This window comes from Oreochromis niloticus, linkage group LG17, assembly GCF_001858045.2.
Source record: "Oreochromis niloticus isolate F11D_XX linkage group LG17, O_niloticus_UMD_NMBU, whole genome shotgun sequence".
Classification (NCBI taxonomy): Eukaryota; Metazoa; Chordata; class Actinopteri; order Cichliformes; family Cichlidae; genus Oreochromis; species Oreochromis niloticus.
In genome coordinates this window covers 12225349-12295080 of record NC_031981.2, presented here as the reverse complement: position 1 = coordinate 12295080, position 69732 = coordinate 12225349, and the positions used below count along the sequence as shown (strand labels likewise).

General features: G+C 40.6%; 6 protein-coding genes across 16 annotated transcripts in view; 3 read left to right on the top strand and 3 right to left on the bottom strand.

Moving 5' to 3' along the window:
• The window catches only part of tspan11 (tetraspanin 11), an 18673-nt gene extending 5447 nt beyond the window's left edge, over window positions 1-13226 (bottom strand). For both annotated transcript variants that reach the window (XM_005451616.4, XM_003444951.5), the window contains exons 1-7: window positions 13079-13226; window positions 9988-10095; window positions 6966-7157; window positions 4480-4554; window positions 2155-2259; window positions 1590-1748; window positions 247-333 (exon numbers count right to left, since the gene is read on the bottom strand). In XM_005451616.4, the coding sequence (XP_005451673.1) occupies window positions 247-333; window positions 1590-1748; window positions 2155-2259; window positions 4480-4554; window positions 6966-7157; window positions 9988-10074 (705 nt within the window). In that variant the 5' untranslated portion in view covers window positions 10075-10095; window positions 13079-13226. The remainder of the gene's footprint in view (window positions 1-246; window positions 334-1589; window positions 1749-2154; window positions 2260-4479; window positions 4555-6965; window positions 7158-9987; window positions 10096-13078) is intronic.
• Window positions 13227-16188: 2962 nt separating this feature from the next.
• On the top strand, window positions 16189-18580 carry LOC100705677 (E3 ubiquitin-protein ligase TRIM39). Its single transcript, XM_005451618.3, has 2 exons — window positions 16189-16345; window positions 16457-18580. Exon 2 carries the CDS (start codon window positions 16459-16461, stop codon window positions 18088-18090), a length of 1632 nt encoding a protein of 543 aa, XP_005451675.1. The 5' UTR covers window positions 16189-16345; window positions 16457-16458; the 3' UTR covers window positions 18091-18580.
• Window positions 18581-22022: 3442 nt separating this feature from the next.
• On the top strand, window positions 22023-35653 carry prmt8b (protein arginine methyltransferase 8b). 3 transcript variants are annotated; one of them, XM_025899673.1, is made up of 11 exons: window positions 22023-22654; window positions 22934-23058; window positions 23688-23912; window positions 25075-25230; window positions 25852-25915; window positions 27023-27165; window positions 27508-27595; window positions 29530-29645; window positions 31201-31351; window positions 34138-34259; window positions 34868-35653. In XM_025899673.1, the coding sequence occupies exons 2-11, from the start codon at window positions 22990-22992 to the stop codon at window positions 34949-34951; spliced, it is 1218 nt and encodes a 405-aa protein (XP_025755458.1). In that variant the 5' UTR covers window positions 22023-22654; window positions 22934-22989; the 3' UTR covers window positions 34952-35653. The 3 variants fall into 3 exon arrangements, with proteins under 3 accessions (XP_025755458.1, XP_005451679.1, XP_005451678.1); XM_005451622.4 differs by having other exon boundaries at window positions 22023-22758; XM_005451621.4 differs by having other exon boundaries at window positions 22023-22835.
• On the bottom strand, window positions 35397-46597 carry cracr2ab (calcium release activated channel regulator 2Ab). 4 transcript variants are annotated; one of them, XM_025899671.1, is made up of 18 exons: window positions 46459-46597; window positions 45388-45757; window positions 44305-44416; window positions 43450-43639; window positions 43176-43322; window positions 40988-41078; window positions 40368-40463; window positions 39908-40095; window positions 39744-39815; window positions 39384-39432; window positions 39215-39297; window positions 38334-38985; window positions 38112-38244; window positions 37578-37659; window positions 36727-36841; window positions 36441-36542; window positions 36283-36359; window positions 35397-36178 (listed from the first exon to the last, which is right to left on the bottom strand). In XM_025899671.1, the coding sequence occupies exons 2-18, from the start codon at window positions 45541-45543 to the stop codon at window positions 36091-36093; spliced, it is 2433 nt and encodes an 810-aa protein (XP_025755456.1). In that variant the 5' UTR covers window positions 45544-45757; window positions 46459-46597; the 3' UTR covers window positions 35397-36090. The 4 variants fall into 4 exon arrangements, 3 of the variants coding, with proteins under 3 accessions (XP_025755456.1, XP_025755457.1, XP_005451676.1); XM_025899672.1 differs by having other exon boundaries at window positions 38112-38241; XM_005451619.4 differs by having other exon boundaries at window positions 38334-38892; window positions 46459-46596.
• A 241-nt stretch (window positions 46598-46838) lies between these two features.
• Window positions 46839-48865, bottom strand: ccdc59 (coiled-coil domain containing 59). The gene is made up of 4 exons (XM_003444996.5): window positions 48617-48865; window positions 48009-48381; window positions 47416-47524; window positions 46839-47314 (listed from the first exon to the last, which is right to left on the bottom strand). The coding sequence occupies exons 1-4, from the start codon at window positions 48762-48764 to the stop codon at window positions 47150-47152; spliced, it is 795 nt and encodes a 264-aa protein (XP_003445044.1). The 5' UTR covers window positions 48765-48865; the 3' UTR covers window positions 46839-47149.
• Window positions 48866-49161: 296 nt separating this feature from the next.
• mettl25 (methyltransferase like 25) lies at window positions 49162-65933 on the top strand. 5 transcript variants are annotated; one of them, XM_005451625.4, is made up of 13 exons: window positions 49162-49510; window positions 50007-50186; window positions 50332-50438; window positions 50563-51147; window positions 51462-51609; window positions 54775-54869; window positions 56906-56935; window positions 57488-57561; window positions 60169-60262; window positions 61215-61289; window positions 61720-61791; window positions 64625-64737; window positions 65274-65933. In XM_005451625.4, exons 1-12 carry the CDS (start codon window positions 49294-49296, stop codon window positions 64694-64696), a joined length of 1749 nt encoding a protein of 582 aa, XP_005451682.1. In that variant the 5' UTR covers window positions 49162-49293; the 3' UTR covers window positions 64697-64737; window positions 65274-65933. The 5 variants fall into 5 exon arrangements, 4 of the variants coding, with proteins under 4 accessions (XP_005451682.1, XP_025755547.1, XP_005451681.1 ...); XR_266128.4 differs by lacking the exon at window positions 65274-65933 and adding an exon at window positions 62437-62581 and having other exon boundaries at window positions 49165-49510; window positions 64625-64734; XM_025899762.1 differs by lacking the exons at window positions 64625-64737; window positions 65274-65933 and adding an exon at window positions 62437-64606 and having other exon boundaries at window positions 49165-49510.
• Window positions 65934-69732: the final 3799 nt, after the last annotated feature.

The following is a 69732-nucleotide window of genomic DNA, read 5'->3' as shown; positions in this document are numbered from 1 at the left end:
AAAGAATCGGATGAGATGAAAAGACGTGTCCATTTAGAGGATCCTGACCTACCAGGGTACATTCAGTAATAGGAGTTTTTTTCTTTTAATTCAACAAAGGGCAGCATTCAACTCACAAAAGGTAAAATCAGTTTCTCATTTCTGATAACTGGGCTTGTATAAAGCACCGTTTGCTGAGGGAAAAGGCAGTAGAAATGCATCCTGCTTCTTTACCAACCATCTGAACTGGGTGTATATATTACTTACCTGCAGACAGGCCACTCCTATCCCCACTGCACCGATAACCAACAGGTGATCTGCAAGGAACTTTTCCAGCTTAGTGATGCAGCCACCCTACAGAGTTAAAATTTACACTAGATTATTAGTTAGACAAGAAAGCTTTGTCTGCATTTCTGCATAGCTATAGTTTAAACTGCTTCAGCAAGCAACAAGACATCCTTCAGAAATTGTGTGGTTTTACTGAATATGGGATGTTCTTGATTGTTTAAGTACATTTTCAGTCCTTCTTTACTCCCTCATCACCCGACAGGCGTATTTACAGAAAGAGGGCTCATAACACTCACAGTAAAAAAAAAAAAAAAAAAATCATCCCAAACCTAAAAGTGAACATAGATACAGTCATCATCCACAAACCATTTTATTTAAATTCTCAGGATATGTCTTCATGCTTATGTCTTTGCACATGATGCAGGTAGCGCATTGTGAAGGATAAGAAGAAACTGAGTGATTTGACACGAGAAGGCGGAAGAGCCTCTCCTGTGCAGCGTGGATAAGCATTCAAAACCTCATCTTTTATTCATTTTTCTTAGAGCTCATTCTATCAGAAGAAAGTTTTAAACTCGTGTTTTTGCTGGCATTTTTTGCGAGTCACTCTATTTAATTTCAGGGCTGCACAGAGCTGCACTGCCTGGCACTGTTGCCTCAAAGCAAGAAGGTTGCTGGTTCAAATCTCTTACTCAGCTCGGGCATTTCTGTGTGGAGTTTGCATGTTTAGCCTGTGACTTTCCTCTGGGTGCCACAGCTTCCTCCCAAAAGCAATTGGGAGGTTAGCAAAAACAATGCCCACAAATCTGAAAGCATGAACAGAGGTTTATCTCTGCCTTTTGCCCTATGTCGACCTTGCAACCCAGCAGCAGTTAGGAAAGTAGATGGATGCTTTTCATTTCAGGAAATGAAATATCAGCCTCAGATATTTGAAAATGGTTTGGCTACAGCAGACCAGAAGTGAATAAAACACCAGTTTAATTTCTTCAAATATGGCATGAACCAGAAAAAAAACCAAAAAAACAATGGACTGTGAAGATGAGCAATCACCCTGAACAACTGGATAACACTGATTTCCTTTGATTACTGCCTACACATAGTTATTAGTATACTCAGTGCTTCCATCTCTTTTTTCTGTCTTTAGGCTATCATCACTCATCTTTGATTGCAAAAGCACTCAGTTGATATTTATAACTCAAGTCAGGGATATAGCCAGGTTGCAACACATTTCACAAAACTGTACAAGAGATTATTGTGAGATATAGAGCCTACAGGAGGCTGAATAAGCCTGCTGTCATTTTGCCAGAAGCATGTATTGCACTGACCTCCACTTTGTAGATGTTGGAGGGGTGGTCTCTCTTTCCACAGTGAGGTGTGATGGTCTTACAGCAGCTGTCAGGTACCGCCCTGCCTTCTGCTTGCCCTGACACAACGTACTTGCTCACAGTCCAATCATGAGAGTTGTTGCTGCCACAGCATTTGAACTGGAGAGGTAGAAAAAGGAAAGCGCAGACTTTAGTTCCACAGTGTGAGACCATATCCCTCATTCTGATTAAAATATGGTTTCATGTATCATCTAGTGTAAACAAATTCCTAACATCAAGCCACTATATAAATATATTTTCACAGCAGTAATTTTCCTCTCAGGGACTACTTTCGCTCCGGCTGTTCCACTTGTCATCTTTGGAACAATGCTCTGTCTAAACCCAGATAGAATACACAGAGTGATGAGCCATTTCTTCTTCTACTACACGTCAGCATAATTTTCAGCTTCATATATCAAATTAATTTATAACAAGTACAAGTATACTTAACCACGCATGCTGAAGAGGGCGAAATATAATCTTACAGAAACTTGACACCAGATGAGTTTGTAAATATATTTCATACATCCTGTTGTAGACTGTCAACCGCAAATGTGACTGCCTCCTTTCCTGGCTGAGCGTAGTTCTCTGTCATAGTGTGGTTAAGATGCTGCTTCAGCTCCTCACTCAGCTGGAAATGAGGAACAAAGAGGGAGACAGCAGGCATACACAGTGAGAAACAGTGTGTTTGAAACAGAGAAGGTAGGAAGGCTGGAGGGGTGGGGGGGGGGATCATTTTGGGGTAAAAACAAATGTTTTTATGGTAACCACCCCACGGGCTGCTTAATTTATGATTACACATGCGATGTCTACAAAGAAGGGCAATGAAAAAAGTGATACGTAGGTGCAAAGAGTGTGGAAGTGAGGGAGGGGATAAGGGGATGATAGATTGGTAGCATTGGGGAGTGCCGTGATGCAGAATACAGATAAACAAGACACAAAAAAATTGACTAGAAATACAGCCTTTGATGTCTGGATATATTTTCTCACACTCATGCAAAGTACAGGAAACTGTAATCTGCCCACAGATTACATGATGCTCTATGCAGCCCTCACTGACTGAAGCTGACTGACAGCCAGATGTTTGGGCGATAACTAAACGCCAAGATTATCTAAATGTGTTAGATAAACTTCAGAGAGCCAGTTCATCAGAGGAGGATCACTGAGGATGCTGCTTTAGAAAGCCTTTATTCCTGCTTGGTTCTACACTCTCACTCAAATGTTCCCTTCTGATTTTTACATTACTGACATCACTGTATTTTCTTTGATTATAATTTAAGGTTTTTTTTAAATGAATAATTTATCATTTCTAACTTATTATATTATTAGTCTCTTGATTCACAAAAAGCACAGCTGAATTCTTTCTTAAATAATAGGTAGCCACCATCTACAGCACAATCTAACATTACCCTGTTGATCCTGTAACTGCAAAATATAAATGAATTAAAGGATCATCACTGCAGCTGACGTCTGAGCTGATATAAGTGAAAAGACCTGACGGGAGAAGTTTGCCTTCAGGGCTTTCTTGCAGATATGTGTTCTGACATGTGGTTAATGTTGTAAAACAGACCATTTAGACCCTCTTTTACAAAACTTAACCAAGTAGTTTAACCAACTTAACCAAGTTTTCTTGCCTAAAGATTGAAAATTACTTCTTTCTTTCCATCCATCCGCTAGTCAATCATAAGGCAGGTTTTCCGACCGTACCGCTCTGAGAACGCCCCATTCTATCTGATCTCAGAAATTAAGAAGGGTTCAAGGTTGATGAGTACCTGAATGAGAGACTTTCTGAGAATAACAGGTGTTTTATTATAATTTGTTTGCTTGTTTTTTTAAGTCTTCTTTGACACTCTACTACATTTTCATGCTTTAGTTTTATTAAATCCTGCAAAGGGTCATTTTAGACCGCCAGTAGGTAGCCATCAAGCAATATAATGACTTTATAATGTATAATGCATAATTAAAGTTTTGTGGATGTAATCATCATGAAAGAGATTTTGAAAGTTTTCTGAATATAAATGAAATACATCAAATCATCAAATATTGGTGACTACATAATAATATCCTGTGCAGATAAGATGTACTCGTGTGCAAATTCTGGTCGTTTAACTCCACGTAGGTGTAGGAAGAGTCAGCAAATAACCAGATTTTCTGAACTATAGTTTAACTCACCATGATCTCTTGCCTATGAGCCTTTTTTGGGGGGATTTTTAATACTAATTTTTCCCCTATGTTACCATTCCCAGTCACAATTTGCCACCACAACAGCCTGACTGGTAATCTGCAATTTTTGCTTCAGCACAGGACAATCTAATACTAGCAGCAGCCTAACTGCACACTAACAAAATGTAGCTTAGTCAAAGGTGAGCCTGAAAGATGTTTCAAATGCCAAGGAAGTGCTCAAAAAAGAAAAAAGATATGTACTGTTTATTTTTAGCCTCTGCCCTGTTTCCATACTGACATCTTGATATCTGAACGTTCAAACTTTTCTTGCAGAACTTTATCTGCTTTGCAAAACGCCTGCTCTTTGATACATACCAAGAAGGGGAAAAAAAATCATAATATGTATAACTCAAACCCAAAACATGATTATGATTAATATCCAGTAAATCACAAACGATTCCTATATCTAGTAGTCTCTCTGCTATCCCATCTGTAGTGTATTAATATGAGAAATTCCCCAACACAGTTTGATGATGGTCATCTGGATAGAAGTTTTTTTTAACCCCATTTTCCAACGTGCCTGCAGGCATAGATTAGCTGCTGCAGTTATTTCAACAAGGATAAACTGCAGCTTGGTTCATCACTGCAGAACGCCACTCAGCTAAACCAGTAAAAAGTGACCACTTACCCTCTGGTAGTATACATAAGCTAGCACCCCGGCCACAAGTTCGATCAAGAAGATAAACAGGAGGCAGATGAAATACTGTGGATGAGAGACAGGACAGAAAGAGAGAGCAAAAAAGAATTTCAGTAAATTTGACTGAACACTCATTAGCTCAGTAGTCGCCTGAAGTATCTGGTTGCTAACTCAAGTTGCTCACGCTTGTGATGGCTCAATATAAACTTTCATCAACTGTCACCGCACTGCATCTGTCACTTCAAACGCAGATGGCAGTCCTGCATGAAATGAGACAACCAGAAAGCAATTTGACAGGCTGCAGAAACCCATTTCTCCTGGGCATCTTTACAGAGTTCCCCACATTACTAGAATAAAGTTTCACTATTTATCATATCTGACGTCTGAAATTATCTTAGAAAAAACATAACAGTATTAGCACAGTATTTGAGCGTCATCCTCAAATATTATTATTTGAGGGTAGTGTTTGCTTAGTATTTGAGCGCTACTCTCAAATAGTGTGTTTAGTTTTCCTCTGCAAGAATGAAAAAGAATCAGACATGAGATGGGTGCTGAGGCAAAAAATAAAAATGAGAATAACGGAGGCTTTAACTGTAAGCGTCATTCTTAATAGCAAGCACTGTTGTATGTACTGTTATGCAAACAGTGTGACGAATTGATTGCCCACACAGAGAGTACTTCGATAGACTGCTGCAAAATGAGCAAGATCAAAACTCCAGCTTTCCCACACTTAAATAACCCAACTTTTCATTGTTCATCAGATGGTTTGTACACCCATCAAAACATGGCTCATTCCACATAATGCAAGTCCATATACAAACAGACACACAAACACGCACCTAACAGGGACCAGCTGTCACAGAGCGGGGAAACAACAGCATAACTCAGAACCATTATGGAAACACAGATGCTATTGCACAACCTGCTAGATGCACCAAACAAAGTGATTGAAAACTATTGGTAACAAACAGCTGTAAGGAAGAAATATTTAACACACGCACAAACAGATGTTCTTTTTTGTTTTGCAGCTATCACAGTAATGATGCTGAGCAGAAACCCAGCCTGCTCTGCGTCTCTCTTGGTTACAAGATTGCGAAAAAAGCACTTCAGTCTCTGTGTGCCTGCTACCCACACAAAATGCCAACTTCACACTTCTCTATGCACACAACACTTACTGTACATGCTAGCATCACTCATTATTCTTCCCAAACAAATCTATAAATAGCACAAAAATGCAGTTGAACCAAACTGCACCGCAGATTCCGTTTCCTCTACGCATCCACCTCTTCACTCCTGCAAGGCCCTTTCTCTCTCCATCCGTCACCAGTAGATAGACAAACCTATAAATAGCCCTGCAGCAGAGAACGTTCACCTCCCGCCTCCTTCTCTCCCACTGGGTCCTGTCTCTGTAAAATAATGAGGACAGCGAGGGCCCCGTCAGAGTCATTCGTCAACATCTAGCGATAGACCTTAGACCAGGTTTAGCATGGATGAGCGCCATCGCATGTTGCCACATTCGTGTACATGTGGGCGAGCATCTAGCTTCTCACAGTGGACAATCTAGAACCACGAACCAGTAGACTATCAGGGCTGTTATTACACATCTTATTATTTATCTTCTGCAGTGTTTCCCCATTCAGTTACATTCTATTTATGCCAGTGTGGGACTGCTGTGCTCAACGAGGAGGCAAGCACACCCATGCTTTCTTAAGTGAATTATTCTATTCTCGTTCACCAGACAGAGTCCGAATCAATCGTCTTGGACTGTAAGAGTGGTTTTCCATCTCTTGGCGTAGTGACATATAAAGCCAGTGTGACCACAACACAAGAGACTGTTAAGCTGCTGAATAATGACCAGGGATGCCCAAAAAAAAAAAATGGCCCCAACTGCCTACAAGAAAGGAAATGATGGGAAATGCGAGGGCTAGCTGGCTAAGTGGAAGTGACCTTTCAACATAAAAAAGTGGATTCTCCACTAGCAAATATGGACTCACCGTCTTGGATGGATGGCAAATTAAGACAAAAATATTGCTTGAACTCTACATTAATAAGTATTATTAAACAGATTTTTTTGGTTTTCCAGATGCAGTGTTCTTTAGTCAAATCACAGCAAAATTACTGTCCATGTACACTTTCACTCCCTGCATTGATCATCTACACTTTGACCTCCTATATTACAGCAAAAATACCCTTGAAAATAAAAAAAAATTATGATTAACTCTTTCATGCTCATTCTCAAAAAAAACTACACTCCTCTAAACCTTTAAATGACAAACTGGTAACTGTTCCAAAAGCATGAGTGTTTGCCATCAAAATATAATTTTTGTAAGTTCTGAGTTATGATCTACGTGCAGTTTAATTTTAAACACAGACTCTACATTGAATCCTAAGTGTAAGCCTAACCCACACCTTTACAGCTACAAACAAATGCCTGGACCTAAGCGGAAACCCCCATCCATCAGTCGCTCCGCTCTCACCGTGGACAGACAGCTTCTCTGCTCCCGGATGACTGCACAACAGCCCAAAAAGCCTGTAACTACCACCAGGCTGCCAGCCAAGATGAGGATGTATGCTGACACAGCAAAAGTGCTGGAGGCCAATAGGCTCAAGTAGTCGCTCTTTGCCACCAGTGTCCAGACGCCCACACCCAAAACAGCAGCTCCGCCCATCTGGAAAAGAATTGAGAGAAGCAGAGAAAAAATAACAGGATTAAAAAAAAGATATCTGAATAAAAACACAAATAAAAATGTTTAGTGCAGCACCAAGTGTCATACTACAGATACAAAAAACGCATGAGATATGAAATTTAACAGAATTTAACTAAGTGTACTATGTCAGTTTATTATTAAAGAATAGCAAAACACAAGTACTGTAACATTCAAGAGAAACATTTTTCAGGGCAGGAAGTGATCAATTTAAAGTGAACTCAAAGCTTTTAGATGAGTCACTTAGAAAAAGAAAAGGAAATGGAACAGAGGAAGAGGGTATAAAGGAGGCAAGAAAAAGGAGAGGAAACAGAATGAGAAACAGAGAAAAGTGGCCATGCGTAGCAACTAACAGGAGTGGTGAGACGTCTGCAATCAGGCCAGGGCATAATGACCACTTCCTTAGAAACAATACACAGTAACTGATCCAGGGTGGCTTCCTGATCTCTTTTTCTCATCTTACGAGTTTCAAAGGAGGGCAAATAGGAAATGCCTGAGAGAGTCTTTCTTCATCCTCCCATCCCTTTCCTTTAGAAGGAAGGACCTCTTATTCACAACACCACATATCCAACCGAGGACCAACCAGTGGGAAATCACCCTTCTCTAACACTGTAAAGACATTTCTTCTAACAATTAAGTTCCACTGAATTACATTTTTTTAAGTTGGCTATCACTTTTTCTGAATGTAGTTCCCAATACTGTTCTCATATCTCTGTACTATCACTGCCCAAAATAAAATTACCACCTTAGTATCTGCCAAGTAGTGAAGCTGCACTTTACATCCATGTCTGTCCAGACTTAACCTTAAACATCTTACATCACTTGAAATGTTGCCAGAAATGTTTTACCACAAAAATCTAATCAGTTCATTCTTGAGTCAAAGTGGAAACCTTTGCCAGGTTTGAAGAAAGCAGAAAGCTGAAAACACAATCCCTCCATCCTCAGCCATCCCAACTGACAAGGAGGAGGCAGAGTAAAATACAAGCATCAGGGTGTGGTTCACGCGATCATGTGAGCTATTTGCCGATATATCAGTATCGGCATTTGTAGCAGTCAATAGATGATAATTGAACAAGAAAAGCAGAGACAGGAGGAACAACCTTCACCCATGTTGAGTATGGATGCTACATAGTTTCACCATCAGAGCGTACTTGTCCACCAGACAGCATAAAATAATAATGGTAAATGGCCTGTATTTGTATAGCGCTTTTACTTAGTCCCCAAGGACCCCAAAGCGCTTTACACTACATTCAGTCATTCACACACACATTCACACACTGGTGATGGCAAGCTACATTGTAGCCACAGCTGCCCTGGGGCAGACTGACAGAAGCGAGGCTGCCATATCACGCCATCGGCCCTTCTGACCACCACCAATAGGCAACGGGTGAAGTGTCTTGCCCAAGGACACAACGACCGAGACTGTCCGAGCCGGGGCTCGAACCGGCAACCTTCTGATTACAAGACGAACTGCCAACTCTTGAGCCACGATCGCCCCTATAATCTAAGATTATGTCAATAAATCAAGATTATTTTTAAACTGCATTGGTATATTACCTTAGTAAGGACTCATAAATAACTGTACCTCACATGTGTGAGGGAAACCAGTTTATGTTTAGCATTTTTGAAAGAAAAAAAAAATATTGGCTGATATATAAAAGATTTAAAAATCACCAAATATCGTTATCTGTCCTAAATATCCTATATCAGAAAGGCTTGACACACTGCATTAGTAATATATCCATATATAATAAATAACATATAAAAAAAAATCAATTGAAAAAGTCTCTGGCAAGTCAAATTTGGAGGGGAAGGAGAAACAGTACGATATACTGCCAAATCTATATTTCATTCTACCCTCAATTAACCAAACAATCATGCTTTAACCGGGCATTAATCACATCAGCTGGATTATTTTCTGAGCACATGTCAAACATTACTTTATTAAATTTTGCTTTAACTAATGATTAACTAATGATGATGATTGCCAATAACAGCGCCGTGAAAAACAGGGACAAATGAGAAATTCCTAGATGATGCACTCTCTTTTAAAAGTAATGTGCTAAGAAAGTGAAAAACAGAAATGGCCAATGCCAGTTCATCCTCACAGAGGACTGCTCCCCCGCCTATGATTAATTTGTGTAGGGGGTGGACAAAAATGCCCTCTTAAAAAAAAAAAGTGTTGTGAGATGGAGGACAGCCTTCAGAGGAAAATGATACTATTTTTCCTCAAGAGACTAGTTGTTAGGTGGCGACAGGGAATTTAACAGAGGCCTAAAGCTAAAGCTTGATCCCTTTTCTCTTTCTAACCTCTCCCACTTACGGATCTGTCCCTCTCTCTCCTCAAAATCTTCTTTTTTGACTCTGTAAGCCCGAACACTCTGCACTGATGCTGTAAGAGAGCGGCGCTTTAGCGGAGAGCTACAGCAGCATAAAGTGTGGTGCCAGAGAGCAGGTTTGATACACTGTGTGGCCAGAATACACTGACAAGCCCTAAATAATCTATGACTCACTTTGAACTCAGTCCATAGCTCAGCCTTGGAAGACTTAAAACTTTCCTTAATCCTCTTCCTGTTTCTATGTGGCTCTTTATGTGCAATGTCTCTAAAACAGCAGTTTTAAAGGAACACAGACACGTTTACAGTGGAAAACTGTGTCTGTGAGAAAACGCGAGTTGCTACTGATGTTGTCAATGATGATCCAATTCACCAGCAGGTTAAATGTAAAGCTTAGTTATTGTGGTGAGGTCTCTGTGAGTACATATTACTTGAAATGAGGATTACTAGCCACTTACCCAGAAGAGAAAGTTGAAAACAAAGAGCAGGTACTTGAGGCACACGGTCACCCAGTCGTTCTGGTCATCTTTATAACCCACCGACATCTTTTTGTCTTCAGTTGAATTCTGAAAGTGCAGATTTGCTTGTTGGAAACATTACATTTTCCTGCAAAGTACTGCTAAAAGAGTGTATTGCAATAAAAAAATAAATAAATCTTACTATAGTTTTCTTTAGATATTTTTTAGCATTTACAGTTTCCTTTCTTTACCCAAAAATGGCTAAACAAGTATTGTTCACACATTTACACTTATCCAGCTGCACATAACTCCCATGTCCCAGACTTCTCACTGCACGACATATTACTAGTTGTTTAGTGATGCAGCATCCAAGCTCCCAATATAACATGCTTTTGTTATGTCACAAACCACATCTTTGAATGATCACTAGGACATGTCCCTATGAATCATTAATTGAGCTTATAGTCTTGGCCCTGTAAATAAAAGGCCGTGGGTGTGGAAAGCACTTAGACCTATACAATTGATCTAAATAGCATCCTTCAGCGGACAGAGCATAAAAGAAAATGGTGCAGCTTTTCTGTCTGCCAGCCCAGGAATAATACACATATCACTGTAGGTGTAGATCTGAGAGGAAAAGTGATGAATAAATCATTTGTTGGGGATGAAAATGAATAAGGTAAACATGCAAGCTAGTAAGCTTGCTAAAGGGTCAGCTTGTCTACAAATAAAGAAGGAAAACGAAAGGAAAAATGATCTCTAACAGCTTCTTTCCATGCATGAAATTTTCACTTCATTCAGGCTTTGAGATATTCCATCTACCTTCACTCATAAACAATAAATGGGAATGGGGTTTCATCTGAGATATCTACAGCATTTTCTACAATATTTCAGTTAGCTCTTGATAATTTACAGCCTTGTTTTTAGATTTTATCTGACACGTTGTGGAGCAAAAATTCTCTATACGTCCTGAAAAGCTGGGTAAAAAAATGTTTTAAGATAGCTTGTTTTATTGTGCTGATTTCTCTCTCTTTGGTTGGGCAGGAGCAAAGCAACTGGCTTTCTCTCTGAACCATTTGTGATTAATATATGAAGAACATAAAACGGACGAAAAAAGCATAGGTGTGTCTATAAGCAGCAAGTTTTATTTTGAAGTTTTAATAAACAGTTACCTTGCAGATTTAGTTTTTTAATAATTCATTTAAATGTATTAATAAATTATTCTATAGATTATTTGCTACTCAGCAGCATAACAATGAAATTATATACTGCTGAGTTGCTGAGTCAATAACTATTATTGATCAACATAATGTATATGCTTCTGAAATGGGCCCATTGTATAGAAGGTGAGAGATGGTTCCAGATCTGATAAGTAAACCCAGTGCAGAAGTGCTAACATGCATTATTATTATTCTTTATTTTTTCGGCCAGTAGGGGGCGACTGTGGCTGTATAAAGACAAGGTTCATGGAAAATAAACCACTCTTTCAATGGCAATGGAGAAAACTGTATTAGTATAATTTTTTAAAAAGGGAATAAAAAACAGGTATCCATCAAATAAATCTTTTATGATAATTTACCCAGTCACTGGTGTTCATCTGTAGTAAGTATAGTCTGCAAGATCTCTGTTTACCAGGTGCGAAGCGTCCACATTTATTTACCCTGGAGGAGGCTATAAACTTTCTACAAGTCCAGGAATCTCACTTCTGACTGATGACAGTGATAGTGAGGTGAGTCATCGAGGTTATCCTTAACTTTTCCTTAAGGTTTCTCATCTTTTTTTCAGGAGACAAAGCTTCAGGTGAGAACAAAGCGCTGTAGGTGGGGGAGGAGAGAGCAGTGGTGGAGGAGTCGGATGAAGAAGAGGAGGAGTAAGAAGCGGATGATGTGGAGATGGCAGAGAGAGCGAGCAGGGTGTATAAAACCCAAAGAGGAGACAAGGAGACAGGGTCGGGAACAGCACAGATGAGTGCCTTTGAACCACCATGTAGTCCAGCTTCTTCAGTCGGGCCCAGTGTGGTTCAGCCACATCCAGTATCTGTGGTCAGTGATCTTCTTATTGACTTGATTGAGTAACTGATTTTATTTCACAGTAAGGAGGTCCTGCATTTGAATCAATCGGCCGGCTGTGGCCAAACTGTGTCTAATGTTTACATGTTCTTCCCATGAAATTATGCATTCTCTCCGAATACTTCGCATTCCTCCCAAAGTCCAAAGTCAAGCATGTTTGGTTAACTGCTGAGAACAAATTGGTTGTAGATATGAATGTGAGTGTGAATGGTTCTTGTCTATATGTGTAAGCCCTGCCATAGATTTGCAACTAGCCCAAGGTTCACCCTGTCAATTGCAATGGAAAATGACAGAAATTGAACAGAGTAGAGCAGAGGAAAATCAAGCCAAGTAGGTGCTAGTGGAAAAGAGACTCTTGTGCAGTTCCACTTTTTATGTAATGCAATCTGTAGTGGGGCACAGAACACTACAAAGAACAAAAAACAAAACAAACAAAACAAACCCTGAGGTTTACTTTTAACATAGTATTCCCCCCCCCCCCCCCCCCCCCCATCTTCCTGGTTCCCCTTGTGAACCCAAATTTGAAAATATCCTTTAACCACCCCTTTAACCACAGCTAAGTTTCCTTTCTGTGTTCGTGCCTACTGCAAACTAATAAATGACAAATAAAATTTAAATGAAATTAAACAGTTTGTCTGATTTTAGAGCACCTAAGCTGGCCGTTAACGCTTTCCTAAAGGCCTTCCTGCTTTTAACAGTCTGTCCAGTTGAATTAGGAGGAAACGAACATGGGTCCCCCTTAAAAAAAAAAAAAAGAAAAAAGAAAAAAACCCGGTCTCGGACATTTTAGACTTTAACCTGTGCTGTTGTGCTCCAGCATCACAAGATACAAATCAATGCACAGACACTTAAGTCCTTTTCCGTGCAAGTCAAACTTTCCCCCCCTCTTCTTCAAGCCGTCCTGAAAATCCTGAAAAATAAATGTCCCACCTGCGTTGCCGATGGCAGGACAAAGTTTAAACGCATTATCTCACAGTTAGACAGACAAACAGGCGTTTTCATCTTATATCTGACCACATACTCACCAGACCGACGTTTAAGGCTGAAAAAAGGACCTCGTTTATCTCCGTCTACTCAGAGTATACGGCACCACTGCAGTGGGCGTTTTGTCCGGTCCAGTCAAGCTTGTTGCTTTCAGGGTGTCCGACAGTCTGTGCGGATGGTGCTTTCGCTTGCAGCTCGTATTTTCGAGTTTCAAGAAAATTCATTACATTGATTTGTAACAAATTGTAATAAAATGAACTCCATATATTTTCAGGTAGACACTAAAACTACAAAATGAATCAATACAAATAGCCTGCATGTTTCAAATACAACAATTATTACTTACAATGTAGGTTACAGTGAGTCCCAACAATGACCTCTCTACTCACACTCAAAACTAAAACAAAGTACAGCATTTACTTTGTTGGTACAGATATTGCTGCTGAGTAAAAGAATGATTGTGTAAAAGTATTGAACAGTCTGGATAGTAACAGAAATCTGCATAATAGGCATAGCAACTGATAGTCAAGGAAGGCTGCAGTAGTTAACCGTGTCACATAGTAGGGAGTGACAGAGAAGGAACTGACTCAATACCACTAGGTAGTCTGAATACCACAGTACCATTAACAGCATAACCTTGGTTACAATGTAACCACAACCCCTCTGAAGAATTTTCCAATAGGGTGTGCATGAATAACCAAAGACAAAGTCAAAAAAGCATACTTTACTGTGAGCATAGCCTTGGCACATTGGCTTGTTTGCATGGAGGTTCTATTCATTTCTATTATACAGTAATACAGCAGAGTACTGAGTTGGATAAATCTGATTAATAATTCTAGTCATGCCACTCAACACATTTCAATTTGCTTTTCATAATGTGAAGTTGACTATGAAATTATTGAACAGAGCAACTCTGTGACCTCAAAGAGAAAAATGGAAATTTGGTATTTCAGGAATGAGCCTATCAGCATTAATTTGATTGTCTAGACTTTGTTTTTTACAATTCAGCAATCATTTAATCACCAAAGAATACAAAAAAGCAGGAAAAAATAAAGAGATAAAACTGTAATAATATGTAAACACCATGGTAATTCTGGTACCCACTTATATCAATGTTAACAACATAAAAACCACCTTACTTCTATGTCGCTTCTGTTGCTTTACATCCCTGTCCAACCAGTGTGTTCAGTGATGAGTTTTTATTGTAATGATAAATCTTTATCACAGCAAGGCATCCTTTTCTGAGCAAAACAGACTCTGCAGTGGGCTGTTTCCTCTATTTCCACCTCAGTAATTCAATGTGCTTGCAAGCTATTAGAAATAGATGGTGGCTGCAGGCCCCGGCAGTGGGCACCTGGACTGGCGACAGTCAGTCTAAGAAAACAGCATTACTTAGCAGAGGATGTCATGAATCAGGTCAGGTTTTCCCCAATAAATATTGTCTAATCAGAGTGTGATAAAACAGGCCATCACCGTCCCATGGCTAGCAACTTGGAGCCTGTTTTCCACTTTCTCATAGGTGAAACATGGCAGAATAAACAGAAATCTGGCTTAGTCTTAAGCCAGCTCTTTTCAGTGCCAAACCATTCCCTCTGTGTCCAGTCCCATTCTGCTGGAGTTACTTTATCACCTTTCATGGTTTTGTAACCCACTAAGCTCTCCAATTCTTTCTCTCACAAAGGGGTAGGAGTAGGTCATGACTGAGTGTGCATGTCAAACACAAACAGGTTAAGGGGAAAGCAAACATGGTGTGCACTGGTGTTTGCATGTGTGATTATTGCAGTATTCAAGAAAAGAACCGTGTTTGTGTGTGTGTGCAGATAGAAAGAGAAAAAATAACATAGTGCCCTGCATCCATTCATTTAAATTTCACATTCTTTTTAACCAATTTTTAGCACCAGTTGTTTATCTAGCCTTCTATTCACGTCATGAAGAGAAGACAAGACATTTAAAATTATAAGTGAGATGCATAGCAACAAGAAATGATACTTATTTAAAGAGCTACTCAGATCCTACTTCTTATGGCTGACTTCTTGTACCCAGACTGCCACGTGCTGCAGTGTCTGCAGTACAATTCAGGCAGATTATAGGTGCCAAATCGCAAGAGATAAGAGACATCAAGAATCTTACAGAGTTTTATCAGCTTGTGCTAACCTCGTTGCTATTTTTCTTTGATGGATTAGGAAAGGTCAGGATGAACTACAGGATTTCCTGGACATGAACTAAGCGGCTGCTGTAGATAAAATAAGAAATTGTTACAGTGAAAGCTTAAGGGACAAAACTTCCTGCCTCACAAGACACAAGCATACGCACAAACAACTAGAGGACTAGAGAAACACAAGCACAAAGAAGTAGAGAAACACAAGCAGTGAAAGCAATCTGTGTGTGGGAACTCTGGGACAATGTCAACAGATGGAACTGAGCATACTAAGCAGAGCAACACCATGTAGCATCAGCTGACAGATTCACAACGGAAACATGGGAGGTTGGAGTAGCCATCAAAAACTATAATTAATCCCAGAGTGTTTTTTTTTTCTTTTTTGTTTGTTTTGGTTTGGTTTTTTGAAGGCACTCGGGTTTTTTAATATTTAGCATGGAAATTGTGTGTACACCTTATTCTAGCTTTACAAACCATCTCGGTTGTCCATCAGCTAGCTGGCCTGCAATTCCGGTCCAAGTAGAAATGACAGCTATCAGTGTGAACACTTCTCCATACATGCATTTTCCCCAGAGGACGGATCCGAATGATTTGAGTGATGCGCACACGTTCCATCTAGCACCCTCTGGAGGCTAACACCTGAGGGTTTGAGCAAACGGTCTCAACACCTTTACAAATACAAACAATACAATTCCTTAATTTAGTACATTTTACTTTATACTATATCAGTATAAGGTTTTAACACGGAACCAATTTACTTTATATAATTTGCAGATATGTTGTTAGCCTATAATTTAGAACTTTCTGGGTTGTTGTTTTTTTTTAAATCCATAATAAATTTACCTACATCAAACCCCAAAACGAGCTTTCCAGAGGCCCCTTAGTTAAGTTCTTATCTTTTCTTTTTTTTTTTTGCACACTTAAATTATATATTTTTAATGCGGCTCACACCAATTTTAATGTCATGAAAGGGTTAAAAAAAATTAAGAGGCGTATCATAAGTGACCATTGGGGGAGGGCCACTTCTGGACGCCAACGTGTTGAAACGAAACTTAAGTAAAATCCCTAAAAGAAAACAGTTTTTTAAATAGAACAAGTTTGCTTTCTATTTTTCGCAGCTTTTATTAATCAGAAACTTGAGACTTTGCAGGTATGGTTACTTTACTGGTTTCTTACACAGTCTGAGCAGTTGGTTCAGTCCACTGAGTTGAATTGTGGGTTATTAGTATTCATTTATTTATTGTATTTCGCTCTTGTGCAGATATGGCAACTGCCAGCAGTCTGTTGTCAGAGGAGAGGTTCTTATGCTGCATCTGTTTGGACGTGTTTACCGAGCCAGTGTCAACCCCGTGTGGACACAACTTCTGCCGCCCGTGTATCCACAAGTATTGGGACACTAGTGACGTTTGTCAGTGTCCATTTTGCAAAAGGACATTTTCTTCGAGACCTGAACTCAACGTCAACACTACCATGTCTGAGTTAGCGGCTGAGGTTGCAAAGCTGGTCCAAGTCAAAGTGTCAACTTCAGACCGAGAGCTCCCAGAAGGAACAAATGTTCTTTGTGATATCTGCACCGGGATGAAAGAAAAGGCCGTCAAGTCTTGTTTGATGTGCCTTACTTCTTTCTGTGTAGTCCACCTGGAGCCTCACCAGAGGGTTTCAGTTCTTAAGAGCCACAAACTAATCGATCCTGTGATTAATCTTGATGAGAGGATGTGCAAAAAGCACAACAAGATAACAGAACTGTATTGTAGGACTGACAAGGCCTGTATTTGTGTGTTGTGTTTCAAAAGCGATCACAAGAGTCACAATGTCATCTCGCTAGAGGAAGAGTATGAGGCTGTGTTAGCAAAAAATGATGAGGTAATGGCAAATATCCACAAGATGATACAATCACGATGCGATAAGATAGATGCGATTGAAAAATCACTTGATGCCAGCCAGAAAGAAGCCGATGAAGAGAAAGAAGCCAGTGTGCAGATGTTTACTGACTTCATTCGCTCTATTCAGAAGAGTCAAGCTGATGTTGTTGAGGTGATTGAAGAGAGGCACAGAGCGATGAAACAAAAGGCTGAAGGTTTTCTCAAAGAGATGAGGATGGAAGTTGCTGAGCTTAAAAGCAGAAGAAGCCAGCTGGAGCAGCTGTCACGATCTGAGGACCATCACTGTCTTGTCCAGAACTTCTCAAGCTTATGCGCTCCTTCAAGTAAGGACTGGTCCAATGCTGATGTTTACAGCAACTTGTCTTTTAATCAAGTGAGAAGAGCCATGGCTCAGGTGAAACAAGCAGCTGATAACATTTTGGAGAAAGTTCCAGAGATCAAAATGAAAAGAATGAGAGAACATGCAGTGGACTTGACTATTGATCCCGACACAGCACATTGCTCACTTACCATTAGTCAAGACCGAAAACAAGTTGGAACTGCAGAAAAACAGAATCTTCCAAAAAATCCAAAAAGATTTGAGATGTATCCAGAAGTCTTAGCAAAGGAGGGCTTCACAGAGGGGAAGTTTTACTTTGAGGTACAGGTGAAAGATAAGAGTAAGTGGACTGTTGGAGTGGTGAGAGAGTCTGTAGATAGAAAGGGAGACACACGTCTATCAGTTTCAGACGGTTATTGGACCATCGGGTTAAATGAGGGCAAGTATTATGGATATGAAAATTTAGCTGTTATATTGGTACAGTTAAAAAAGCTTCAAAAAGTGGGCATCTTCGTGGACTACGATAAGGGAGTGGTTTCTTTCTATGATGTGGATTCCAAGTCACACATCTACTCTTTCAGTGGCTACCGCTTTAAAGACAAACTTTATCCATATTTTTGCCCTCATTATAACACAGACAAAATGAATGTTGCCCCTCTTGTCATAACACCTGTACCTCACAGGTTAGCTTAGTATGATCCTCATTTGCAGAACCCAAACTAGGCTTCAACATTTCCATAATCAGTATGTAAAACTATATCTGCTTGGAAGTTCATCACCAGATCATTCTATGTGTTTGCCTTCTTTGTCTAATGTACTATGCTATGATGTTAATATATTTCAGTGGCTAAAATTACCAGCTGACTTCATAATGTAAGTAAAATAGACTTTGACAAGATATTTTTATGTATATTTTCGTATTTAGACAAGGTTACATGCAGGCGAATTTTTAAAAAAAATACACATACACACACACAGAAGTACATGCCAGACCTTCTGCCTTTTGTTATCAAATTCAAATTAAAAGCTTTATCAGATTCACAGAAAGAGATGATACTAAGATGAGAAGATGAACATTGATGAACTCTCTGTTTACGCTGTCTTTTGTAATTAGCAGTAACTGGAAATGAATTGATTTTATGTATTTGAAAAGTTATCTGAATAAACTTCACCTCAAGACTGATTTTCTCACATCGTTCATTTTTTTTAAATCTGACATTTATATTGCATTCCTCATAGTTTAGGCAGAACTCATATAAATACAAAAGGACGGTAACGGCTTCCCTGTGCCATTTTGACCCATTGAATGCACTACATTGCTTCAAAAGATCACAGTGGCTTTGGTTGAGTGTGTGCATAACACATAACATACCTTGAAGAAGATATAGAGATATTTAATTCTTCATATAATTACAGGCTAAAGGTCAGTGTCAGTGTCGCTGAGCCTTGCTGCTACCCTGCTTAGAGTCTTTAACAGTTTGGGTTTATGATGGAACTCGCTGCGACTCACATCTTTGTCACGCTCACAGCTTTGTGAGACTTATAAGTCAATCAATAGTATTCTGCCCACTGCTTTCACTCCTGACTCCTGCCTATGTGCTCCTGCCCCCACACTGATTTGTGTGCATGATAAAGTGGATGCGCTCGCATTATCCTCAAGTGTGACGCGTGGGCTGATCTTCTTAAGCACCACTGATGGAGCTCACCCATAACTGTGACTAAAAACCAGTGTGTTTCATTGTGTGTTGTCTGTCATTAATGGGAAATGAGCCCATTTTTCCTTGCGACAAATGTTATGTTTTTCAAAGTGGGTTACTATTAACTGAATCCTTTGATAGAATATGAAAAGACTGAGGGAGAGTAATGAAAGAGGTACGGATACCTCTGGAAATGGAAATCAAACATTGTGTGATGAAAGATATTTTGACATACTTTCTTGGAAGAAGGCAGCGTGAATATTACATTGCAGGATTTAACTGCATTATTCTCTCACTAACATGATCTTCTATCCCATCTTAAGCTCAACACATACTTTTCTCTTTTAGTCGTATGTCTAAAATACTGAGGAGGGCCAACTGTGTAATCAGGTGGAAAATAGAAATAGAATGATTTAGGGTCAGCTCTACATGAGGTTGATGTGAAATACAAGGGGAGGAATCTCTGACCTGAAACAGCACCAGGAGAGGGCAGTGAATATCGGAAGGCTAGTGGGAAGAAAAAAAAGTCTAAAAATGGTCAATCACACTGCTCTCTATTGATTCAAAGTACACATTTGTTGTGCTTAGAGCCACAACACAATCAGTGATGACACAGCAGGTGTTTTGACTTTTGCAGCCACTAAAAAAGCACCTGCTGTGACTTCTGATTGGGATGAAGAAAGAGGGCAGCATTTTTAAAAGTTACAGGAGTTACAATAATGTACAAAAGTCTTGAGCCACTCTTCATTTCTTTAGATTTTGATTCCACAGAGCCAGACTTGCTTGTCATTTTTTATAATGGTCTTGAAAAACCTCCAGATTTTCTGAAGGCCATTTGAGATGTATCTGGCCCTTCATTTAATCATTCTAGTGTTCACTGAAACCTCATCAAAAATTATCTGAGTTGAAAGGGTGGCTGTCAAGAAGCCATTCTTAAGGAAGGAGAGCAGAGAAAAATAAGGCTGAGGTGTGCCAAATTACACAAGAAGTTGACTGAAAATCAGTGGTAACATGTCTTATGGAGTAATGAATCCAAATTTGAAATATGCATGGAAGAGGTCAGAAGAGAGATACAACAGTGAATGTCTACAGCCTTCTTTAACACAGCCTGGACGCTCTACTGTGCTTTGAGTGTTGTTGGAGATCTTATCAAAATTAATCAAATTATGAATGTAGAAAAGTTCCACCAGATTTTGAACGACCATGTAATACCACGTAGGAAGTGTCTGATTGGCAGCAACTTCATTTTTCAGTATGACAATGATCCCAAACACACTGCCAATGTAGTCAAAGTATGCCTGGATGACGCATCAGTCATGGATTGATCTCTCCAGGGTTCGAACCTCAAGATAATCGAAGCAGTGTGGGATCATCTTGACAGAAAACAAAACAAAAGGCAGCGAGCATCCAAAGCAGGCTTCAAGAAGCCTGCAGAACTAAGAAATTACAAGAAAGCTTACCTATTAGAGTATAAGCTGTGTTGAAGAATAAAGGTGCTCACATCAAGTATTGACTTACAACCTCATTAGAATTGTACAAACCTACATTTTTTGCCTTATAAACTGTATTTGTATGTATCTTTGTACACATTGCTAAGTTTAATGCACTATGATTTCACTATGGAAAAAAGACGTAATATATTTTCGCTAGAAGACCAGCCCTATCATCTCTTATAGTCTAGTATTTCACTGTGCACGTGTGTACGATGCAAACAGTGGCACCCTCTTGCAGACCTAAATACTTAATTACTTACAGTTTTAATCGTGTAAGTAGTATTTTAATGTTGAAGAGAGGCTACCTTTTCACATTGTTAATTCCTGGAAATTAATGAAGTTGCTGCACAACAAATGAATACAGTAATCGATGTTGCTCCAGTGTTTTTAGCTTTATTTCAACTTAGGATGAAAGGCAGCTTTAACTGAACAAAAGGTGAAAAAACCCACATTGACAGCTAACTCAAGAGACAAAAAGCATTAGAACTCAAGTCATTACCTTACTTAAGGATAAATAAGTTAATTAATTACACTATAACGCATAAGCAGAAAATAACTTACTGCGACTGCCTCCCGATATGGAAGTGCAAAAGACAACTGAAAGGGAGGTGGTTTCTATATATGTGGTTTCTATTAAGGGACAGAGGACCGATAAGAAACGATAAGAAAACAAGGACGGGGAGTGTGGTATAGATAAGTGAGGAAATGATGAATACAACTGCGATCATTACTAAAAATTTAGTTGAAATTTAAATATTTTAACTACGCTGTGTGAGGTGGGTCCCTAGGCGCCTCCTAAGCAAGCTTTATCGGGGATGTCCTACCGGGAGGCTACCCAGGACACGCTGGAGATTACATCTCTTAGCTGGCCTACAGGGACGCCTCGGTGTGTCCCGGAGGAGGGGAATGGTTTGCTGAGGCTGCTGTCCCCCGACAACAGAAAATGGATGGTTAGATATATTCTAATACTTAAAACAAAGATTCCAAAACGGAAATTATCGAATAAAGTATGTAAAAATGTGCTCAAATTAATCTATATGTGCATTGTTTGAGTGGACCTGCTCTGACTGATTTTCATACGACAACGAATACATGACTGTTGCCATGCCTTGTCTGCGGTAGACTACTCAGTCATGAATCGGGCCAAATAACTTTTTTGTACATTTTGGTTGTAACACTGAAAAAACATATTGTCAAAATCGTTTTTAGCTTTCCACAAATTACCATGACATTATAAACGGAATCAAATTTCAAGTAACAATGTAACTATAACATGATTCAAAGTTTTCTCTGAAGCTGATCGGTTCTTTATGTCTAGATAATTCTAGAACGTTGGTCCTCGATTCTGATAGGCTTCGTGCCAAGTAATTAAAAACTATTTACTGCTACTAATCGGAAGCTGCACACCTGTAATCGATTTACAGTTAATTCAGATATCATTAAGGGACCTATAAAGGTAGTGTACACTTCTGTCATCATTAAACACCCTCATGGTCAGAATTAACATACCAGTTTGTATTGCAGTTGGGTTTTTTTCCTTCTCCAACTCAAACACCTGTGTTATATAAGCGAGTCACTGAGAATCTTGCCGGTTGCCTGGATCCTTTAACTGTGGGAAAGTCTGGTGTGAGAAGGCATCTATCTTTGAGAAGGCAGAGATTAAGCTATTCTTTTTGGTGACAGTTGTATTTTCGTCACCACTCATTTCATGTCGTCAGCGGGGTCCCATTTTAACGGGCAGGCGGGTGCACACCAAGCAGTTTGAACTCCCCTTTTTAAAACTTTCTCTTCGGCGTTACAACTAAAAGGGCTTTAACACAAAAAGATGCGACTTTTGGTGTCGGAGTCCCTGTGATGAGAGCTGTTTCCAAGAGATGAAGTGGCTGATGAGAAGCATTTTTGTGGAACTGCCTTTGCAATACGCGACTGAATGTCTTTCTTGGTGGTGGTGCGGCTACACTTCGCGTCTTCTCTGACAGCCTGCTTTTACCGGAGATGTAAAAATGAGCGAGCGGGTTACGCTGAAGCGGCGCACGAGGGTTTTAACGGAAGGACCGACTAGTGCTGGTATCAAACCTACAACCTTCCACTCGCAACATCATCTCTCCAGCCAATAGACTGCTCTGCCTCCCTGAGTCCTCCCACTTAAAACAACCTGTATCGCATTTATAGTATGGATAACCGAACGTTTCACCTCGCTCAAATTCATATTCACAACTTTCCACCGGGAGTGGGTTTAGCCTAATTTGTAAGAAACTGTGATACATTCTTAGAATGACCCTCACTTTTCCGTGTGTTCCAGTCATATTCTGTGGCTCTCTGTTATTTTTCCCACGTTTCTATTAGGATTTCAGAGCCCCCGAACACTTAAAAGAGTTGTAGCCTAAATCTCGTCGGCTCTCATGGGACTGAGGCATTCGTCGCGTTGTTTGCTGCTACGGCGGAAGATGGCGGAGGCGGACAGCTCAGAGGTAGGGACCTTGTGGTGTCCTGCACCGTATTTAGCGGGACCGGTGAACTCTCCGTCTGGTATTTTTTGATCGTGTCAACACATTTGGTGTAGATATTATGCATATCTCTGATTATTTTTTTTTAGCGATAATTATGAAGACGAGCTTAAGAATAGATTTTGCACTGATGGCGTGCAAGCTAAGGAAAGTGCATTTCCCAGTGTCCTGCAGATGTTAGGGCAGCTCTAGACTCAAAAGATGCATGCAATTGCAGTTAAAATAGACGATGCATATGCAATATTTGCATTTTGGTTTAGTGGTTCTTTATTGATGCACGGACACGGGCTGCTAAACGTGATAATGTCCGCTGTCCTTGGTGCTGAAGCGGAACCTGCATCTCTTGCCGGCTCCTCCATGAGTGCACTGTGTATCACCGCTGTCTCATGTGTTATGAAAATGGCTTTACAATACAATTAAAAACATATTTTCAGAGTTTATTCTTGGCTTGAATTTAATGATCTCTCTAGAAGACCCTTATTAACCTGTAACCTATGTATTCCTATAATTTCGTTTTAAACCATTAACTTGCCTGTGATGTCTAAAGGATGCTACAAACTCTCCCTTTTTCTTTCCTTGTATGTCCTTAACAGAGGCAACAGCCTGTAATGTCCCCCATTTCTCAGTCTGCTCAGCCCTCCCCACTGCCTAAACCAGTGCCTACTACCCACCATGTGCCCTGCGTTCCCCATACGCCTCATGTAGCAGCACTGGCCACCTGTCCTGGTCGAGGCAAGATTGCCAAGTTCATCAGCCCCGAGGAAATGACATCACGGGACTACTATTTTGACTCTTATGCTCACTTTGGCATCCATGAGGTATGCAGACAGGGCTGAAAAACAGCAGCTTGGTATGATTAGAATTTAAAGAAAAAAAAAAGGCACCCCCTTGACTCTTTCTACCTTTGCCAAGGAATTTCAACCATGCTTGGCTGGCTTTACACTAGTAGGATACGTCAAAAAATAACCTAAACTGATTTAACACTGTAATATACATGGACAATTAGGCTTTGATTTTGATTTTGATGCATATTCTTATGCCATATTTTTCTATAACTAAGAACAGAAATCAAGCCTCCAGTTCAGTAGATCCACTTAAGGTAACAGATGCCAAGGGAAAGCCTAATGAACGACTAAACGCAACAAAATGGAGACAAAATAAAATCAGAACTCTCAGAATCTGTCCTAAAAAGGAGATTTAAACAAAAGCATCTGCAACATTTTTGAAATTATTAAATTTATCGAATAATAAACTCCCAGCATGAACCAAACTTTAAGTATTAAAAGTCATATCATGAGGGGAATTTAAGAGTAGCTGACAAGTGACAAAACACAAGGCTTTTCTATTACCAACTGCCACTAAAAAAACAATATATGCATGGTAAAAATCCATATTCAGCACTCCAGTAGTAAAAAGTGTTTGTGTTTGTCTTTTAAAACTATCTGAAGTAAAGTGCCAATGCCACAGCCCAACTAATGACCTTGGTATGTGCAAAGGAGATGGTGGAAAAGTTTAGGAACATATAGACCACTTAAACAGTGTCTGCATTTAGCATATAGGTCAGCTTTTTGTCTGCTTGCAGACAACCAGTGTGTCCTGATTAAAGCAGTGCAAAGTGAAAAAGAAGGAAAGTGGGATATGTGAATGGGCTCAGGGAGATGGGTATCAGGCAGTCCCCAAAGGCTTTGTGTTGTACTCCTGTCTATTTCAAGAAGCTCTGCCACTGTCACTAAAGCTTTTGGCCTAAATACTGCCTTTTCCATATCATTACTCATGGAAAAAAAATCAATGTCTTCTCAAAACTGCCCACACTTGCCACAATGTAGATCCATTATGTAACATAATGTGTAATATGTATTCCTTTGAGGATATTTATGAATCACACCGTTCTTTGGTAGTTGAGTTTTGGTCCTTTGTACGCGTGCCGGTACTGTAAAAATCATCAGGCAACATGGACTCTTACTCTTATTTTCACTGCAGGAGATGCTGAAAGATGAGGTGCGGACGCTGACCTACAGGAATGCCATGTACCACAACAAGCACGTGTTCAAAGATAAAATAGTCCTGGATGTCGGTAGCGGCACTGGAATCCTCTCGATGTTTGCTGCCAACGCCGGTGCCAAACATGTGTACGGGGTGAGACAAATAGATGAACTATCTGACCACAAACAAATGCTTCACTGCAATCAAACATTCACTGCTGCTGTTTAAATCTTTATGAGAGAAATAGTTGCACTCTACACATATTTGACTTCTAACTCCTGCATGTCAAATACATTTATTTTAAAAAGTATCCCGGCTTTTTAAAAATGTATCTTAAGAGCTTGTCAGGCAAACTCTGTTAGACACAGGCAATAAGAGACATCTGGCTCCCCTTAGAGAACAGCTATAAGGGACAGGTTGGTGTTGTAACCCACAGTTATGTAGGATTTATAGACTGTAGTACACCCATGAATAGGAAAGTTTAATTATGAGTTTTCATTTGGCACCAGAGCTGAGATGACTGATCTGGAAGAACAGCAGCTGCATCCATAGACACTGTTATTTGCACTTGAAGATGCAAAAAGCCCCTTAGTGTTTTTAGATGGATTAGCAAGTTTTGATTAATATTTTTTGTGTTTACTCCCACTAAAACCCATGAAATATTTTCTAATTATTGATACATTTATCAAAAAAGTGTTTTTTTAATTTAAAGATAGACCAATAACTGCATGTCTCGACCTTTTAACTGGAAGTTTTTTTTCTGTGATCCTGCAGATTGAATGCTCAAGTATATCTGAATATTCAGAGAAGATTATCAAGTCGAATCACCTGCACAACGGTAAGAAGAAGTATTGTTTCTCATTACTGCCATAATCCCATATCCATCTATCTGAAGACAGAACGATGCAAATATATCTGGTTGAGAAGTAGCGTGTAAAATCTGTATATTTCCATCATTACCGTCACACTTGACAATATTAGTCACAGTCTTGATGGTTAAATGGCAGCTCGCCTCTGATGTCAAATAACAGTAATCTTTGCCATCAGTCAGAATCCCCTCAGTGGGGCTTATTACCATTGTAAAATGCCACCCTGAACTTCACAGAGGGAGGATGGGAAACAGATGCTTGGTTTCATAACCTACATATTTGACATTAGGCTGGTTTTAATTTAATCTTTTATATTTACATTTCAGGTACTTGGCTTTTGATCCCCTGAACATAGAGTAGTTGATTCCCAAAAGGCTAGTGGTAAAGTTATAATGTCTGGACCTCCGTTTATGAATTAATAACTATAAATATTCCAAAAGTAGATGTAGAACCGACTATCAGTCATTAGAAAAAGGTAATTTAACCTCCAATTGTGTTATTAGGGGCAGAGTATTGAATCGCTGAATTTTCCTGTAATTTCTGAATATTCGATAAATGAAATTCTGTGACAAGCTCAATTTACAAAACCTTGGCATAAATTCAGTAACTGCCCCTTTATGCTACTTTAGAAGGAAAGCATCTGTGCACTGCATTCATTAATGTTGTGGAACACAGATGGCTTAAATTCACTGAAAGAATGAACACCGGCCCTGAGAAAATGTATACATTTTTAAAAATTATTTTTCCTTATATTTAGTAATGAAATTAATTATATACTGTACATCATAGGTCAACTGGTAATACCAAACTCCCTGCCGTGCAACACCTCTTTAAATTAGTGGTGTCTTCTTCCTCTGGAGGTCAAAGATGTCAGAATGGGGAAATGAGACAAATAAAATGCATGCACCAAAAAAAAATCAGGCGCCAGATGACAACATTAATTAAGTTGTACTAATTTACAGCAATCCCAAGGCATACAAACAATGTCATTTGAGAATAAAGTCATTTGCTCTAATCTGATGAAGAAGCTGTGAAGTAATTTACTGCCTGCTGTTTTGTGGCTATGCACACTGCAGTCATTACCATCTTCAAGGGCAAGGTGGAGGAGGTGGAGCTGCCTGTGGAGAAGGTGGACATTATAATCTCAGAGTGGATGGGCTACTGCCTTTTCTACGAGTCCATGCTCAACACGGTCATCTTTGCCAGGGACAAGTGGCTGGTAAGATGGTGCTGCAGGAGGTTTGGGGAGTTAAGCAGGGCTTTATGTGCGTGTGTGTCTGTGAGTGGCTGGGTGGACAAATAAGGCTTTTTGACAGATAAAAACAGCAGACAGCGATGAAGTGGAGGATTTACTGTACGTTCGCTTGCATGTGTCTGCTCGCCAGATGCTGAGGTCATACATGAATGATCAGGTTTCTAACCTCAATGGCTGTCAGCAGGCTTTGAACTCAGCACATGTGATCTTTTATTACATGCCAGGTGTGTGAACAGTATGAGTGATTGATGGCCTTTGTGTGTGTGTTCACTGGATACCTGACTTCTTTTTTCTTCTTGTATTCAGAAACCTGGAGGCCTGATGTTCCCTGACAGAGCAGCGCTCTACGTGGTAGCCATTGAAGACAGGCAGTACAAGGACTTTAAGATACATTGTGAGTAGTTAGATACATTTGTTGCAGTTTCATTTAAATTCATGTGGTCTTCCTCTCAGCTGTGTTTAACTAGTGCCCACTTTGTTGGCAGCATGTTGCTGCAGCAGTTAGCACTGTTGCCTCACAACTTGATGGTTCCTGTGGATGGGTGGTAGATAAAGTGCATAGAATATGAATGTTTGTTTAAATTTGGTTTGTATTCCGAACTGATTTAAGTAGTCAGTAAAACCAGATTACAAAAAGGCCAAAAGTTACATTTCAGACTCTACAGGTGTGAGTTAGCATGTTAACGTTTGTGACAGTACAAGTAGAAAAAGACTGAACAAGTGTTGACTTCGCCGGGAGAAAGCCTCTGTAAGGGTGAAAAGTAGCAGCCCAGGTTTGGGTCAGACCCGAGGCTCTTTCTTTTCCCACTTCATGCCTTTCTGTCTACTTTATATATGGTCTGATAAGGAGTCATGCAGCAAGACAATGATCCCAAGCAAAGCATCAAATGTACAACAGAATGGCTAAAAATGGGAAAAAAAATGCTGCTGTTGCAATGCCCCAGTTAAAGCACAAACCTGAGCCTGATTGAAATGCTGCATTGAGACCTTAAGAGTTGTGGATAAACAATTCCCCACAAACCTCAAAGAACTGAAGCAACACTGTAAATAAGAGTGGGCCAGAATTCCTCTACAACAATGTGAGAGACTGATAAAGTCATACAGAAATTGCTGTTAAAGGTGGTTTTACAAGCTGCTAAAGTGCATAGTCCTGTGAAAGGTTTCTTTTTTTACATGACTGCTTTAGACTTCATCAGTTGCTAAATGAAATACTGGGTTCCACTCTGCTCACTAGTAGAGCAACTTGTTTGGGACTGAAAACATCCGAAAGAGCTAGCTACTTCTAAGACTGAACCAAAAGAGTGAAGCTGTAGGTTATAGAACCAAACAGTGCTTTATGTGACAATGACAAGCCATAGATTGTTCTTAAATGTTGATTAGTGACTGCAAGGGGAAAAAAAATGCCACAGTAAAAAGCAGTACCTTCTGTAAAAGTGGCTAAAATGTACAGGGTATTTATAGTGTATAGCCATAAAGACCATAAGATTAAAAATTGTGTGAATGCAAATAATTTTTAATTTAAGGTGAAGTAGTTTAATCTAGCATTGAAACCTGTTGTGCAGCAAGAGGTTCAAAAGCATTTAAACCAGTGTGTTACTTTTTATCCTGAACTGCTTTCTCTGCTCCAATCTCACGGCATGTGTTCAAATAGCTATCACAGCTGGAGGGCTGAGCTTAACCTTGTGATCCAGTATTAAAGGTGCCATTCAAACTTGTATGTACATCGGCTTTGAATCTGGGCCAATAACGCCTACTGAGTTCCCTTTCACTGCACAGGTGGCCTCCTGTGCTTTATTACATCTAAACATACATAAAGGTACATTCTTTCACATAAATCCCAGAAGAACTCACTTTACCCCAAACCCTCACACTCTTATTTTTAGTTTTTTTGCGTTGGTGGCACACTCACCATCTCATGATACAGACTTAGTGTTTGGCCTCCTGACAAAGCAAGGTGGAGTGAAGGGACTGAGAATGGGGGAGGGAATGTGTTTTTTGGTGTGTTTTCAGCCCAAATTATAATAAAACAAGGATGCCAGACATTCTGGAGGAGGTAGAGGAGGAGGCCAGAGTATATTTTCGGGACGGCTTGTCTTTCTCCACATACGGCCTGGATAGACAGAAAGACAGCGGGACTGTTCTTCCTGGCAGAGTTAAGCGCTCTGTTTTATTTTCTCTGCTACCTTTTTTGTGCTGACAGCTTAGCAGGAACAGGGAGAACAGAGCTTTGCGTGTGCCTGAAAACTGAAGGAGAAAAAAAATCCAGAAAACACATATTGTGTGCATGTTAATTCACATGGGTGTCTGGTTTGTTTTTTGTATGTACAGGGTGGGAAAACGTATATGGGTTCGACATGAGCTGCATTCGCAATGTGGCCATCAAAGAGCCTCTGGTAGATGTGGTAGATCCCAAGCAAGTGGTGACGAACGCCTGCCTTCTGAAGGTTAGTCTGCATTTGCACCAGTTTGTGAACGCATTTTATCTACAGTATGATTTCATACCTGTTCGTGGCACATATCCAAACAGTTTTCTTTCTCCTGGGTACATGAATTCCCAGAAAAAGTCAGACAGCTGTGATACTCTGTCACTGTGAACATTCCCCATCTATTGAGTCTATTTTCTAGTACATAATAGAGATTTCTGGCCGGCTGCAATAGGCTGCAGCTCTGTTTTCATGCTTGAAGATACAACAGAAGCTTGTCTTTCATCTCGCAAATGAACAGAGGATGAGAGCATTCACAGAGGTGATAGCCTTTTTGTTTGTCCCCTCTACCTTTACCTTTTCTCTATTTCACTGTCCCTTTTCTCTCCATATATCATGTTTCCTTTTATTCCGAGTATTTTATGTCTTCATTGCCCCTTTTTTCATTATCTCTTTCTCACATCATTTTATAGTCTCATTTCTCACTTTCACTTTTCTAATCACTCCACCGTTCCTTTCATCTTGTGTCCCATTCTCTGATTTTAAACAATGTCAGGCCTCAGTAGTCTGAGTGAATAGGGAGGTCTCACTCAGTCTCTCCCTCTGTGCGATGGTGAAATGTCACACAAGAGCAGGCATTGAGTCACCAGTGGGAATGAAATGGGCTCTCCATCAGTGTGATAAGCGATGGTCTTGCTTTTGTGTTCAGAAAAGGTGATTCATGTGTTAGGATGGAGGGGCTTAGCCACTGACATGCCTGTCTGAAATTTTATTCTCACTGCAGGTATCTTTTTTACATGTATGTATTCAGGGCATCTTTACCCCAACCCACCCCTGCCAGCCACTTCACTGCGTCTTAATTCAAACTGCCAGTCATTCCTCGCATGCTAAAATTACAAAGTCGCTCCCGGGGATTTTTTTTTCCTCTCCTCCTACAATTTGCTGTATACGATACTGGCCTGGTATCATTGGAAAGGACAGAGGTGTTAAATCACAATCTGTCATGGTGACGCCACATGGCCGAGTGCTCCAAAGCCCAATAGGCTGGGCAAGATGAACAGGTTGCAGTTTAAAATAAAAATCCCCCTCCATCCCTTAAATACAGCATCATCTACATGCAAAGCAGAGACGCACCTGCTCCTCCTCTATTTTGAACCCAGTATGATGCCTAGCAGGTGACAAAGTACTTAGATCAGTGGCTACCTCAGTAAGGCAGAGTTTGATATAAAACACACATACACACACTCACACGCACAAAACCTCCCTCCCTTGTAGACATGAGGGAGGACACCCACACAGCATGTGTAGTGCGAGCAGGCTTCATTTGCCAGCCGTGATTCAACCTGTGGGCTTTCACACACACACATATTCTCGTACATGCACGATAATCATGGTGAATAATCAAGAAGCATTGACATACATGTGCCGCATGTGTATGTGAGAGATCGCAAATGGTGGTGGCAAGTTGCAAGCCTGTGATTGTACAGTGGCTCTGTTCTAAAATAGCATGGTTATAGATTTCAAGCTCATTTGCCCTGAAATATATAACAGCAGCTACTGGCAATTTTATTTTCAGGAAGTGGACATCTACACTGTGAAGCCAGAGGACCTGTCCTTCACCTCAGCCTTCTGTCTGCAGATTCAGCGCAATGATTACGTCCATGCTCTGGTCACCTATTTCACCATTGAGTTCACCAAATGTCACAAGAAGACTGGTTTCTCCACTGGTGAGGCTAAACAGGAGCCTTTTTTTTATTTTAAAGACTTGAGATTTAAACCTCTGGGTCAATCAAATAGAAAAAAAAATAAAAATTTTGTGTCCCATATTTTGGTACAATGTGTGTAAAAGTCTTGATCAACCCTTGTTTTTTTTATATTTTCATTCTAAGTAACCAGACTTCAAAATTGTAAACTGGTTTAACTGGTCGTTCTCCCAGCTTTCTGATAATCTTCCAGGGTTTTTCTTTAGACATTGGCTGCTTTTTCACTTATTTTAAGGAAGAGGAATGTTTCCTATTTGGTGAGCCACTTAACACTGACCTATGAATCATTCAAGCGTTAAAAAAAGGCACCTACTTCAAGGGATGAATCAGTCTTATATCCACACATAACAGATAACGTAGCAAAAAACGAATTGTAATTTTATCTTTTGGAACTCTATGACTAGCAATCCATTACAAAAATACATAATTTGTTCCAATTCTTTAGCTGAATCTATCAAAACTTCCAAAGACACCACAGTTTAACAGCCCTAAAATACTATTTCTGGACCAACAAGGTGATTCCTAAGATCTATTGTTAAAAACCTTGACATTTCTGAGCATGCTGGGTAGTGTAATTAACAAAATTGAGGACACTGGTGAGACACGGGTGGAGGACAAAAGAAATGACAAAAATATCTACAGCAGATGAACACTGTCTGAAATGCATGTCTTTTAAAAATAGAAAACACTCCAGGAAAAATGCATCTGGCCCTTCGGCTGATCCAACTACGGCTCAGTGTCTCATGAAGGGTGTCTGTAAAGAAGCCATTTTTAACCTCCTAATACCCGAACTCTTTCATGGCATGCATTTTTAATTTCTCTTTGCTATTTGGGCTGATTGGGACCTGATGAATGTAAAAACAAAGAATTATCTTTTTACCTGATTTTGCTCTACAAGGGCCTGATATCCACATATGAGGACATTTGTTTTAAATTTCGATAGAACAGTGGCAATATAATGTCCTCCTAAGTGGATATCAGGCCCTCGTAGAGCAAAATTTTGTTTTGTGGTCTAGACAACCCAAAATGTGATGTCCACATATGTGGACGCCAGGTCCTAGGAGGTTAAGGCAGGAAAACAGCGATGAAAGGCTGAGGCATGCCAAATTACACGAGAACTGAGCAGAAAATAAGTGGCAGCAGGTGTTACACAGTGATCAAGCCAAAACTTACATTTTGGATTTGTTCAAATCATCAATATGCACCGAGGTGGTTAGGAAAGAGGTACACAAGTGAGTGTCTACAGCCATCTGTAAAACACAGCGGAGCCTTTCTCATGGTTTGGAGATGGATTTGTTGTGGAGTTGGAGGTGTGTTGGGAATCTTGTCAAAATTGATTCAATAACGAACACAGAAAAGTGCAGTTAGGTTTTGAGCCACCGTGCAATATAATGTGGAAGAGTCTGATTGGTAACAGTTTGATTTATCAGCACGACAATGATCCCAAACACAGAAAAACACACTTGGAACTATTAGTCATGAATCGAACTATCAATCAGGGGTTGGCCAGAGCCTGAATCTCAGTATTTTTGAAGCAGTGTGGGATCATCCCAACAAGGAAAAGAACAAAAGACAGCCAGCATCCATAGAAGAATGTCCTTCAAGAAGCCTGGAGAACTATTCCTGAATAAAACTTAAAGAAATGACAAGAAAGCTTGTCTAAGAGAATTCAGGCTGTGTTGCAGAATAAAGGTGGCCCTACCAAATATTCACTTACAAGCTCATTAGAGCTGTAAACTCTATTTTGTCTCCATTTATGTTTGCACGTTTCAACAAACTGCTGCACCTGTTTCCCATTATCGAAGCAAAATATACAGAAATGAGGGGTGATTCAAGCCTTTTCCACAGTACTGTACTATATATTTTTGATATTACTTTCTCCATATGGTGCTTATATAGTGAGGTTGTGTTATGCTGCATAGCAGACAAGGACAATTACTTCCCAGGATTGTCTATCAGGACTTTATTGCATTGTACCCAATGCGATGCAACAGAAAGGCTTATGAAAAGAGTTTCAATGATAAAACAATTCTATGGAACTTTAAATGTCTACAATGTCTTTAAATGTCTATTTTACACCACAAAAGTTTATAAAATGTATAAAACTGTATCCAAGGATACATGAAGATTTGCTTGCACCGTCAAGCAGATTCACATTCTGGCTCGCCCCGCAGCCACTTGAGTAGTTTGAGCAGTGAATCAGTGGATATTAAATGGATGGCGCTCCATTTCTGCACCTTAGCTCTTGGCTACACTCTGCTGGTGTTACGTGACCAGTGTTTGCACCAGCAGAATCGCCGAGCACTTGTCATCATGCTGTTGAGGACACCTATTATAGTGAAAGCTGTTATGCAAGCTTATGTTAATACATTCACGCATCCGGTGCTTACATAATATCGCGTAGAGGAGGTTCTATTTTTTGGCTGTCTGTTGGCCCTGAGGCTGAGCATCACCGAAGGAGATCTCTTCTATCTGTATTTTTCCCATTGGATGAGAGAATTTCAGGCACTTTGCTGTTATATTTCTTCTATGCTAACATGCCGAAGGCAGTCTAGTGCCTGTCAGGACTCTTCTGTAAATCTTTTTATTTCCCCTACTCCTCTTTCCTCCTTGCCTGTTCTTACTGCTTCACCACCATTCCTCTTTAACCTAATTTCAAATTCTCTCCTCCTCTCTCTTTATCATCTCCACCATCTTTCATTTTCACTTCCCTGCCTTTTCCCTTGCACTCCATCACATCCTATCTTTAGCTCCAGATGCCCCAAGCACACACTGGAAGCAGACTGTGTTTTATTTAGAGGACTACCTAACTGTCAAGAAGGGAGAGGAGATCTTTGGCAGTCTTGCTGTCAGGCCCAACGAGAAGAATGTGGTAAGACTGAAAATTTTCAAGAGTCTAGACTTAAAAAGGGAACATTGAATCTGTTACCTAAATTAGAACAGCAGTAACATACTTAGAAATATAATAAAGATATGGCTACAAATAGTGGAAAAAGTCCTCTTTTTACTATAGATACACCTTCAATTAGTAAAAAATGCAATATTTTTAACATCCTGTTTTACTATAGACTGCCTCCAATAGCACATATTTGCTTAGCAAGCAAAAAGTAGCTGGTTTAATTCCAGCCTGAGCCACAAAATCCCCTTTGGGGCTGCGTCAGGAAGAGCTACCCACTACGGTGACCCCTTGTGGCAAGGGAGCTGGCGAAAAGTAGCTGCTTCTTCTGTATCCTGACCACACACCATTAAATAACACAAAATATTCAAATAATGGTATGGTGTCCTATTTTCACTGTAGTTACTGTTAATAAAAAATGTCCTGTTTATTTGCTGTGTGCATGCTGTTAATTAACAGAGAATCGCTTTTCTTTTTAATTAAGGAAATATTTCTTACAGTGCTGCTTCTCCTTCGCCTTTTTGGTTGTGTGTAATTCTTTGTAACTGATTACTTCTATTCACTTTTGGTAATGTTTGTTGCAGCGTGACCTGGAGTTCACCCTTGAGCTAGATTTTAAAGGACAGCTATGCGAGGCCGCCATTTCCCACGACTACAAAATGCGTTAGGAACAACAGACCAAGCCGTGCCGCAGACCTAGCCTCAGCCCCTCTGGTCAGCGAGGGGGAGGGCACAGGCTCTCCAACAAGCATTCCAGTTTGCCAGGGAGGGCATCTGGACGCATCTGATTGGATGCCATCAAGCCAGCATCTAGGTGATGTCATCACAATAGGCACGTATCTATCAGCAATAGTGCCATCATGTGTACCAACTTGACTGACTCGGGCACCTCATTGAATGTATCATCCTACTTGATTTTTTTTTTTTTGTCTGTTTCTGAGAATTATTTTGATTGATGTATGAAATGAAAATCATTTATTTATTATTATTATTATTGTTATTACAATGAATGGAAAACGATTAACTTGTGTGATGTTAAGAGGATTATAGCACAGTCATTAACTGTTTTACCTTTAGTAACATTTATTACATATTGTATAATTGTATAGAGAGTACAGTAATTCATTGTTTTATTTTAGCAAGTATCTGCATGTGAATCCTTTTTCATCTTTTAATTTCAGAAAGATGTGAAATGGAATTTATTTCTTCAATTACTGAGAACTTTGGTGCCAGAATAAAAGAGAACAATGCCTCAGAACAGTAACAAACATGATGCAATTATGCCATGTACCACTTTGTTTAGAGATCGGATGAACAAAGAATATGGAAAAAAAAGAATGTGGTGATGAATAAAATGTCAAAGAATCAAATCATTTATCCCGCTTTCATTTCAAACTTGAAGCAAAGATTCAGTTATGAAAAGGCTACAGTATACTTCTGATTTTTCTCTTAGCTAAAAGGATTTTATTTAATTACAATAAGAAATATTGTAAATACTACAAACAGACAATTGTGATTTAGCATTTACAGGTAATGGCGCAACTTTTTGTTTTACTGTAGAGAAGCTCCTTTCCATTAAAGTTTGACAGCAGTTTGGTTACATAGACTATACGGATTTCTACCGTATATTGATTTAAGCATTTACTGCCCTCCTGGTTTTAAAGTCCATTACTGTTTTCAGTTTTGTCTTCAAACATTTTAATCTCCACAGACCAAAAAAAATGATCTACCTCTCAATAAACTGAGTATAGCAGTACAAAGCTTTTTCTTCCTATGGTTTCAGGTTTTCTTTGTGTTAGCTGAGTCTTCACTTGCAGCAGGCTTTCTTCTTCACAGGCTGAGTGCTGAGTATGACTGTTGTGTCCCTCACCCTGTCCTCCTGCTCCATTAACACTCTGAGTAAACAAAGAGGGGAAAAAAAAGGCTTGACCTCTGCTGCGAATCATAATGCAGCCCCAGTGTGTGCACTGTGCTGTGTATCAGATTGTTTTGATCTTACCTGGCCAGGTGGGTCAGGGACTCTGTCAAATTCTTTCCCGTGTAGGCACTGACCTCAAAGAACATCACCTTGTTTTCCTGCAAAGGGTGTGCACACAAATTCAGACCCACTGTTGTCCTAGAACAGGCAATACTTGCACAAAAATGCATTAGATTTACATAAGCAAGTTGCTCAGCTTCTTTAAATGACACCTCCCTGTCTTCGTCCATGTCCATTTTGTTACCTAGCAAGAGAATAGGGATCCCTTCTCCTGCTGCTTCCTGAGAAAATAAAGAACAGTGTTCCAGAGCCTCCCATTTCAGGATTTGCCAAAGATGTGAACTGCATAAATGTTATGAGCAATAACCCCAGCTTTTAATAATGTGAATTCCAAAATTGGATGAACTGAACCATGCATGCAACAAAACAAGACTTGCACAGGACTGAATGGGTCAAAAGTCCAACCTGAACATTGGTGATCCAGGGCCGCACAGCCTTGAAGCTCTCCTCCACTGTAACATCATACATCACCACCACACCATCTGCCTTGCGAAAGAACTGCTTGGTTATGCTGCGGTACCTGTGTCAGTAGCAGGATTTGAATGTCAGCACAGTGGCCCATTTTTCAAATGTGAGTACAGGAATACATCATGTACGTCCACCTCAATACTGCCACAATAATACTGCATGGTTAATGTTTTATAGTGGCTATTCATGAAAAAAAAATTCAAGCGTTGGGAATATGACACATTTTTTTGTAATTTTGCTTCTGTTCACTTCTACAGAGGATTTTAAACACTCAAGAAGTGCATGGTATTGGATTTAATTCAAAGGTTTTGACAAAAGTAATGCATTAAGTGGAATAAAAGCCATTTTATACATAATCTCTAATTTTCAGTCTACAGAAACTTATTAACCTAACTGTATATACTGTATACACTTCCATTTATGTAAAATAAAGTATTGCAAGAGGAATTGTGTTTATTAAGAGGGCATATTAGAGCAATTCTATAAAAAAAATTAAAATAAAATAAAGTAATACAGAGCCAGGGTAAAACGCATAATTAAAGGGAATTTGCAAGTGTGAAAAAATTTGTTTTTGAGAATGCAGAGTCATAATTTGTATAAAAAAAGCTCACAATTTCTCCCAGATTAAACCTAAGATTGGAGGAAGGTTGCAATAAACTGACTATATATTCAGACTCTTGATATGATATTATTAATTAGTATTTTATTGGTAAGCTTCAAGTTGCAAGATATTAGTGGTTTATAGCCAACCAGTTAACTGAAATATGTTGAAGGAAAGGGTCCCTCACCTCTCTTGGCCTGCAGTGTCCCAAAGCTGCATGGCTACCTGCATATTGTCCAATGTTAATGTCTTCACACTGTAGTCAATACCTGATTTAAAAAAAACATATAATAACATATAATACTTAATAGAACATAATATAAGGACACACTTCTCACATTTAATTTAGGCTTGATTTTACTTCTTGTTTTCACTACAGAGGAGCAATGATATAAATGGCCAGTAGGGGGATCAAAGTGCCTGTGCTTCATTCCAGCAGAGAAAGGGGTGGGAAAGGTGGTGACAACAAGGCATAAAAGGAGGATTGGAAAAGATGAAAGCAAGGATAAAGAAAATTCATCCAAAGTGACATAATCTGTAGTACAATGGGTGCCAGGGCTCTTAGACAGGCAGTGTGACTTTACAAGCCCTTTCATGTGATGCTAAATCGCCCCCCAGTATTCAGGAAAGGCATCCACAGCCACACTCGCACACATGCCCTTCAGATCTGTTTAAAACTGGCCCTGAAACATCAATAAAATATGACTGCCTTTCTTCTCACCCACAGTAGCAGTTGTGGAAGGGTGGAAACGGCCCTCACAGAAGGAGCGCAGCAGGGATGTTTTCCCAACGCTGGAATTTCCAACCAGGACTACTTTAAACAGGCGGTCTGGGGCAAACAGTTCTATCGCCTTCTGTAGGCGAGCAATTAGAAAGACAGTTTCATTACCTCTCCAGTAACTTATATAACAGCATATATAAAAGTGGAGAGCCGTAAACACACCTGTGAGGTCTCCTTTCCTACAGGCTGTCCTCTTGGAGATACAGGCGGGGTCTTCTTCGATTGAGTAAAGTAGGATTTCCTTGCAGGAGGAGCTTCTTTTGACACTGAGATGTGACGTGGGGAAGCACTGAGGTCGCTCCGTCTGTCTTCTTCTTCCTCCTCATCCCTCTCGTCTTCCTCCTCGCTGAGCTGGTGCAGTAAGGGCTGAGGTTCTCCTTGGAGCAGGTGGGGCAGGTGGTCCTCTTCTATGGAGATGACTCTGCGGAGGGGCCACCCGTCCGGCGGTGCATCTAACACCTCCTCCTCTTCTGCCACCTTCTTATCAATTTCAACTTTCTTTGATTTGTCTCTACTTGTCCCCAACATCCTCTTGTTGGTGGCCATTTTGGTGGACAGCCTTTTGGCCTTTGTCTTCACGTCGTGCCCTTTAGGCAGAGCGGGGCTGATGTGACCGTTGGCTAAGCCAGAGTTCCTATTCGCTGAAGGCCTTTGTTGGCACACAGGGCTGCTAGCAGCTGTGGTGGAGGGAGCAGGGGTGGCAGCGGCGGTGTCATCTTCACTACAGGAGGAGGAAGCAACAAAAACGATTTGAAGGTGCTCTATAGGCAAGGCCTCCAGAGATAGGTAGGACCCATCCACCAACAGTGAGGCTCTTTGGGGACAGAGGAGAAACAGAGGATTTACTGGATCAATTTACTTGAGTTTTCTAATATTTCTAGTTGTTAATTTGGCTATTTTTTGTGAGTATAAGGAATCAGACATCCTCTGTTTTTCCTCCTTTGATGCATGATTTTCACATCACATTTGTCATTGTTGCATAGGAAGCAATCTGACAGGGATGAATTGTGTTAAAAAGAGTACTTGAATGATGAATGAATCACCTTTTTGCCGGCTGGCTGCTGTCATCAAATATATTGCCGAGGCCCGCTCTCTGCTTCTGCTTCTTTCTGAGTGAGGTTCGAGGCTTGTTTAAAAAAAGAAGGTGCATTACTCAGCTATTCTAGTGCTGTAATCGAGTTAATGCAGTTACATAAAATACTATTTACTTACTACACCACAGCACAAGTCTCGCTCATCCTTCAAATGCTTGTTCATCTCTCTGGAAAGTTAAAGAAGAGACGTTACAGAGTTTTTTGTGCTTTGGAAATCCTTGAACCTTAGATTTTGATTCATAGGGTTTGGCCGGCTAGAACTGAACCAGGAGCCAAAATAAGTAAAACAATAGTTGTGGTCAGAAATTTATATCCACTCAACATTGGCATGAATGATTGTACAACTTTTGGATTGTCTCCAGTCCACATAGGCTCAAAAGTGTGCATACAGGCTCATCAAAAACTCGTGGACTTATGCAGTGGATGTAAACTCCAACTAGTACCCAAGTTTGAAAAGTGCTGGGTGTTCTCATTATACCTGAGGAGGTCAAGCTGCTTCATTAGACTTTGCTTTTCCCTCTGCAGTCCTTCAGTTACTCGGTACATTTCCCTGAAACAAGACAGAAAAAACTTGCTTTTAAATAGCTACTCTATGGCACACTGCAGGGAAACACAGTTAATACAAACAATGCTTATACGCACATTTCTTTCTCCTGTTGTAGCCGGGCAGCCTGTTCCTGCAGCATAGCCAGCTGTTCCTGGGCCAGCACCAGCTCCTGGCTGGTGCTCTCCAGCGCTCTGGACAACTCATTGTTGGTCATTTTCAGTTTGACGTTCTCTACGTGGCTCTCCTGCTTCTCACTGCTCAGCTCAGAGCACTGGTGCTCTAACTAAACAGGGAGATATTCACAGGAGTTATAATACACTAATGCTGGGTAAGTGTACTTAGGGGATATCTGCACAGGGAACAAAACAGTGAGGTTTGGTGTAAATCCTCTCTACACGACAGATTTAATGCCACAAGCCCACTATTCAATAGTTACACATGACAAATGTTTTTACCGAGAGCTTAAATTTTTTTGTCATGCTGTTACAATGGTGGATGTTCTTATTAAACATGACCGCAGAATTTCTTTGGGATGCATTGTCCATATAAACTTACCCGTTTCTGCTTCTGGAAAAGCTGCTCCAACTCTCTCTCCTTCGTATGAAGCTGGTGCTCCAGGTCCTGGCTGCGCAACTGCAGCCGCTCAGAGTCCTGCAGGACCAGTAGAAGAAAAGGTTAAACTTGCGGTTAAAAGAAAGAGCACAAAATTAGCTCGAAAGGTAAAAACACTGCTGTCAATACGATATAATCCTTCCATAAGCAAAGCTACGCTTACATCATTACTACTGCTTGTTCTCTCTCTTTGAAAGACCCAGAATTCATGATAAACTGTCTAGTGGTTGAGTGTGGAAGACTATCAGCTTCCATAAGGAACTGCTTTCTTTCCTTTTTACTTGTGTTCCATCCATTCGCTTCTGCTTATCCTTTTCAGGGTCGCGGGGGTCCTGGAGCCTATCCCAGTTGTGTTGAATTCAGATTTAAAATGACCACACAGAAAGTTATTTAAATTTGAAGTTAGTCATCTTGTGTCAGAGAGTGCACTTCTGTACAGTGCAGTCCAGCGTACAGAGCTGGACTTTAAACATCTAGCTTTGTATTTCTGAATCTTTTTTACTTCTTCGGTTGCCAAGGAGATGCTTCTTTGTCAGATTTTCTTCATGTTTGAGCTCTTTTACCTTTAGCAGCAGCCGTTCTTTCTCATTTTTGATCTGTGCCTCCATCTCTTCATATAAATACCGGATCTCACTGTCATGTGTTGCTGCCTTCCTGAAATGACACGTTAAGGTAAACTATTTATGTCATGTTTCGGCTGTGTGGCAGGCAGGGATTGGACCCAAACGCAAACTCACGGGGACAGAACTTGAACACAAAAGCACAGCTTTATTGCTGGACAATAGAACACAAGCAATACAAAACTAAACTGGGAAAAGCTAATTATAATGCATACGAGGAGACACGGGGAGAATCACACACAGCATGAGGGCGATCGCGACACTGACACAGGGAAACACAGGGCTTGAATACACTGGGAAGTAACGAGGGGAATGAGACACAGAAGGGGAGCACAGCTGGGAGAAATCAGAACTGACGAGACGAGGGAGCAAAGTAGGATACACTCACAAGAGACATGGACCTTCAAAGTAAAACAGGAAGTAGCACAGACGCAAACTAGACTAGGGGAGACAGAGCAACTAAGAAACACAGAACAACAACAAAGAGACACAGAGGGCAGGTATTAAATACTCAGAGAACCAAAGAGAATACAAGAAAGCCAAACTAAGACACTAGACTAAAGAATAAACTGGGGGAACAAAGGGAACTAAGATCATAATACAAAAACTCAGAGACACAAGAAACTCAAAACACTGGGTCACCGACCCAGGACCGTGACAGTTTATCGATGAAAGACACAAAGTGGTACATGTAAGATCTAAAAACAGAACAACATTGCTGTCCACACTGTGAGCACTTGACATGCAAACACATTTTCAGACTACTAATGACTGGTATTTACAATCACTGTGATGATCGTTAAGACCCCATCAGCCAATTAGTTACGTTTAGAAGAATAACAAGCTGTAGCATGGTACCATGCAGTACCATGAGTAAGCCTACATCCCACTGATGCTCATGCTGCGTTTACAAAGACAAAAGACTATAATCATCAAGTATGTCATTCTGCATATCAGGGGAGTAAATACATTAATATACAGTAAAAAAAAAAAAAAAATCCCCCTTTGCTCTGTGTTCACTCAGTCATATGATTAATGTGTTTCCACACCAGTAGAAGGCAGTCAGAGTGTGGATCTAGATTAGTGGTCATTTGACATGGATAAAGACGTTGTTCTATAGAGAATTACAGGTAAATCCCATGCAGCAGGCTCTGGCTGGAGTCCACAATGTAAACAGAATCCCACCCTTATGCCACTCATTATTTAGGGGCTAATGCATAAGAAGTATATTGGCTTTATGGTGGTTTTTGGTCCATAAAGTGTTGGTTAAAACAAAGTAAATAAACAAAACGTTGTATATAGCGTATGCATTTCCTTACTTATAGTCTTACTTGCCAAAAACATGGCATCTCTTGAGATGGTATGCAGTGTTGTTAAAATATGAGGACAAGTGGAGGACAAAAGAAGATGAAGAGTATCTTAAAGTCATGTCCTTAAGACGCAGGGAAAAAAATTCAATAAAGACATCGCACGATGTCTGAGAGATGCATCTGGGCCTTTGTTTGATCCATGTACTCTTCACAGAAGCCTTGTTAGAAGTGATCTCAGTGGAAGAGTGGCTGTCAAGAAGACATTCTTAAGGAAAGGAAATAGAGAGGAAAGGCCGATGTATGTCTTATGAAGTGATGAATCCAGATTTGAAATTTCTGGTTCAAATCCCCTTCTGATGAGGTCAGATAGAGGTACAAACAGAAGTTAGTGTCTGACTGAATTATGGACGCAGAAAAGTACTATCAGAATTTGATCCACCATCAACATCATATGGATAGTATCTGGTTGGCAAGAGCTAAATTTCTCAATATGACAGTGATCCCAAGCACACTGTAAACACACACACACACACACACACACATTTTTTACCATGAACCATAAAAACAGGACAACGCTGCCCAGAATCATCATATGAGCAATCCAAACAGAAAACAGGCATCCTGTTTTTATATAAAGAAATTAGGGGTGGCTCGAGACTTTTGCACAGTGCTGTATTTCTTTCTCTTTCCTTCCCTATATTGAACCTCATGTCCAATATTTCTTCCACACTCATAGTCACTAAAAACCTTGTGAATGGGTAAAACACCATCAAAAGCCCCTTTTCCCTTGCCCCTTGTGTATGTGTTTTCTGCCCTACTACCTCTGGAGGGCGCTCTCCATCTCCTTCTTGTCCTGATGAGCTTCCTTGATTTGATGGGTGACCCTGGCCAGAAATTCCTCAAAATTGGACAAGAGGTGAGGCTCATCACGTCTGAGCTGGATCCAAAGGCTGCGCACCTCGTCTGGACTGGAGAAAGAGAGGAGAAGGAGATAAAGAGGGAGAGACAAAACTCAACTTAGCCCACAGGTTTGTCAAGAAGGGATCATGACAAAAAACAATAATGCACATAAGGTTTTGTCGTGATTAAACTCACTCTTCAAATACATTACTGGCTCCCAGGCTTTCCAGCAGCATGCAGAAGTGCCTCTCCTCCTCATCCTCAACTCCTGACAGCTTGGCTTCCCACTGGCTCTGATAAAGGGCTTCCTTAGCCCTGAAGACTGGGCCAGGGGCCTGATTTTGGTCATCAGTCACAGAGATTCTTCGACCATGCAAGAATTGACCTGAAACACGCCCACAGCTTTTAAGCTTGAAAGATAAATTCAAAAGTTTTTCATGACTTCACACATCTTTTTCTCTCAGCTGCTCCCATTATCTGCCTCCCATTAGGCAAATGATCGCTACAGTGGATCATCTGCCTACATCACTAAATCCACAAATCTTCTCTGTGGTCTTCTACTTTTCATTATTGTCTGGGAGCTCTATCTTCACATCCTTCCTCTAGTCTCCTACCATCCTATCCTTGCTTCTCCAAACCGCTCTACCTGAGCTGTCCCTCTGATGTACTCATTTGTAATCCTACCCACATCTGGTTACTCCTGATGAACACCTTAACACTCCAGCTCTACTTCCTGTTTTTGCTTTAGTATCACCATCTATAAAAAAAACATCATAGAGCATCTCACTATCATCTTGTAAACTTCCCCTTTTACTCTTGTCTGCATTTTTACAAACTATTCCTTATTATTGTATTTTGCACTTGAAGCCACTCTGTTTTTTTGTGTTTGTAGAACTACAAGATATCTTTAAGTATTCAAAATCAACTTGAACTCAACTTGATGCTATAGTAATGTTTTCTATTTCAGGTTCGACATAGAGAAAGCTATTTGGAGTAACAAGTGTGATATGTGTGATCCAAGCTAAGAGGCTCTGATGGCAGGAAACCTACTGAATCCAGAGGTGAATGCCTCCAGTGTGAGGTAACCCGTGTGGTCTGTATCCAGAGAGTCAAACACGTCCTCCAGCTCCTCTGCGGACAGAGGCAGCTCTCTGTGGAGCCTCTGCCAGGAGAAACACATAAACAAAAACGACTTTAAAATACCACTGTGGTGAGCTGAACTCCACTTCAAAATGAAACACACTCCCTGTAAAACCACTGCAAGTTACTTTTAAGACACAATAAATAAAAGTCACATGATAAGTTCGCACCTCAAATCCTCTACAGTACATTTTCCTCTGTAGTGACACAGCTCAGACGAAGCTTACACTGACCTAACAGTTGCACTGAGTTTTTTTCTTTTTTTAAATGTAAGAGTGTTTTATTAAAAGACCTCAACACAAGCCCACAAGAGCTGCCCTAATTAGCTGGGAACACAGCTCGCTAATGGTCAGACCTTTAAAAAGAGGCTTGCATGCATTGTTCCTGCCTGTGCTCTTCACTGCAGCCTGTGCGCTGAGAGTGTGGCTTTATATTCATAAACATTTCCATCAGCCGTGCTGCTCCAACACTTCTCAGGCTGTTTGAGTGCTCCGAGTTCTTTAGCAACGGTAATATGAACTGAAAAAGTGACACTGAGTGGTCCCTGCTCGGTGCTCACTGTTATTAAAGCCCTGCAGGACACTAAATTGTTCCACAGGTAAAAGCGTGTCCTTTCGAACTGTTGCTCTTCTTAGCAGCGGCTTAATGCACTCACAGGTCCTCCACGGATTTTTAAAAACCGCTGAAAGAGTAAAAGTGTCAAGGAAAAACTGACCCCTCCCTGTTTTTTAAAGGAAATAAATATTCATATTGAGCTGGCAAAATTATTAACCTAACTGGTGGAAAATGTTTACAGCAATGATACTAATAGATGAGTTGGTTAAGCCTTACTTTCTGACAGTATATACACTGAATGATTAATCCTTGATTCATTAACTACCATTTAAAATGTCTTGTATATATCTGCCTTAATAATGTGAAATTGTCAAATGCCTGCAGACTTTACAGAAGTGTGTAAAGTCCACAGAAACACACACAGCCTCCATCTCTAACCCTCATATCAGTGCGAGTGATGAAGCCTTTTCCCTCCACATCACAGGTCTGGAAGAACTCCTTGGTCTTGTCCAGCAGGGCAATGCGACCCCAGTCAGAGCCCCTCCTCTCTGGGCTCCGTCCAAAGCCATTCACCCCGTCCTCCTCCTCCTCCATGTTTCGCTATGTCTCTCTTATCGTTATATATTTATTTTTATTGTTCTGTGGTAGGTTGCATGTACTTTGAAGTCCTCTTCATTAGCCCTATATTCAGTCCTCTGGGCCTCTTAGAATCACCATGACAACAGAGGCAGGAAGTAGCACCAGATGACGAGATCACTGATAACTTGGTGGCTTACAGACAGACAGACTTAAACCTGGTTGCAGGTTCCTGTAAGACAGGCAAAAAACTGTACTCAATTAAAAAATTACGTGAAGACAATTTTAAGAAAACTAAGGTGGTTACACAAGTAGCAGAGCACTACAGCTAAACTGCACTTCCCTTTTCTAGTAAGCCACTGACAAAGGTATGTAAATACACAGTAAAGGATTACCTTAATACTCCACCATACAGAACACATGACGGCATAATGCCTGCAAGACTGCTGCAAGCAGCAGATGAATTAATGTGTCCCCCTATGTGTTTTCATCGCGCCTTTGTTTTGAAGTGCTGTCTTGTTTGCACTGCTCCGAGCTGGAGCGGAGTTTATCCTGTCAGGAATCCTAAATCTGCAGCAAACACTGCTGAAAGTGAAATATCAGAGGCAGGTGTTGGATTCTAAAGTCTTGAATTTGGATTTTTTCTGAAGGCTGTTTTATTAGTGCAATTTTTAACTTGGCTACAAACTAAGTGAGTACATACTACTAAGCAGCACTGCCACCTACTTTGTAAGCTCAGACAAATCCCCTATAATACAGGCTAGTTAAAAGACACTTAAACAATGTAAGTAAAGTTCTGGGCCTTCCTCTGCAGCATATACAAAACTCTTGGCAAATTCTTTCTTTCTTTAGCTCTTGTATCTACAAGTTGAACAGGTTTGCATTTGTCCCTTTTTTCTTTAAATAAGTCAGAAACAGAAGGAAAGTTCTTACCTTCTACAAATGACGAGCACAGCAAACAACTGAAACCTTTTGTATCCGCTCTCAGTATTAACAGAGCTGTGACCGCACTGTGTTTAGGAAGTCTTGCCTCACAGACGACTGTTAGACAAGTCATTCTGCAACCATGTGATGTCATGAGGAGGCAGCCTGAGGCTTTTCAGCCTGGGTCCACCCGCTGCTCTCACACTGAGATGGGGCTGCAGAGTGAGCTTACTCTATGCAGGCTACATGTGTGCAACATGTTTATGTAGTGTGTAATTAAGACAGCAGCATAATGAAGGCTGTCAGCGGGATGAGTGTTAATGTGTTATTGGAGGTTTACTTGGGAATAAAAGCTAAACTTGTTGACTACCAGAAAATTGGCCAAAAGAAAGTTTTATTTATGGTTTATTTCAAAATAAAAGCACATTATTGGAAATTATATATTTATTTATTTTTAAAAATAAAAGCATGCTCTGTCATCACGTCATTTCTTATGATGCCATCTTGTGGTTGAACAGTACAATGACTTTCAGTGGTCAGAGCAAAAAATACTGTGAAATCACAATATATATCTCAAAGTAATTTACCATCAAAACAACCACAAGTTTCCACTTTGATTTTGCACAGAAAATCGCAACCTTGATTCAGCCTATGAGGTTTTAAGTAAAGTCCTCTACTGGCATTCAGTTCTGAGGAGGAGTCATTTCCCACTTCCTTGTATCTTCTGAAGTAAATATTCCATTTGGAGGTTTAGATTTGGCTGTCCTTTCTTGGTCTTTTTGTTTAGAATCTGGAATGTCTCCATCTTTTTCTGTTTGTACTTCTGGATGGCCTCTTCTCTCTGTTGCTTGTTCTTCAAGTACTCCTAAAAACAGCAAACACACAGGCTGTTGTTTAAAAACGTTTTTCATTTAAAAAGTGAAAGACTGTGATCTTATTTTTCTTTTACTTAGTTAAACACGTTACCTCTTTCTTCTTTCTCCGCTTCTCTTGGATCCTCTCAAATTCTTCTTTTGTCTTCTGGTAAGAGTTTTTCTTCTCCATTTTTTTTCTCATGCGATTGCTCATTGGAAGACTGGTGGAAACAAGCAAACATTTTTATTTTTTTTAAAAACCCAAAATTATAAAAGCTGACTTTGTCTCCACCACCCAGCCCTCTCTTGTTTTTAAGTGTTGTGTAAAAGTTGTGAGCCACCCCTCATTTCCTTATAGGACACAATGCATACCATGCTGAGATATGCCAGGTTTTCAGTTAGTAGCTCTTTGGGAATCAAACTGTTTTATCTTTGGCATTTTTTGTAGGTTCAACTAAAGAACAAATTTGTTTTTGCAGCAAACTGCTAGCAACAAAGTGATTCAGTGTAGCCACCAAACTGTTCCATCCTTTGTACAAGGTGTGTTTTCTATGCTTCAGTGATTCATACGTCAGTGCTGAGCGGCTGAACAAGCAAGGACGTGACCAAAAAAGCAGTCAATGCTCCTTGAAAGCTAAATATAAAGTAATGAGGACTGCCTCATGATTTTTGCACAGTGCTGTATGTCTGCACGGACGTACTCACCTTTCGCTCTGTGAAGCTGATGTTGGCTCAGCTTGGTTCCCGGACACTGACTCTTTCAGCTCAGATCCCCCACTAACTTCTTCTTCACCAGCTGCCTCGGTCTGCTGTGCCTCATTATCATCCTCTTCCTCTCCATCACTTTCCTCCATCTCTTCCGCCTGCCCTTTCATCCTCAGCTTACTCCTGTTCACTCTGTTCGTCCAGGCTTCTTTCTTCAGTTTCTCTGCCTCGGCCTCGTACAGATGCCTGAGGTGTTCTGGATACTCTTCTTTGTACAGGTTTTTGGACCCCGGGTTCTTCTTCTTCTCCTTTCGCAGCAGTTTGTTGTATTCATATTTGACTTTCTGCTTCCTGTTGAAAGCAAATCCTTGACCTGAAGAGTTAAGACAGAGATTTAAAATACAGGAAAATCAAACCATTTAAAAAAAAATCAGATTCAGTGTGATTACTTATCTACACTATGCTCATGCTCTTGTGTTGACAGTCGTTTTAATTAACCCAACGCGGATTAAGTTCTAATCTTAATATGAATTGATTTCTCACGGTTCCTATGTTATTTAAATATAGAGGCTGTGTAGTATTTACGTGTACGTTCAGCCTTATTGTACCTTCTTTTACGCTGCCTTTGAATAATTTGTGATCGGAGATCCATTTTCTTTTCTTTTTGACACCTTTCGCGCCATTTTTTGTTTTCGCCAAGTCACCCTCTTTCCCTGCAAACTTCTCATTCTTCGTTTTTTGATCTGTTGGTGCCATGTGTGTTCAGTCTCTTCGGGAAAACTCAAATGTTTACAACCTCCTCGTCGACTTCAGCTAGCATGCCGTTTCGTTACAGACGCTGTGTGATGACGTACACAAGACAAGACGTGATAAATCGATTGCGGAAGGGCCTATTTCAAAATGTTCCTTGTTAAAATTCCAAACTAACTGGTTTTGTTTTATAAATTCATGCTGTAGTGAACAGGTATAAAATACAGCTTCAGTTAATTATTTTTTTTTAATAGTTTTTGAACTTATCAATAACAATATGAGTTTTATTAAATTCTTCTTATCGGTCTTCGAAGTACTGTATTTTGATTTTTGATGAAGTGTAAACACCCTGTTACACCCTGTAAACTAGCCTTGTATGTATGTAAAGCTTATATTATTGAAAAATAAAAATAAAAAGCAGATCAGTAAATTCATCGAACCGTTTTATTCTACTGCTAATGTCTAGGCGTACACCAGAAGTGGGACGTTTGCGTGCTTGCCCAGCTCCTCTTCGTAGAGCCTTTTATTAATTACCATGAAACCCTCCTCATGCAGCCTCACTGAAATTCAGCAACAGATAGATGAAGTCATTCGGTTTCTATCTATAACTCTTAATATTGCTAATGCCCACACCGTGGAGTTTTACACTCACGACGTGTGGAAACGGTTCGTGGCCGTATCACCGGAGGACGTTCTGTCAGCTGTAGGTTCCGGTAACGACCAGCAGAGGGAGCCACAGCACAGGCGGAGTGGTAAGCTAGTTCAGCCCAAACAAGAGAGCGAAGGGCTTTTATTTTATATTATTTTATTTTATTGTCTAATATGGAAGCTTGTTTCCTGAAAAAAATGGCTGAGAGATTCAGACCTAATTTCTTAAAAATTTTGAGATAACAACCCAAAGTTTGACTTATGGATGACAAAAAACAAAAACAAAATAAACTTTTCTGAGTTTTGGAAATATTCTTCAATGTTTAGGAACAAGTAATAATCAGCCCAAATGTGTATGGATTATAGCATCTGGAAAGGGACTGCAGACGTTCTGGACCAAAATCTATTTTAGTTATAACTTATAAAAGTTTTGATCCCCAGTATTTACAATTTTATATAAATTACCAAGGCATAAAAGCAAAACTATTAGCTTTTATACCTTATTCCTTATATGACTACATGGACAGAAACTGTAAATTTTAAAGTATATTCTGTGTGGACTTTATGTTACAGATATCCCATATCTGTCTCCCTAAACAGAGCAGCCCAGCACCACATTTGGGTTTTGCAATGATACAAAGCGACTGGTTGACACCCAGGAACTTGTGCAGGCAGCTAAAGAGCACTCTCTCCCCGGCCTTGGACTCTGCATGAGCCGGGAGAATCTACTGCAGGGCCTCAGGGACACCAGGTCCGAGTCTGGTACTCCAGAGGAAACAGGTAGGGAAGATTGTTTCCCACTGAGAACAGGAAGCAATCCAGGATTGTCCTGTTCAAATCACAATCATAATTTTTGAACCTATGCGATGTAAATTTTAGGGAAACTGACATTTTTTTCCACTGACTCTTTTTTTTTTTAATATAGTGGCTGCTTTTGAGCCAGATGAGTTTATGACTTCTAAGAAATCCCATGAAGTCCAGTCCATGTCTGAGGTGGTGGCCTGCCTGGCTCAGCACTGTGGGGTTAATCAGGTAGGGCAACATTTTCATAGGTACAGGCAATATCCTAAAAGTATATAAAAAAATATGTAAAAACCACTAAACAGCTCTTAACATGTACTGTTTTTGTTTTTTTGTTTTTTAACGTGACATGCAGGTGATAGATGTAGGCTCAGGGAAGGGCTACTTGAGCTCCTTCCTGTCTCTTCAGTATGCCCTTCGGGTGTATGGCATTGACTCCTCTAGCACCAACACCCACGGTGCTCAGGAGAGGAACAGGAAGCTAAAGAAGTTCTCGAAAGCATACCAGAAACACACCAAAGCAGCAAGGACGCAAGCAGAGGCCACACATTCGCCTCAGGAGGAGTTAATAGAAAAAAAAACTGGGCTGAATGGAGACGAAGATGTTTTATCTGGTAATGGGCCAAGAATTCGGTCACAAGAGGAGGAGAGGGTGTTAACAAGCTCATCAGACATCAACCCCGCAGTGGAAGGACATTCAGAGCAAAACCCAGAAACAGATGAGCTCTTCCTGAGTGCTTTATCCGTGGATGTAATACAGCCTGCTTCCCCCAGAGTTCCCCCAAGTCAACTCAGTGCTGAGGAGAGAGAGAGGAGGAAGAGAGAGAACCTGGAGAGGAAAGCTCAGAGCAGGGCCGACAGCACTGGAGCTGTGTTTTCACCTCTCACATCTTACGTTACTGCAGAAACAGAGCTCCGAGACCTCATCAATGAGCTGGAGGTGAGCAAACCCAAAGCCAAAAGTAAATGTTTAATAATATATGTAAAAAAAAAAAAAAAAAAGCTTCATATATATTCAGCCAGCTGTAGAGCATAGTAGCAAAGCTTGATTCCCATAGCAACTCCTAGAATTACAAGTGTGTCACAGCAGCTGGAGTTTGCATTACTGGAGTGAGTCTGGGGTGTGACTGCGGTGCCAAATCTGCAGCGCGTCATCATCAATAAATTTTACCATCGATCTCTACTACTCCCCCTCCTTGCTTCCACCTCCTTTTCTGTTCTCTCCCATCTCTGTGTGATTTCTCCAAACCCCAGGATGCAGTCATGGTTGGCCTGCACACTTGTGGCGACTTGGCTCCCAGCACGCTGAGGATGTTTGTGGCTAAACCGGAGCTAGCCGCAGTCTGCAGTGTGGGCTGCTGCTATCACCTGCTGTCTGAGGAGTTTGACCCTGCCGGACAGGGTAAACAAACACATACACACACACACACACAATTAGAGGTGTAAATCGCTTCCAGGAGTCGGGAGGTGTGTTTCTATCTGTCTCTGTTTGAGCTGAAAAACTGTAACTGTACACACGAACACACACACAGTCTGTGGTTTCTCATGTGCTGTTTATGTCTATTTCTCTCTCTCTCTCCTTATTTTCACTGACACTTCTCCCATAGTCCAATCTCAGACACCTGCACTTCATCAATCTGCTCTTATCAGAAATGTAATATTATATTCCCACAAAGAGTCACATAAACACTTAAACCGAGCCTCCACAACATTAAAACCACCTGCCAGATATTGTGTTGGTCCCGCTTGTGAGCACTGACCTGCAGACACAGATCGGTGATGTTCTGCGGTGTCTGTCACCAGGGCTTTGGCAGCTGAGTCTTTGGGCCCTGTGGGCTGTGGGGTGGAGCCTGCTTAGATCGAGCCTTGAATCTTTCAAGTCCCAGTCAGTGCCATGGTGCTGGATTCAGTCCTGTAAGGTTCAGTGTGAACCACTATAGTCAGAGAAGGACTATCATCTGTATTTTTCCCATGTAGACATCTTTAGGGTTTACAGAGAATGGTCAGAGCAATAGAAATTATCCAATGAGCAGCAGCTGGCTGGGCAAAAATGATTTGTCAGGGGAGAATGGCCAGGTTGTTTTGGGCTGATAGAAAAATCACTAAAATAGCCACTCGTAAAAACCAAAGTATGCAGAAGAGCATCTCTAAACATACAACAAGTCAAACCTTGAGGCAGATGGGCTACAGCAGCAGAAGACCACATCACGTGGCAATCTTGTCAGCTAAGAACAGGAAACTGATGCTACAGTTCATACGGTTTAACGGAAATTAGACAATAGAAGGGCAGAAAAATATTCCGTGGTGATCCAAAACATACTCACATGGTGGGAAGGGCAGCAGCAAAACCACCTGTAGAGAATAGCGCAGGCATCAGTGATAACAGATATGACACTGATTAAACCTGGCGTAGGCTAGAGAGAGAGAGCTGGGGTGGAGGAGAGTTGCACGACAGCTTGCACCTTTGCAGCAACTGTAGGTAGACTCAGTCAGGTTGAATGGTGTGCTTTATATGAGATTTGCAGATTGGATCCAAGAGTCCTCCATATCATGTCTGAGCTAGCTATTTATTTATTTTTCCATGGCTGGGACATGCCCAGCCACACTGCAATGTTGTGGCTGATTAGTGCATATTCCTACTTTTTAGTAAACAAGTCCAATATTCCACTGAGAATTCTGAGACTCGGCCTAGTTACCCTTCTGGAGATTGAGTTAAGCTCTGACGCCTACTGTTACAGTCATTAGACTGGATTTATGGATTTAAAATGGCTGTTGAAGGCTGCTGAAAATGAGAATATTTGACCCTTATATTTAAAAACAGAATCTATTGGAAAGAATTGATTCTGCAGCCAGCGTGAAGTAATTTGTGTTTACGGTGTCGTAGTTAGCCCCGAGTTTCACACCGAGGAGGCTGTTTATCATTGTCTGCTGCTGCCCTAACTTGACGGCAACGCAGGTGCCAGAATGCAGACTGATATCATCCCTGTTTCATATATTCCTCCACTCCAAAGTTTATGAGGTATGAAATTGTCTACATGTGTCCTCGTGCTTTGTCTGTAGCCTCTGCACGTCTGCAGGAAAAGAGGCCTCGCTGCAGTCGATGCAGTACCACGTCATCTCTTGTTAACAGCGCGACCCTCGACACTCGAGAGCGGAAAATGCTATCATGACAGCTGATTGAAAACACTCCTTTCCACACTTGTTTCTCGATCATTTAAGGAAGGGAACAAAGGCCTTCGCTCACACACGCACACAGTTTCACTCCCCTGTTGGCCTTACAGTGCAGTCTGGGCTGCAGGCCAGCGCCTGTGGTGGCCTGCCTCAGCCCAAAAAAGGATCCAAAGGCCTGAAAGCTTTCTCGTTAGAGAAGGACGTTATACATTTATGTGATCAGCTCATTTAGAATTCAAGGAATTCCTGAAGTGCAGCATCCACATCTAGTACTGTAAACTTTCTATATACTCACAACAGCAAAAACAATTCCAAGACGAGTACAGATTTTGAGTGTACATGTCCGGTCGCACAGTAGAATATCAAAAATATTTATCTGACTTTCAGTGAATTTACATGGCCACTTCAGAAAGAACTCTGTGACCAACACAAGCAAAGCTACTATAAACAGCTCTGTGCACATACTGTACTGAAATCCACCCTTCAGATGTCACAAAGCCTCGTCCACTTCAGTTGCTTCTAAGGGCCTGTGTTGGCGGCCATGTGCCGGGCAGACGTGAAGCTAACCTGACTGCTAATATGCCCCCGTGTCCAGAGCAGTTTGTGAAAGCCTGACCATCCACAGCTGCACATGTTATTAGTGCTTCCTTTGACTGTACTCCCACTGGATTCGCTGTGCCTTGGCCTCAGTCTTCCAACCTTTTTAAAGGGACATGAAAAGGATGGCATGCTGTCAGCACTCGCCACCCTCCCACTGGGAATCAGGGTTTTTGAGTACTAAGAACTCCTGCGGTTAGAAAAATGGGGCTCACATTGCTATTTTTCCACACAATAATTAGAGGTTAGCCGTACTGACTATTTAGGGGGTAACATATGAATTTGCTTGCATTAAAAGAGAAGTTTGAAGTTCGTTTGGGTGATTTCCTGCTGAGAGTTAGACTAGCTTAGCACAAAATGATTAGAAATTAGGAGGCTAATGCTTTTGAGTCCTCAAAGGTAACGAAACACATCTATCAGCATCTATAAAGCTAAATAATTAACACTAGGTGAAATTTGCTAAACAGTACAAAACCTCAGGATCGAATCAATGTTATTTTTAGGCTAGGCTAGGCTTGCTTTCCCCAAGGTTTATCTTTTGTGCTAAGCTAAGCTAAATTCCTGGTGGCTGTGTCTTCGGATTTAATTTAACGGTGACTAATAGGTCATTTGAATCCACTCCTCTGGGATGTTCTAAGGCAATCACTGCAAAAAAACAACAACAAAAAAGTTCGGTACTTTTGCTATCTTGATGTTTCTCTTGCAAATATTTGAAATAGATGAAAACAGCATGAAAAATCCCACTGGTCAGCTAAACTGATTAATCAGTTGACTCATATTCCTGTGTGTCCTCTCACAGAGTGTTTACAGAGTGTGTGTGGTTTCCCTCTGAGTCAGTACCTCCGTGACCAATCCTGCTTTTGTGGCAGAAATGCCAGGATGTCAGCATGTTTGGTAAGTTTCTCATGTGTTTTTTTTTTTTTCTTTTTTCATGGCTGCCTGCAAAAAGCCCCCCAAACAAACAAAAAAACTATTAGCTGACGGTAAAACTTTACACTGATGAACTCAAGAGTCTGACCATCAATGGATGAATCACATACTGTTCACGTTCTCATAACCTTGGTGCATACCGAGGTCTGGTGGATGCAGTCGACTGTATTTGTACAGTCTCTTCCAGTGTATATAATTTTGCTTCTGTACCCAACCACAGTGGATTTGAAATGAAGCAGTGAAGCTGTGATTGAAGTGCAGACCTGCAGCTTTATTACAAGCGGTTTAAAAAACGTTGCATGGCAAATTACACCCATTTGTTATAAAGCCTTTCCATTTTCACAGGCTCAGAAGAAACTAACCCCCCCACCACCACACACACATTCACTTGAACAGCATGCTCGGATGCATTGAGGTCACTTGTCTGAATTGGATATTTAGGAACATTACATTTGTTCGCCTTACAAATCTCTGGGGCTGCTTGCACAGCATCATCCATCGTGGCCCTATTTTTATGCTGCAGATCTGAGCACCTTGGCCGGGAGTCCATTGATTAGCCACTTATTAATCGTCACACAGTTGCTTAAAGACAGGCTCCCCAAGGATTATAGATAGAAGCCAGAAATCTTCCCGTATTAAGGTCATGTCTCTGTCCTCTGTGACCAGTCCAGATATCTGTTCGTAGAGAAAACATCATCAGTTTGCACCAGTTGCCCAGATCCTACATCCACCAACGCATCACTGCGGTTTTGACAGACACTTTGGTATTTTTTGTGTCAGTGGTTTCCCAATAGTATGAGGCAAGTCCGGGTGTGCCCTGGTCCAGGTGTGCTTTGGTATTTTTGTACAACCATTGCATTGTTATTGCAAAAATATAACTGTTCTATGTGCAGTATAAGGGTTCGTTTCAGAATCAGAAGCCAAACAACTCTTCTGAAAGAAACTTGGCCTACGTTAAAAGAGCACTGGATTCATACCAAAGGCTGACAAGTTAACAGAGGCAAAGTATTATTGAGTGGTGACAACTTTGCAAGAAATTACAAATGGCACGGGCTGTCAAAGAGTGTTATTCTGAAAAGAAAAAGGGAGAACACTTTGGGTGACAAAGATTGTTTTGCATAGATACTCCGTAGTTGTGTCTTGCTCGCAAAGAGTTTGAAAACGAATACTTTGGACCATCAGCCCTTTCATTCTGGCCCAAGGTAAAAGTTTTTTTCTTCACCAAGGCAATACCAAGAATTCTTCAATCATCAAGAAATTTCTTGCCTTCCTTGGGTAAATGTCTCTGTTATCCACGTTGCTGAACTTTCTGGTGCATCCCTTCTTTCCAAGAACCTGCAAAATTGAACTGGCAACCCAAGAGTTTCCACTATCTTTCCAATAGATCTCTTTTGTTTTTCACCATAACGATGGCATTCTTCATGTGCGCTGACACATCTTTCCATGTCTGTAATATTGAGAGTTCCCATGAGCAGCTACCAAATTCAACTTCAATATGTGGTGTTTTACAGAAGCAAAAATGCAAAAATTGTACCACTGTTCAAATACTTATGTACCTAATATACTAGACCAGGGGTGGGGGAACTCCAGGCCTAAAGGGCCGGTGTCCTGTAGGTTTTAGATGTGTCCTTGATCCAAGACAGCTGATTTATATGGCTAAATGACCTCCTCAACCTGTCTCGAAGTTCTCCAGAGGCCTGGTAATGAACTAATCATTTGATTCAGGTGTGTTGACCCAGGGTGACATATAAAACCTGCAGGACACCGGCCGTTGAAGCCTGGAGTTCCCCACCCCTATACTAGATAAGTCTTGTAGAGTCCATCTGCTGTTCTGGCAGCACACAAAGGACCAAGACTATATTAGACAAGGGTGATCATAATGTTTTGGCTCATTAGTATAAGCAGAGCATCAGAAATGTTTTTTTTTTTCTTTGCTCCTACAGCTCACTTTTTTTCCAGGAAAGTCTTTGTCTTAACACTTTCCCATTTATCTCAAACAGGCACTGGAAAGAGTTGCACTTGGCCAAGGGGTAAGTAAGGCGTGCATACTAACTGTAATCAATATCATAGACAAATAGCCATCATTGCAAAAGAATGGAAGCTCTTTCTGTAAACTGTCATTACGCTCATCAAAACAAATACATCAAATGATTTCAAATCACAAGTACAGGCTTTCACAATCACCCAGCACCATATTATCTTCATTGCTGATCTCCGGCATGCATTCAAACAATCAGCCCATTAATTCTGCTATTGTTTTAAGTCTGTGATTGACTACAGTGTATTTATTTGAAATGCAGAGCTTGGAGGCTCCAGGCCAAAGCTGATACATGACACCCGCTGCCATTAATATGGAATGTTTATAAATATTAATGCAATCATGGAAAGATTGATTACTGACTGGAACAGAGCTCTGAATCCAAAAACAGGCTTGATTGCTTGCTAGTGTTGCACTAAGTTTGCAAAGTGTCAGAAATATTCATCGGCCATTTGTACACGTTTGGTGAAGGAAAAAAAGAAGTTTTTCACTATAAAAGCTGAGTTATGTTAATTCAAATAAACAGCTTTGTCCTTCCCTGCAGATTCAGATGGAATCTCTGTTCTACCGAGCAGTCCTTCATGTTATTCTGAGGGACCACTACAGCTCCTATAAAAGGTAATCTACAGGAATTCACATCTGGACCAGCGGATTTCTAGTGGAGTATGAGAAATGAGGGCAAATGCATGTAATTTTTTAAGACCTTTTTTTTCCTTCCCCCGTCAGTGTGTACAGTATCAACTGTGTTTGGTTAGAATGAGTTAGAACAGAACAGGTGTCAAGCTTTGATAGCAGTCCAAAGGTTTTGTTTTATTTGTTGTGAACCAGAAATGAAAGGTTTCTCTCTCTGGCTTGTTTAGGTTACAAATGACCCAAGACTTGCCAGCAAAAGCCATATGTACTCGATTCCTGGTCAGATTTGGGTGTATTGTTGTATCAGGCCTAATGAATAATAGACTTGAGGGTTCAAATAAGCTTGAAGTTTACATATAGATCAGTTAGTGGACGGAAAATGAACTGACAGGAATCTGTCTTTTGTTTCCAAGCAGGTAACCTATGGGAATGCTAGCGGCTAGAGCACAGCTACAAATGTTTTGTTCTGAAAATGTTCAAAGATCATTACCCTTCAGTGTTATAGTGATGTTTTCAGTACAGGAAACATTATATAAAGATTTGATTAAACCAGTTTCCTGATCTTGCAGGTATTATTTGCCAAAAAATAGGAACATTCCCTACTATATGCAGCGTGACCCCACGTAGGACAATGCTGCTTTAATCTAAATGCTAACGTAAGCTATGTTATATGTTCATACTGTCTGCGCTAACACATAACATAGCTGGAAACATTCCTCGGAGATTTTGGCCCATGTTGACACGATGGTGTCACACAGTTGCTCCAAATTTGTCAGGAGGCAATTTTAGTAGAGTTTATGAACTCAAAGTTGTATTCAAAAAACAGTTTAAGATGATTTGAACTTTATGATATGGCATATTATCCTGCTGTAAGCAGCCATCAGAAAGCAGGTATACTGTGGACACGGTCAGCAACAATACGCAGCTAGGCTTAGGTATTTAAATGATGCTTAGTTGGCAATAAGAGACCCAAAGAGTGCCAAGAACGTATCCCCCACACCATTTACACCAATGCCAGACTGAACTGCTGACACGAAGGAGGATGGATCCATGCTTTCATGTTGTTTACACTAAATTCTGACCTCACCGTTCAAATATCACAGCAGCAATTGAGACTCATCAGACCAGCCAATGTTTTCCCAGTAGCTCATGTGCTGCAAAGTTTGATGTGTTGGTATGCTCGTCTGCATACCTTGGTAGTAATTAGCTGGGTTATTGTTACCCAAAAGCAGCCTGGCCATTCTGTTCTGAGGTCTGGCATCAACTACATCTTCACCCAGGGAACTGCTGCTCACTGGATATTTTTCCTTTTTTCAGACCATTCTCTGTAAACCCTAGAGATGGTTGTGTGGGAAAATCCCAGCTCAGAGGAGGTCATCACCACGCTGTGTTCAAAGTCCCTAAAATCACCTTTCTTCCCCATTATGATGCTCGGTTTAAACTTCAACCTAAAGTCCTTGAATAATTACCTTGTTTGATTGATTAGATATTTGCGTTAAAGAGCATTTGAACGGGTGTACTTAATAAATTGTCCAAGAGTAAATACTGTTTACCATGCTTATCATCTTAATATACAGAGTTAGCATTGTAGTTACTATTAGCACTAAACACAACAGTAGTTGGTCAAAAATGGCAATTAAAGTGATGATGGGACTCTAATGCTAATGCAATCAAAGTCATTCCAATTCATACTGATGGGAAGGTGAATGTACCAAATTTCACAGCAGCCCATTAAATAGTCTAAAAAAGCCAGTAAAATCATTAAAATTTGTCCTCTGAGAATCATGGTTGTTTCTATAAAACTTCAGCTGCTTTTAGTTATTTCTCTTTGGACCAAAGTGGTGCCGAGACTAACTGGTGGACATACATGCCATAACTGACTTACTTAGATCCACAAAACTACTAGGAATAAAAAGGTGAGCCATTGCCTGGAGAGAATTTAAATAAAGGTACCAAAATATGGGCACATATATGAGAAGGCAGCGTCATAACGCACACAGAAACATGTTTAGACTGGCAGTGGTTCTTGATTATGCATTTTAAGTTTAACTCCACATCACCTTTTTTCTTTGTGAATTTTCTGGTGTTTGTTGTGGATTCTTGTTATTTTAATGAACATTTGTACATTTCCTACATTACTAGAAAAACTGTAAAAAGTAGAAATTCTTAACATCATCTGGTAGCAATTAAGGCAGAATATGCAGGCATCCTTCAGGCTTCAGTTTATCCTTAATTCACCTTGCTATCCAAAGAGTAGCTGCTGCTTTACACCCCAGCCCATTCTCACTCCCTTCCCCATACTGTAAGGCCTTTCAGCCAGTGTGGTGCACATCTTTAGTGACTGATTATATCTGCCCGACGAAACCAAACAATAGAAGGAAATGCTGCAGACCTCAGTTTACCCTTATCAAAATATTATCACTCCAGACACCATCAAAGAGAACCTGCCTGCTGACCTTTGACCTTCATCAGATCAGCATTGAATACCCATTAGTTTTCCCCAAACAGCACCTATTCATCATCGTTTAAACCTTTTGAAACATTTGCTGAGTTGTGAATGCGTCACTGAGCAGAAACATGTTTGTTCCACAGTGAAAAGCGAGTTGGGAATGTTTACTCCAAGGCAAAGTCATTTGTGGACTACGTTCGGCGAGCGCTGCGCAGACTGGAACTGGATGAATCAAAGGTCGGGAGAAGAATATTACACTCATCTTTACACCTTCCACAAACACACAAGAAAAGAAATAAACACACTGTCCTTCTGCATTTTCAGCTCCAGATTTAGGTTAGAGCTAGACTCAGTAAGCGGACCATTTCCAGTCCATATTTTTATTCACCTCAAACAGAGGAGCTTTGCATAATTCACAATTCAAAATTATTTGTTTTATAATGACCCTTGTTGTAGTCCCCCAAGTTCATTCTCAGCTGTTTAAGCTCCTCTCTCTTTAAGGCCACCCTCCCTTTAATCCAGCTGTTCTTCTGATTGGCTGCATGGGGCCAGTCCCAACCAGCCAATCAGCAGGTGGATGGGCCCAGATGTTTTGACATCTTACAGAGCCATAAATACAAAAAAAGACTGTCTGACAGTGGAACAATACTTCTGCACCTACTGCACTGTGACCCAATGTGCAGCTCCCTAGGAATCTAACTACACGTCACACTCAGTGCGGCCTCCACAGATATAAATGCTAGCAACAGCGTTAGCCACTTGTGAAGCCGACATCATAGGCTGCGAGTAGATGAGGCCTGAGCTTTTGCCTTTCAGGGATTACTTTCACATATGCTGACCTCATTATTTGAAAATTTGAGCAACAATCATTCTAACAGCATGTATGTGACAGGATATAACTAAAACCCTAACAGGTTGATTTAGGTTAACAATAGATGGTGTAGTATAGTATACTATAGGATCTTTCAGGGCACCAGGCTGTTGAGAAGTCTGCCATCTGGTTGCTCTGGGTAACAGTGGGCGATGGCGCGCTTCTGTCTGTCCCATGTTTCTCACAGCTCTTTAAAAGCATATGCTATTTTCTTTCACTTGTCCCATTTCACATCTCCCTCACAGCTTGCTTCCAACTTCTTTTTTTGTCATTCTCCTCTATTTTACTTGCATACATAACACGTCACTCTCTCTTTAGCTCTCTGACAGTGACATCCAGGATTACCACAACACATACAGAGTGCGAATGGATGAGATGCATGCTTTTAACATGGTAAGTCTTCCATACATTTTGGTTCACTCCCTGCCGAGCATCCTAGTATTTAATTCCCACCTTCGACTCCAACAACATGTTTAAACCCTTTTTTGTGTAAAAACCTTTTCAATCCTGTTTAAAAAAAAAAAAAAAAAAAAAATTACAGACCATTAAGTGAGGTCATTGTATTCTACGGGGAAATAATGAGAGAGTGATTGCTCTGAACGAGAAGAAAACCAGCCACTTTTTTCCCTCTTCTTTTCTGAGGCCACTAATTGTGATGTCAGCCAGCATACCAGTTTTCTTTCATGACACAAACCAGTAAAATAGGTTTTGGGGAATTGCGGAACTACTTGGAAGACACAACTTTTGCACATGTATCAAATGGAGTAAAAAAAAAAAAAAGATATACACATGTGCTTTCTCTCATGTCGGCCTCTTTCTACAGCTGAAGGTGACCCTTGCTCCCTGTATTGAAGGTCTGATTCTCCTCGATCGCCTCTGCTATCTGAAAGAACAGGTAAAAAAGAAACCTTTGGTTTCATCAAAATGTCAAATCCTGCTTAAATGAATTCAGCTCCGATGGTGCTTTAGAACATTCACGGCACAGCTTTGGAGGCTTTTTCCAATTTTCTGTCTGGGCTCATCTTTATGATTCGCTTGTTCAGCTTGTTGATTGGGATATGAAATATACTTCCCAGATGATGAAAGTGAACACACAGAAATGTCAGCTGAAATCTGGAAACCTCTCTTTGTTACTGACAGTAACATAGGTGTCGGCTAAATTGAAGCCAGTCTGCAATTTATCGTCTCGTGCTCCGGCAGCCAAACACAACACGCTAATCTTTGGTCTGAGTCATAACGATGAGATGCGTATGATCGGAAAGCTTTGAAGTTCTGATTATGCGAGATTATATGTCAGATGAACCTCCTTAAATGAGAAGGGGGGGACGTAATCAAGCTATGTAACATCAAGTGCACTGGTCAGCGTTTGGGAGATCTCCCTTGAGGTCAAGCAGAGGAAGAGGGGAAAATAGGAGATGATGGATGGATGTTAATGTGATCCATGCGGTGATAAGTGTGCAGAAGCACGTTCAGCCTTAAACAATCATGTAAGCACACAAAGATCAGGTGTTGAATTGATGTGTTTTCACTGAATTTGCAGGGCCTGGTGGTAGAACAGTGATGCACATATTTCAGTAAGGAGAGATCATCTGGAAGAAGAGAATGAGATTTATTACAAAAAATATGAATATGCAAATTTAGACTCAAATGAGAGGCGACATCATGGAGCAGATTCCCAGATTAAGGTAGGAGATTGGTTGGACCCACAGGAGTCACAGACACTGCTTGTGGAGCAGAGTAAGCAGATGGCTGCTGAGCACTTTTGGATGAGATGCCCTGGAAAACTTGGATGATGTAGAGCTGGGGAGGAGGAGGGTTGCACGACGGACGGCCTGAAAGGGAGACTTTACAGATCACTTTACAGAGGGAATTTAAAGGACTGAACAGGGGCCTGAATAGAGGCTGACTGATCCAGAGAGTGTGGGCAGATAGATTATTTTTGGATAAAAGCAGAAACGGCAACATTTTCATAGAGGTGAGTTTGACAGCGTGGAAAATCGAAATCACACTGGGGCGGTGCAGCCGATTGTGAAGCGGCTGGGTTTAGAATTAGCACCTCCAAGTCTGAGGCCATGGTTCTCAGCCGGAAAAGGGTGAACTGCCCACCCTTTGTTGTGGTGGATTGTTGTCCCAAGTGCAGGAGTTTTAAGTATCTCAGGGGTCTTGTGAGGGAAGAGTGTAGCAGGACATTGACAGATGAATTGGTGTGGCACCGGCAGTCAAGTTTCAAGTTTTATTGCCATGTGCAGATAAACAGTGTAGCCACATTTACCCATAATGAAACTCTTTGGCTCGTGCTCCTCAGCTTTACATGAGCACATGGAAAGTGTGCAGTTATATTAAGAAGAAAATAACAGAAAATAGCAGTAATAATAATGATAAAAGAGAAAAAAGAGGAAAAAAGTAGTAAATATTTAGTGAATTTAAGACAAGTTGGTATTTACAGTTTGTGCAAAACTTGTGCATGAGCATTTAAGTGGCATTTGTTGAAGTGACAGTGTTTAGAGTCCTGTAATTGTAGTGAGTGTGTAATGGTGTGTATAGAATGTCAGCAGTTCAAAAGTCTGATGGCTTGTGGGTAGAAACTGTCTCTGTGTCTGCTAGTGCTGAATGCTCCTGAATCGCCTGCCGGATGGCAGGAGTGTGAAAAGTCTGTGGCTGGGGTCATGCAGAAGCTGTACCGGTCTGTTGTGGTGAAGACGGAGCTGAACATAAAAGAGAAGCTGTTGATTTCCTGGTGACAGTGACAAAAAGGATGAGATAATGGGTACAAGTGGTGGAAATCAGCTTGTTCGCAAGGGTGGAGGGTCTCTCCCTTAGTAATGGGGTGAGGTTTTCAGTCATTTAGAACAACTTTAGAAGCAGAACCAGTTAAGGTGGTACAGGCATCCGACCAAGATGTGTCCTGGAGGTCTCCTATATGTGGTGTTCTGGGCACGTCCTATTGGGAAGACCCAAGAAATCCTGTGTGGACGTGGCCAGGCAGAGGGAGGTCTGGTTGTCTCTTCTTAGACTGCCATCCTAAAACACAGACTCACATAAGCAGCAGAAAATAGTTGGATCGGTCAATGGAAAAAACTGAGAGAGAGAAAAAGAGAGAAGCACAAAGATATTGGCCCATATCACTAGGAAGAATGGAGACAGAACATGAAAGAAGACATCTTTCTGTATTGAACTCACATCAAAAACTTCGATCAGCACAGTGTGTTCTGTGTATTCTGTGTTTCAGTGTAGCCCTGCTGTCCACAATTCTTAATCTGATCCCAGTCACATCAAAATGTGGGTGGAGATCAACAGTTTTAGAAACAAAGTCAAAGGATTGCACTTTTCAGCCAACAACAGCAGCAACAAAGCTCTTGCTTGTGATGGTTTAATGGATGACAGTGTTAATCAGCTGCTCAGTCCCCTGTTTTGCCTAGGGGCTGGTCAGAATTTGAATTTGTCCGTCACTGGTTTGTGACTAAACCTAGCACCACCCACCAGGCCTTCCTGTAAAATCCCCCAGCCACAGGTTTTTAATCCAGATAAAAACTCTAAAGAGTGTTCACGGGTAAAAGTTCATTGTAAAAATACTATTTTAGGGGCGGAATTCCCAAATGCCTCACAGCAAGAGGGTCCAAGATCTGAATCCACTGTCTGGCCGGGGCCTTTCTGTGTGCAGTTTGGATGTTCTCCCTTTGTTTTCATGTATTGGTGTGACTTTGAATGTGAATGGTTGTCCTTGTTAGCCCTGCAGCAAACTGCTGACCTGTTCGGGGTCTCGCCCTAAGTGGAAGCGAATGGTTGGATGGATGACATGATCACTTGATGATGTATGAATCATATCAGAGTTTCAGAAAAGGTGGGTGGGAGTAAGCGACACAGTATGCTTGTTTTATTGGTGTAAATGCTCCCCCTCTGTAGATATGCACTTCTGTCCATAATAGCACAGTCTTATAACTTACAACAGAAATTTTTGAAGACCCCTTGGCTATGAGTTACAAACACCTGCTTTAAGATTTTTAAATGGACTGAGTACAAACATGGTTGTGGGGTGACTGCCTGAGAAATTTCTGAACACACCCTAGTCGGCACTAGATGATGACAGAGAGAGAGAGATTTCCAGCGCGCATACAGCCTCTGGGTTGGCTATAGTTCTACAGCTAAACAGCTTAGCTGCCAAGGAAGACAAACTTGTTTTGCACATAAACATGAGCCCACCTGAGTGAACACTTGCACAGATATTTCTTCTCTGGGGATTCAATAGAGAATTCTTTATAGAGGAAACATCCTTCAGCTGTAATAAAGCCCAAACTGGGAGCAGAATCAAGATTTTTATATCAGCTCTGTTGTGTGTTATTTTTTTTATGGGTGTTTTTTTTCTTCCTTGTATACCAGGAGGACGTGTCATTCTCTGCACTGGTGCAACTGTTTGACCCCCTGTTGTCTCCCAGATGCTATGCTGTCATCGGACTCAAGAATGATGGAAAAAGAACTACAAGCTGAGGAACTCGAACATATGCACATAATACAATGATTCAAGGTTCATGTTTATACATGAACGAAGCAGCAATCACGCTTTGAAAGTGTTTGTATTATGTATGCATTCCCAACTGTTTGTTTTAACTGCAACATTTCATCTAGATTGAATCTTTTTTTAATGTTATCTCTATTTGTGGAACACATGGTGTTACTTTTAAATGAAAAACTATCTGAAATATTTCTACTTCTCTGGTCTTGGCCTTGGGTTCTTCTCAGAGATCAAACCCATGCTCGAAACACCTGGAAAAACTGCCTTTTCTCTTTGATAGCATACTATGTATTGCATCCTTTTAACATGTTTTTAAAGACTGTTTAGGGGGTTTGAAGCACTATGGGGTTTAGAGTAACCAGGGTCCCCTCAGCAGGTCTGGAAACTCCATTTCTAGAACCCCAAACCAGAGGAAGTAGAGGAAAAGACAGGGCATGTGGTGCCCTTGTCTCCAATCTTAATATTTACTTCTGCCTCTGTCTTGGCTATTTAATAAATAATATTCTTTGTACATGTTTGAAAATTAACGTATGTGGGTTTTTTTTGTTTTTTTAGCACATATCTCTTCTTCTGACCTTTCTCTGTAAAACCCGTAAGATGGTTGTGTGTGCAAATTCCAGTAGATCAGCAGTTTCTGAAATATTGTGACCAGCCTGTCTGACACCAGCAATCATACCACATTCAAAATCACTTAAATCACATTTCTTTCTCATTCTGATGCTCAGTTTGAACTTCCGGTCATAAAGACCATGTTTAATTTTTTTTTGTTGCTACAGTGTGATTGGCTGATTAGATATTTGCATTAACGAGCAGTTGAACAGGTGTTCCTAACAAAATGGCCAGGGAGTGTATAGTTAATATGGTTATTATAGGAATAAAACATTAAATTAATGAGAAACCGTTTAGCTACCAGGTTAATGGATGACAGCTTCTTACTATATGAATAAAATATTTAACTGGTTAAAATGTTAAACCTCTGTCAAGTGCAAAACTTGACCATAAATATTGTCAAAATAACCGCTTTTGTAGTGTTAGTTTATCTAACAAGGCTGCAGTTGAATAAATAAAACATAAAAGTGTTTGGAAACAATATTGTCTTCCTAAATAATGAGAATTAGTTCTGTCAAGTTGTATTCCGCTTTGCGCAAAATCCCACCACTGAGCCAGTAATGAGTATGTCAGATGTGTGTGTGAACATTTTCATTAAAGCTAGGTAGTAAATTATGGAGACTGAACAAACGTAGCCTGAAAGTAAGGAAATAGGCCATAGAACACTTTCCCACTGTGCAGCACTGGTGCAAAGCATTTCTTCTGTTTTCTCCCACTGCATCTACTATTTGTCACTGTAGCCACAGCAGCCTGCACATCTGTTGGCAATTCATAGGTCTGTCAACGTTGCCGTGGTGAAGCTGTGTCCTCGAGTGTTATTTTTATCTCTGTAAAGACACATGGCGAGGCTCTCTCTGCTGCGTCTGGACCGTGTTTGGATCCGGCACCGTGCTTCACACTGACAGCCTGCTGTAGTGGCCAAACTGGACTGACACGAATACAAGCAATTCAAGATGTGTACAAAGCTTGTTTAGGATATAAATATTGCCGGGTTTTGTTGCGGCATGTGAGTCACGTCCTCTTGACCTTTCCCATCCTTGACTTCTAGCACGCATGTTTACGCAAATTCAATCACTTTTTCATGTGCCCACAAGGAAGAGGAGGAAAATGACACGATGAAAGGCCTGCATCCGACACAGACACGTGAAAGAAACCAGTTGAAAGCTGTAGTCGGCGCAGTGTAGGTAAACTGCAATTTCCTGACTTTGCAGTTGACAGATGACAGGGAAAGTAATGTTTTAGGGTGCGATGACGGCTTCAGACAGAAATCGTCTCCGAGGAAAATCATTCAAAGCGTTCCCACCTCAGAGTTCTCACTGTAAGGTAGGAATGAGAGGAAGCAGTGAGGAAGCGAGGGGAGTGTGTCAACACATTTGCTTTCAGCTGTGATCACTGTTTCTCACGGTGGTGTTTGGATACAATACAAGCTCCTGCCACCCTCCCTGATTTAAACTAAAGAAAAAATCTCAAGGGCCCACTAACGTAATAAGCACTACTCTGTCCAGTAATATCTCTATTACACAGCAGGTCTGTGTGAATGAATGTAGACTGGAAGAATGCTCTTTCATCCGAGAGGGAAAACAAAGTCTTAGTCAATGAATCCAAAATAATTAAAGGATACAATGTCGAAGGGAAGTGGCAAACTTTATCAGAGATAGCATGACTACTTCAAGTAGTCACTTCTAAAATACCAGATTGCGAATTAAGATTAGGTCTCTTCTGTTATTTTAATATGTTCCATCTAAAGAATTGGTTGTTGTGGTGCTCTCTTTTACCTAAACAGAAACAGGGGACTTTTCAGAGATTGCGTGCCAGTCACAAACCACCTTGTCGCTGCTTATGACGGCAGGCTTGTGGAAATAAAGAGATTCAGCTGGACGTTGCGCTGGAAACACGCGGCTTGTTTTTTATTGTTATCACCTCCAGTCTCTTCAGATACATTCTCTGAAGACACACGTGGACCGAAACGCATTCACCTGTCAGAGATTTATCTGTGGAAGTGTAAACAGGGATGTCAAACTATGTAAATGTTTGAGTCTCCGCTCCAAATAGCGTCGCCGTGAAGAACCACTTAAGAGAGAATGGACAAATGATGTTTTCAGTGTGAAACACAGTCATCACATCCTTTGAAAAACAGTTCTTGTCGTTCTGATTCATATTTTCCATTCATCTTGCCCGCTCCCTTGGAATGGTATCCAGATTAATAGCAAATTAGACTGATTTAAAACATCTGCTAAGTCATGAAAAAATAGAGAAAAAAAAAGAAACGCTGTTACGTGTGGTCAGCAGAAAGTCCAAAGTCAGTGTTACACAATGGTTTGGCTTATATATATTATTAAAGGGCAGTAATGATGCATTCATTTACAGTGACATCCACTTCATTAGGTTCACCAGTTCAACTGATTGTTGCAAGCAAATAAATAATCAGACAATCACATGGTAGTAACTCAGTGCATTAAATGTAACTATCAAAACAACCTGCTGGAGGTCAAACTGCTGATCTACTGGGATTTTCCCACACAATCATCTCTGGAGTTGATGAAGAATACTCAAAAAAGGAGAAATATCCAGTGAAAAGCAGTTCTCTGGGTGGACATATCTTGTTGATGTCAGAGGTGAGAGGAAAATGGCCAGACTAACTCTAATAATTACTCGTTACAACCAAGGTATGCAGAAGAGCCTCTCCGAACTCACAGCACATCAAACCTTGCAGCAGATGGGCTACAGGAGCAGAAGACCACACCAGATACGAGGCCTGTCAGCTAAGAACCTGAAAGTGAGGCAGAAGTTTAACAAAAACATCGTCTGGTCTGCTTTGACATTTGGCTGGTAAGGTCCGAATATGGCGTAAACAACATGAAAATCGTGGATCAAAGCTCAAACCAGCACAAACTGATATACTGAACATAGCAGTGCACTAAAACAGCCTCCACAGTCACCAGATCTTAATCTAATAGAGCACTTTTGGGATGTTGTGCACCAGAAGATTCACATTACGGGTGTGAAACTGATAAATCTGGAGCAACTGCATAATCTTATTGTGTCAAAGTGACCAAAATCTCTGAGGAATGTGTCCAGCACCTTGTTGAACCTGTGCCATAAAGAATAAAGGTACTTTTGGGCTGGATCCCATTAAGACAAAAGGGGGTCCAGCCCAGTGAGGTAGTATCCAACAAAGTGGCTGGTGAGTGTATATACGCTCAAGTATACAGAGTGGCTATGAGCACAGAAGCTCAATCTATGTGCTGTTCAATAAAATACTCTAAGATACTTATACTGTACTACACATGAGTGTTTTCATTCTCCTCACATTAGGGCAACTTTTTTATCTAATAGAGGTTTTATTTTTTTTACAAAAAGAACACAATCCAGTGACATTTTTAACCACTATTCAAGCCAACTTCAGTCAACCATTATCTTGATTTAAAAGTAAATGTCAAATAACAAAACCTCATTAACTTATCCACTTTAATTTACTGCCCAAGCCAAAACAATAATCGTGCTCACACTTATTCAAGACAAAATGATATTTCTGATCTTCCTGAATTAGGATGTGAAGGCTTTTGCGGATGTTCCACAAACCAGGGTGGGTTTGATCTGAGGTTCTGATTTTCGGTTGCCAAGCTTCAATGTTGATATTAATACCACGAGTGTGCTATTTCTGTGAGGCCTGGTCCTTCCAGTTGTGATTATCTTTTTCCTGTGTGATGTTAATCT

Coding starts and splice junctions, on each gene's coding strand:
- prmt8b (XM_025899673.1), top strand. CDS start 22,990: ATGGGACTGAGGCATTCGTCGCGTTGTTTGCTGCTACGGCGGAAGATG. Junction 23,059..23,687: donor CGGAGGCGGACAGCTCAGAG/GTAGGGACCTTG, acceptor TGTCCTTAACAG/AGGCAACAGCCTGTAATGTC. Junction 27,166..27,507: donor TTGCCAGGGACAAGTGGCTG/GTAAGATGGTGC, acceptor TCTTGTATTCAG/AAACCTGGAGGCCTGATGTT.
- mettl25 (XM_005451624.4), top strand. CDS start 49,294: ATGAAACCCTCCTCATGCAGCCTCACTGAAATTCAGCAACAGATAGAT. Junction 50,187..50,331: donor TGGTACTCCAGAGGAAACAG/GTAGGGAAGATT, acceptor TTTTTAATATAG/TGGCTGCTTTTGAGCCAGAT. Junction 51,610..54,774: donor GTTTGACCCTGCCGGACAGG/GTAAACAAACAC, acceptor GTCCTCTCACAG/AGTGTTTACAGAGTGTGTGT.
- LOC100705677 (XM_005451618.3), top strand. CDS start 16,459: ATGGCAACTGCCAGCAGTCTGTTGTCAGAGGAGAGGTTCTTATGCTGC.
- ccdc59 (XM_003444996.5), bottom strand. CDS start 48,764: ATGGCACCAACAGATCAAAAAACGAAGAATGAGAAGTTTGCAGGGAAA. Junction 47,525..48,008: donor TCAGCTTCACAGAGCGAAAG/GTGAGTACGTCC, acceptor TGTTTCCACCAG/TCTTCCAATGAGCAATCGCA. Junction 47,315..47,415: donor AGCGGAGAAAGAAGAAAGAG/GTAACGTGTTTA, acceptor TGCTGTTTTTAG/GAGTACTTGAAGAACAAGCA.
- cracr2ab (XM_025899671.1), bottom strand. CDS start 45,543: ATGGAGGAGGAGGAGGACGGGGTGAATGGCTTTGGACGGAGCCCAGAG. Junction 38,245..38,333: donor TAGGAAAGGAGACCTCACAG/GTGTGTTTACGG, acceptor GCTCGCCTACAG/AAGGCGATAGAACTGTTTGC. Junction 36,842..37,577: donor GACACTGCAGGCCAAGAGAG/GTGAGGGACCCT, acceptor CTACTGACACAG/GTACCGCAGCATAACCAAGC.